Source organism: Lycium barbarum, chromosome 5 (genome assembly GCF_019175385.1).
Source record: "Lycium barbarum isolate Lr01 chromosome 5, ASM1917538v2, whole genome shotgun sequence".
Classification (NCBI taxonomy): domain Eukaryota; kingdom Viridiplantae; phylum Streptophyta; class Magnoliopsida; order Solanales; family Solanaceae; genus Lycium; species Lycium barbarum.
Window position 1 is genome coordinate 11,027,306 of NC_083341.1, and position 72,089 is coordinate 11,099,394.

At 34.9% G+C, this 72,089-nt stretch overlaps 3 protein-coding genes across 3 annotated transcripts in view; 1 reads left to right on the plus strand and 2 right to left on the minus strand.

The window, feature by feature from the left end:
• LOC132639184 (receptor kinase-like protein Xa21) overlaps positions 1-8,105 on the minus strand; it is a 16,649-nt gene extending 8,544 nt beyond the window's left edge. The window contains exons 1-2 of the mRNA XM_060355658.1: positions 7,493-8,105; positions 4,507-4,788 (exon numbers count right to left, since the gene is read on the minus strand). Coding sequence (XP_060211641.1) covers positions 4,507-4,788; positions 7,493-8,105 — 895 coding nt within the window. The remainder of the gene's footprint in view (positions 1-4,506; positions 4,789-7,492) is intronic.
• A 12,326-nt stretch (positions 8,106-20,431) lies between these two features.
• Positions 20,432-22,668, minus strand: LOC132642284 (BTB/POZ domain-containing protein At3g56230-like). Its single transcript, XM_060359529.1, has 2 exons — positions 22,333-22,668; positions 20,432-21,112 (listed from the first exon to the last, which is right to left on the minus strand). Exons 1-2 carry the CDS (start codon positions 22,567-22,569, stop codon positions 20,648-20,650), a joined length of 702 nt encoding a protein of 233 aa, XP_060215512.1. The 5' UTR covers positions 22,570-22,668; the 3' UTR covers positions 20,432-20,647.
• A 13,395-nt stretch (positions 22,669-36,063) lies between these two features.
• On the plus strand, positions 36,064-41,368 carry LOC132639185 (putative wall-associated receptor kinase-like 16). The gene is made up of 3 exons (XM_060355660.1): positions 36,064-36,988; positions 37,387-37,542; positions 40,181-41,368. Exons 1-3 carry the CDS (start codon positions 36,064-36,066, stop codon positions 41,350-41,352), a joined length of 2,253 nt encoding a protein of 750 aa, XP_060211643.1. The 3' UTR covers positions 41,353-41,368.
• Positions 41,369-72,089: the final 30,721 nt, after the last annotated feature.

Consider the following 72,089-nt stretch of genomic DNA (forward strand, 5'->3'; position numbering starts at 1 on the left):
CTAGCTTACGACAGTCAGAGCACGTAAAATTCCGCATTTTTACTCCTCTTGAAGAGTCATTAACCAGCATATTTGCGAGAGTGAAAGCTAAGGGACTCCTGAAGCCAAAGAAATGATGGATCCCTAAAAGCCTACCGCCAGATTTCGATTGGTCCAAGAGTTGTGCTTACCACTCTAATATTCCAGGTCATGACACAGAAAATTGCCCGGCACTTAAGCATAAGATCCAGAACATGATCGAAAAGGATAAGATAAGTATGCAACAAAATAAATTGTGCGACAACGATGGCCCTCCAGTTGCAAATGCAATTATTGTTACCGGTGATCCATCAAAATTAGCACCGAGACATTTGAAAAGGAAGCGTGGAACTAAGTAAGATGATTGAAAGGATCTACTGTCACTAGCATTCTCCACCCACTTGCCTCATGATCAACTTTCCTTCTTGTAATTTTTGCTAAAGCTTTGTATTATGAACTACGTTCGACCTGATTCCTGTTGGTAGCGGGATACGTAGGCGCCTATGGTGGGTTCGATCTTAATATAGTGAAAATTTCACTTTCCTACGAAGCAACACTGGGGCAGCTTTGCAAATGGCCTATCATTATTCGACAAAAGCATGAATCGAAATCTCGAGCAATATATTAGCGTCACCAGATTGTTGCAATGCCATCACCACGAGAAATGCAGATTCAACGCCAAAGCTTTGGTGTTCAATGCAAGGCAACCATGTTATTTTACACTAACGAATTTTCTTTGAGTAACGCAGGGGCATATTTTAGCTATTTCTGAAGGATATCGCACAGTATCAAGACGGCCATTACGAGATTCGGATAAAGCAAAGGGCAAAGCCAACTTAATATTAATTAAATTTGAAACTCACAAATTTCTTCGAGTGCAGGAACTTTTGGCAGGGTAGAAGGTCCCCAAGTCTTCAGCATTGCATCATGAATATTTGTTGCTGTAAATTACGCATTGCGTCAAAACTCGTCTCACCGCATATAAATCAAGCATCGCAAAAGCTCTTCGCTCCGCACTAATTTTTAGTAATCATAAATCAAGCACTGCATTTAGGCTCGTCCGCCTTTAATTGGACATTTTAGGCTTGTTCGCCTTTAATTGCACATTTTAGGCTAGTCCGCCTTTAATAGGACAGTTTAGGCTAGTCCGCCTTTAATAGGACATTTTAGGCTGAGCACCGCCTTTTATATGTTGTGTGGGCTGTGCACCGCCCCTTTGAAATTTTAGCATAAGACCGAGCACCGCCTTCTATCTCAATTTTATTCTGCTTTGTAATTTGAACTACGCTTGACCTGATTCCCTTAGTGGGATCCATAGGCAGCCTATGTCAGGCTCGGTCTCGTCATTCGCAAAAGCAACATCCTCCTATACCAGAAACTGGGACAAATTTTAAGGGCATCACCGCAAAAACTCAATATCCTCCTATACCAGAAACTGGGACAGTTTTAAGGGGCATCATCGCAAAACGACACCCTCTTATGCGAGTAACTGGAATAATTTTTAAGGGCATCATCGCAAGCGACATCGAGAAACATGAAAGAGAATATGGCCAACAGAGTCATCAGGCAAAAAGAAGACTTGGGAGAAAGGACGCTCGCTTTGTTTCACGGTTCCCAAGTTGCAGAAGCCAAAATATATAATGTTCGCAGCCTTGCAAGGATTGCACGTCGAACGGTGTGATATTTCTTATAACAATTATGCCTCTCGAGTATCAATAATTTGCGAGATTCGCAACAAATTAATGCTTGAGTCTTGCAAATGATTTTTCAAACCTGTCGATGCACAAACATTTCCTATTGCTTTCAAATGCCTTCCATAAATGCTTTCAAATACAATGCGCATGCACTATTGCTTTAAATGCCCCGCACTGCACTACTGTTTTCAAAATACCCTGCACTGCAAAAGCAACCGCACCTGCATTACATTATTACTTTCAAATGCCCTGCAAAGGCACATCATCATTGTTCGCAAAAGCACCGCATTTAGGCCCGTCCGCCTTTAATAGGACATTTAGGCTCGTCTGCCTTTAATAGGACTTTAGGCTCGTCCGCCTTTAATAGGACACTTTAGGTTTGTTCGCCTTTAATTGAACATTTTAGGTTAGTCTGCCTTTAATAGGACAGTTTAGGCTAGTCCGCCTTTAATAGGACATTTTGGGCTGTGCACCGCCCTTTTAAATTTCTTCATAAGGCTGTGCACCGCCTTTCATATGATGCATGGGCTGCGCACCGCCCTTCGCATCGCTTTCATATATTGCCTGGGCCATGCACCGCCCTTTTAAATTTCTGCATAAGGCCATGCACCGCCTTTCATATGATGCATGGGTTGCGCACCGCCCTTCGCATCGCTTTCATATATTGCCTGGGCCATGCACCGCCCTTTTAAATTTCTGCATAAGGCCATGCACCGCCTTTCATACGATGCATGGGTTGCGCGCCGCCCTTCGCATCGCTTTCATATATTGCCTGGGCCATGCACCGCCCTTTTAAATTTCTGCATAAGGCTGCGCACCGCCTTTCATATGATGCATGGGCTGCGCACCGCCCTTGCATCGCTTTCATATATTGCCTGGGCCATGCACCGCCCTTTTAAATTTCTGCATAAGGCTGTGCACCGCCTTTCATATGATGCATGGGCTGCGCACCGCCCTTTGCATCGCTCTCATATACTGCCTGGGCCATGCACCGCCCTTTTAAATTTTTGCATAAGGCTGCGCACCACCTTTCATATGATGCATGGGCTGCGCACCGCCCTATGCATCGCTTTCATATATTGCTTGGGCCATGCAACGCCCATTTAAATTTCTGCATAAGGCTGAGCACCGCCTTTCATATGTTACATGGGCCATGCACCGCCTTTTGTAATTCGCACCGCCCTTTTAAATTTCTGCATAAGGCTGCGCACCGCCTTTCATATGATGCATGGGCTGCGCACCGCCCTTGCATCGCTTTCATATATTGCCTGGGCCATGCACCGCCCTTTTAAATTTCTGCATAAGGGCTGTGCACCGCCTTTCATATGATGCATGGGCTGCGCACCGCCCTTTGCATCGCTCTCATATACTGCCTGGGCCATGCACCGCCCTTTTAAATTTTTGCATAAGGCTGCGCACCACCTTTCATATGATGCATGGGCTGCGCACCGCCCTTTGCATCGCTTTCATATATTGCTTGGGCCATGCAACGCCCATTTAAATTTCTGCATAAGGCTGAGCACCGCCTTTCATATGTTACATGGGCCATGCACCGCCTTTTGTAATTCGCACCGCCCTTTGAAAATTTCCGCATAAGGCATCGCACCCCACCTGCCTCGCTTATTTATTTTCAAATGCCTCTGCGTATGCTCGCAGCCGCATTGCACCGCACTTGCATCGCTTTACTTCAATATTTATTTTTACTGACTATTTTTGTCTAGTTTAAAGTTTCGCAGGAGCTTTAGAGCAACATGGAACTTTTTCTTCGGTAGCGAACTGGGGCAATACGTCGGGAAGGATAAGCAAACTTCCGACAAGGGTCAATGATCTACCTCGAACACTCGGCTCCAATTCCAAATATCCCGCTCGCGTTCCAACACACTCCATTTTCAGGGTTCTATCACAATACCCAGTGTCATCATAACTCGACACTGGGACAATATTTTTGCGAAGATTCGCATCAAATCGTGAGTTGCCAGTCATAGGTGTCGTAGTCTCCCCAGAACTACACACGGCCTGATTCTCGTGCAGCCCGAGATATGTAGGCGATTCAGAGACCGGAGTTCGGCCGTAATTTTTTCTTTACCCTTAGCCTCCAAAATCCCTTAGTCGGGACAAAATAGGCTACTCAGTCAACGTCTTTGCCCGAAAATTCTTTTCATCATTACCGGGCAAAGAGGGACAAGTTGTTGACACCCAATTTTGTCCCACCTTTCCTCCAAAATACCTATTTTTCACTTCTAATATTTTGGCAACTTTAAAAAATAATTATTTGCATTTTTACTATAATTAGCTTTTATTAATACCGGCATTTCATTATCCTGTCATTATCTTTTACTACCGTCATTACTACCATTATTATTATTACTATTATTATTATTATTATTATTTTGTTACTATTTTTATTATTACTAGTATTATCAAAATTATTATTTCAGCATTTTTTACCGTCTTACGCACACGCATCGCATTTATCTTCGCATAATTAGATAACAACATTTACTTACTGTTGAATTTCAAATATTATTGCACTGCTATTATGACGACATATAATTTATTATCCGAGTATTAGTAATTTCACATTTTATATTAAGTAATTTAAATTGGTCTTTTATTTTAATGTAGTAGCCCAATCAACTCATAAACATTTTTGACCAGCCCATATTTTGATCCCAATTTTTTAGACCAGTCCATGTTTTAATTCACTAGTCCATCCTTTAATACCCAGTCTAAAAATTGACCCAGTCCACAAATGGACCGGGTCCGATCCATTTTTCCCTTCATTTTCCTTTACCTCTACACGCCGCACACCACCCCCATCCCTGTTCTCTCTCTCTTTCCCTCTTCTCTTCTCTGTCATCGCTCATCTTTCCCACCTTCCCTTGTCTCCCCACGCCACTGCCTTTCCATTCCTCCCTGTCCCCCACGCGTCTGTCACCCCATTCCCTCTTTGTTCCCCGCTCTTCTCTCTCTCCCGCTCCTCCCTCTTTCTTCAACGCCAAAAGATCAAAAACCCTATAAATGGTGGTGGGTTGAATCGGGAAAGGGGGCTTTTTGGAATGGCGAAAAAACCTCCCTGAAAAGAAGTTCCTCAGCTTTGAATACTCCTGAAAATATCAGTCCCTAATCGCACGAATTTCCCTCTTTAAATATTAGTTTTAATTTTCTAAATATCGATTCAAGCACTAAATTCTTTTCTGTTTTGCCCTTGTTATTTGTTTGAATCCGACCGCGCGCAAGTTCGGATTTCGTGGTGTTTCGAGGTAGATTGGAAACCCCGCGCCTCACTTCGCTGCACCCGAAGAAGGTAATTCTCTCATTATCTTAGCATTTCTATTTTGATTCTGCCGATTATGATTTTATATTAGCTTCGAGATTAGTTGATTTATTAGCTTTTATTAGAAGTAGATTAGATTAGTAGTTTCAGTAATTTCCTTCTTTATTTTAGAATTCTTCTACTTTTAACTCTATGTGTCTGTGTCGTATAAGATTAGCTTAAGTTTGTTTTATCTAGCTAAAAAAATTAGTTTTCCTTGCTACTGTATGAAAATATGAAGTTTTTACTATGTTCTCTTTGCGTTTTTCTCCCTTAGTATATGGTGAAGGTCAATGTTAAGAGCAATTAGTTAAAACTCAGCAACTTGTTATCTTTAACGGAGATAGAACTAAGCATAACCAATACGTTACCTTTTCTGGCTCTGGATTTTGATTAAACATTGACCTAATTTTGTTCATGATCCAAGAATAGTCGTACCATGCTAAACGTAACTAAAATGTAAGCTGTTTGCCAACCGGAACAGAGCCATTAGTTATGAATATTTTGTTAATTTCAAGTGTGGTTCCGCCTTAGCTTTCCCTCACTGTGGTGTTTCCAATTAATGAGTTTCCCTTTTCTTTCAGAATCTGTTTAAGTGATTTTCCTTCTTCCTTTCATTTTACAATCCTATTCTTCTATATGGTTTCTTTGAAATTCTCGTTTCTGTTTATTTGCGTTCATGTTATAGGTTTTCTTATCACGGCTGTTTCTTAGTTGTTGGTATTAGTTAGCTTTTGCTCGCTGTTCTTCTATGTGGTTTGCTTTTAAAATAATGTCGCTCATGTTTTTTTTAGCTTCTTTTGTTGTTTTTCTATACTTGGGTTAAAGTAAAGAAGGAACTAATTAATTTGTTACATTTTCTCAGAACAATAATAGCTTTTGTCACGGTTGGGTGCTAATCTTTATCTCTTTTCCCCTTTCTTTTACATGTACACATCGGAACAAACGGAGTCTTAATTCGGGATTTTATCAAAACAAAGTCTCAAGAGGAGACTCAGCACACCCATCCATAGAGTCATCTCACGCCGCAATTCTTAGATCACATCGGGCAGGCGAAACTCGTTAGAGGCCGCCTATAACGTTTTTATTCTTTTTTTTCGTATCATTCATTTCCTTTCATCCATTTTTATGATTGCTGATTTGTCTGCGTTTTGGATTGTGTGTGTTTTAAAATTAGGTGGAGAACCTATGATTCAGGTAGGATTAGAAAGGGGTAGGTTCTGTCATTTAGGATTACCACTCTAAAAACTAAATACTTATTTTTCATCATACAGAGTACATCATTCATATAATAATATTTTAAACTTGTTAGCTATAAGTTATTTTTTTTTCCTTCTTTTCTCAAAAGCTATTTTCTTAAATTTTTTTAAACCTCAATTAATTAACCTAAGATTGGCCGGATAACTGTAGTTAACGGATTCTAAAGGATGCCTAACCCCTTCCCTTTAGGATAATATAGAACCCTTACTTAGAATCACACTGATTAAGCAGGCTATTAACGGAGGTTTAGTTATGTGAGGACCCACAGCTGGGCGCTAACCATACTGTGAACCTCTGGGTATCTGACCCCATAACTGACTGCTGTGGCATCTGCGCCCTGCTGACTAGTCATGACTACTGGAGGTATTGTATGGCAGGAAATCACAGACAATTCGAGATAGCACGCTGCAGCGCCTCGAACCCGTGACCTCAAGCCCTTTACATTCCCCTGAGGGAATCGACTCTTACCAGTTGAGCTGCAGCTCAACTGGTAAGAGGCGCTTCCTTCGGGAGGACAAAGGGCCTGAGGTCACGGGTTCGAAGCTCTGCAGGGCGCAGCGAACTGGTGTGATTTCACTGCCACAATAATGCAGTGTACATGAGCAAGTCATGGAGGGCAACCCGCAGCATGCATGGGTTACACCTGCGGATCCTCAAACACAAGTCGCCTTTTTTTGTGAGGACCCACAGCTGGGCGCTGACCATGCTGTGAACCTCTGGGTATCTGACCCCATAACTGACTGCTGTGGCATCTGCGCCCTGCTGACTAGTCATGACATACTCAGGTATTGTATGAGCAAGAGACACAGACAATTCGATATACGCTGCAGCGGCTAGTATCGAACCCGTGACCTCTCCCCTTTTGTCCTCCCGAAGGAGACGACTCTTACCAATTGAGCTGCAGCTCAACTGGTAAGAGGCGCTCCATCAGGGGGACAAAGAGCCTGAGGTCACGGGTTCGAAGCGCTGCAGCGTGTGCGAACTGTCTGTGATTTCACTGCCACAATTACTCAGTAGTCCATGCACAGTATGGTTAGCGCCCAGCTGTGGGTCCTCACAAGTTAGCTTTACCTTAGTTAATAATTAGGTGTCCTAATTCACTGTAAAATCAATTAGGTGGCGACTCCTTAAAATAAAGCAATTTAGGAATCTCCAATATGTTGTACTCCGATTCAACCCGGTTAAAAAGGGGTATGACAGGTACCTGGTGCAATGTAACCAAGAGTGCCTAATGTCTTGGTATGTGTCATTGAGTTGCTTACAACCAATATCTTAGAGATGCCGAAATCACCAACGTGAGCCACCATAGCGTCATCCAAAAGAACATTGGTTGGCTTTAGGTCGCAATGAACTATCGGAGTGTCATGGCCATGATGTAGATATTCAATTGCTATAGCCACGTCAAGCATTATGGTGACTCTTTTAAGAAGGTTCAAGTGGCATTCTTCTCTGTGCAACAAATTATCAAGACTTTCATTTGGCATATATTCCAGAACAATTGCTCTTAGGTGTTCACTAGAGCAAGAAGTAATCACTGTTACAAGATTTCTATGCCTAATGTTTCTCATCACTCCACATTCAGTATCAAACCTTTTGTATAGTTCCTCATCTTGTAAATTCAGAACCTTTATTGCCACCATAGTTTCACCAAATAACGCACCTTTGTACACATAGCCAGAACTTCCCACACCAATTAAATTTGATCCATTAAATTTGTTTGTGGCTCGTTGAATCTCGGGATAAGAAACTAATTGATAAGTCCTGATCTCTAGTACCTTTTCTACATCTTTGGACCTTCCTTTCTTCCGTCGTCTCATTATCCAGATTGAAGCCAACAAGAATATCAGAAAAGATGAAATAACCACTGGAATAACGACTTTTAGCACAAGCTTCTAAGACTTTGATTGTTTTTCAGGATTAGTGATAGCACAAACTGGAACCCCAAATATGTGCTTTCCACATAGACCTTTGTTCCCTCAAAAATATTGTGGAGTGGAATTTGCAAACACGCCACCTCTAGGTATTCCACCTTCTAAATCATTAAATGAAACATTGATGTCTTTAAGGTACATGAGTGTTTCCAATGACTTAGGGATGATACCTGACAAGCCATTTAAAGACAAATCCAATTGTTCCAAGCTTATCAAGTTGGAAAAGGATAACGGAATTGGGCCTGAAAATGAATTATTCGATGGAGAAAGAAACTTCAAGTTTTGGGAGGTCCCCCAAATTACTAGGTATCATGCCTGAGAAGTGGTTACCAGAAATATCTATTTCTACAATGGCCTTTAATTCTCCAATGTCCGATGGAAGTTCTCCCTCAATAGAATTTCGTTCAATGTAAAGATTGATAAGACGACTCATTTTCCAAAGGCTCAAAGGTAACTTTGACGCTACTTTGTTAGAAACTCAACGAAAGGTATTGTAGCATTGTTACACCCCGCACTTTTAGAGCATGAGCATGCCACATCAATCATCGTAGTAATGGAGTATCGGAGACGTCCCATGATGTTTTGGAAGGTACAAGCCATGGGAAGTACGTAACAATGAAGTAAAGGATGAATTACGATCTCGTAAGTCGTAATCGGGAAAGACTATCTTGAAACACAAGAACATGGGCATTATCAAGTATAATAAATGATAAATATCATGCAGGGGGAGTTGTGGAAGATTCTAGGACCAAGCAAATTAACGAAAATAAGTTTGTCGAAAATTTGGAACAAGTTGGCAAAATTAAGGACAGAATTTTGGGTCAACTTTGGAGGGGTATATCTCTAGGTATATGGGGAGCTTTAAGGTGTTTCAAAAGCGTAAAATGAAGTTCGTCGAGTCTAGTTTTCAACGCAATAAACCGTTCGTCGATACGACATCGGAGTAGAGAATTATGGACGTTACAAATTCAGCTGACAGAGCAGAAACAGCGTTGCTACAGTGTTGCTACAGTACCACCGACTTTACCCACTTATAAAAGGGTTAAAACCCCTTTTTTTGGTCATAAAAATCTCTCAAATATTCCAGAAAAAACAGCAAGCATAAGAGAGCAAATATACATCACAAAAGTGAGGATTTTGAGTAATTTCAAGTGACGGAGTATTAATCGAGGTCCGAGTAACGTGCGGTTGTGATTATAGTATTGTCTTGCAGCGGAATTGGCTTGGATTCAAAGTAATATTAAACATATTGCTGCTCTAGAAAGAATAAGGTATGAATCTCTCCTTATTAATATTAATTTCAGTTTATTTACGGAGATAAAGTTATTACATAGTCGTATAATATGTTGGATAGTTGAGAAACTTGGAAAACATCATGTGAGATGTTTTATGGAGCCTATTGGTGTTGATAATGTTGTTGTGATGTTGGTATTGTTGTTGTTGTTGTTGTTGTTGTTGGTTATTGGATTGTGATTTCGGGCTAGGCATATAAACAGGGGAGATGCTGCCCGAATTTCGGCAGATTCTAAATGGATTTAAATTAAGGGTTTAAGACGAGCATATGACGATGAGCCTAACAATAGTATGAATGATTGTATATGTAGATTACGAGGCTACGAATGATCTTAAGTGAATTGCAAGACAGGAAGTAAGTTGGAAGTCGAGAAGTTATCTTCCAGGTATGTTAAGGCTAGTCCCTTTCTTCTAAAGGCATGATTCCTTTCTTATGAATCCAATAGGTGTTTTTCCAAATGTCCCATGATTCCTTTATGTGAATCCATAAATGTTTTCCAAGAATATTCTTATTCTCAAAAGCTAGAAATTCATGATTCATAGAGTTTATGATTCAAAGGCATGACTTCTTTCTTGATAATCCATAAATATTTTCCAAAATGTCCCTATTTTCCGAGTCAAAGATTTATGATTCTATAAGCTTTTATGACAACAACAACGGACATGTTTTTACAATATGAATGACGATGTTAAAGATGCGAGTGTTTCTATGATGATTATGATGATGATGATTTTAATTCTAGAAATTCCATAGCTTATGATGTTAATACTATTATGAGATTATTGAGATTATTTCATGATTTTCTCGATTTTATTCATTCTTGTTGATCTCACCTTATAATAATTGTTCCTTCAAGGTGAGATATAGCGATGATGATAATTGCATAATGAAAATCGGAAGTTACCGACCTTACGTTACTCCAAAGTAGTTATAGCTTTTATTTGTCTCTCAAGCATGCTTTATATATATGTATGTATGTATTTTACTACACCGAGCCGCGCTATAGTCGGCCGAGTACGACACCTATTGTGCAATCACTGATCAGTTGGTATTACACACCGAGTCCCGAAAGGGCCGGATACGTTACACACCGAGTCCCGAAAGGGCCGGGTACGTTACACATCGAGTCTTGAAAAGGCCGGGTACGTTATGTTGATGATATTATATATATATATGTAAGAAAAAGTTTTTTTAAAAAGCTGAGCATGCATGATATCCGCCTTATGAGGCATCCAGATGTACATGTTATCTCTCTTATTCCATGTTACCTTCCATATCTATATTATGTTGTTATTCATGCCTTACATACTCAGTACATTTTTCATACTGACGTCCCTTCTTGTGGACGCTGCGCTCATGCCCGCAGGTAGGCAGGGAGATGAATCAGACCCATAGGTGTTCCATCAGCGAATTCTCACGAGCACTCCACTTACTTCGGAGCTACATACTATTTGGTATTGTCCTTATGATCATCGTATTCTATGTAGAGGCTCGTAGATGTGTGTGTACAGTTAGATGTTTTATAGCCCCACCGGTTCATATTGTTGTATAATATTTTGGTGGCCTTGTCGGCCTTATTTTGAGCTCTTGATACTTTACTGTTAGCCTTGCCAGCTTTATGATATACGTTATGTTGTGGCGACCTTGTCGGTCCGCATATGAACATATGTGCTGAATGATCGGATATTTCTATGTTGGGTCTTTTCTGCGTGCAGGTGTTCTTTGAGTTATGGTTTATAATGTTCAAAGTAACGGATAAGTCAGGTGGTTCCCGGCCTACAAGTCGGAACCCGTCATACTCCTGATAGGGGTGTGACAAGCATGCTTAGATTTCCTAAGCATTCTGGAACCACCCCAGAGAGCCCATTATCTCGTAGAGATAATTGAACCAAATTAGATAAATTACATACTACCTCTGGAATATGCCTATGCAATTTATTGTTTTCTAGATATAGCCCTTGGAGTTGTTCAAGTTGTCCAATCTCAGTAGGAATATTTCCTATTAAGTTGTTTCCATAAAGACATAGTTTCATTAGACCACTTATGTTGCCTATACTTGCGGGAATGGGGCCTCTGATGTGTGCATCGGTAATATGAAATACTTCGGTAGTAGATGAAAGATTCCCAATAGTACTGGGCAAAACAGCATTCAACGGATTGGAACCAACAACAACAACATACCCAGTTGGATCCCACAATGTGGGGTCTGGGGAGGGTAAAGTGTATGCAGACCTTACCCCCACCTTAGAAGGTAGGGAGGTTGTTTCCGAAAGACCCTCGGCTCAAAAGAAAACAAGGAAAACATCTTACAGTCCACCAAAGAATTTAAGAATCGTAATTCATGTTCTCTTGGTTCATTGGTAAGTTGATTACCAAATAGGAATAATTCTCGCAGCTCACGAAGATTTCCCAAATTAGTCGGTATAGTCCCACTGAAAAAGTTCACTTCTAGACCTAGTATCTCGAGCTTGGAAGCATTTGTGATGTACAGAGGAATTTCCCCTACGAGTTGATTGTGTTCCAAGAGATGTTCTTTAAGATTAGGAAGATCTTCTTGTAGTGGTTGGAATTCTCCCAGAAAGTTTGTTGAAAACTAAAGAAATACCTTCCAAGGAAGATATATTGAAAATAGCCTTTGGAATTTCACCGATTAGATTATAATTCCCCTCAAAATCTAACTCTCTCAAATTTGATAGCTTCCCTAACTCTCGAGGAATTCGCCCCACTAGGTGAATTTCTTCCCCGTGAAGATATTGCAGAGTGAAAATATTTCCCAATGAAGTAGGAATAATCCCACTTATTTCATTAAATCCAATATACAACCTCTCGAGCATGGCTAAACAATCAATAATTCTAGGTATTTCCAGAGGCGAATCCAGGATTTAAATTTTATGGGTTCAATCTTAAGATTTTTAACATTAAAACCATTATATTTTTAAAGTTAGGGGTTCATATACACTAATTATTGCAATTTTAATAATTTTTTACACATAAATTTGAGCTCCGCGTCGAAAGTTTGGGGTTCAGTTGAACCCCTACTTTATAGGCTAGATACGCCTCTGGGTATTTCTCCAGTTATGTTGTTGTAAGATATGGAAAAAAATTTGAGCTCAGTGAGTTGGCAAAGTTTGGAAGGAATGGAACCAAAAATGTTATTGTAAGATAAACTTAAAATCTTTAGTTTTGACAAAATATTTCCTTCACCAAGCAAGAGAGGACCAGAAAGGCTATTGTATTTCAGATGCATTTCAATTAGTGTGCAGAGATTAAAAAGTGTTGCAGGAATGGAACCTGTTAATTGATTATCGACTAAAGACAACACTGCAAGTTGGTTCAGATTACCAATCTCCTTTGGAATATCGCCGTTGATTCTATTCCCAGACAAACTAAAATTCATCAATTTTGTGGCATTTCCAACAGAAGGAGGGATTATACTTGTGAGTTCTAAGTTCTGGTACATACCATGGCCCTTTCCACAGTTCACCACCGAGTTTATTGAAAGCCAGCCGAATGAATCGAACTCTCTAGTGTTGAAATAGACTTGTCGGAATACTTCCTTGGAGCTGATTGTTTTGAATATCAATCACTAGCAAGCGAGGCAAGTGGCCTAGGCCATTAGGGATGTTGCCATGTAATAAGTTGTTTCCAAGATTGAGCTCTCTGAGAAAGGACAAATTGGATAAAGAAGGTGAAATTTCTCCTTGAAGTTGCAAATTAGGAAGAACCAAGGACCCAACCTTTTGACTTTTTGAACTGCAAGTGACACCAAACCAAGAGCAAAAAGAAGTATTCTTGGTCCAATTATTGGCCAAAAAATGACTAGGACTTGTAATAAGATTTTGAAAAGCTAGTAGAGCTTCTTGATCTGTTTCATTTGAGGAAGTAACTGATATAGAGCCCGTTTGGATTGGCTTATAAGTTAGCTTATAAGCTGTTTTCAGCTTTTTTGAGTGTTTGGCTGGCCAGCTTAAAGTCATTTTATGCTTAAAATAAGCTCAAAAAAATAATTGGACCCATTTGACTTAGTTTATCTAAAGCAGCTTATAAGCTGAAAACAGCTTATAAGCCAAAAAAAATAAGTTGGACTACCTCAACTTATTTTTTTCAGCGTATAAGCTGCAAACAGCTTTAAGCTGTAAGCCAATCCAAACGGGCTCATAGAAACTTGAACTAGAATGAGAAGAACCAATAAGAAAATATGCTTCTCCATATGGGCTGGAAACAGAATGTTTCAAAGGTATGGAAAGTGGACTTATGTAGTTGCCAAAATTTGTACTTCCATTATATAGCACCAAGATTCCAAAAGAGAGAGAGAGAGAAGGAAATAGAAAAAGTCCAAAAGGATAGTCGATCATTAACATGAATAAAAAGCTAAGTAGTTGGTAAATAGTCAAAACGTTGTTGGAAAAAAGGTATTGGTCAAAATGGGAAAGGCTTAATACCCATATGGACCCTTAAACTTGGCATGTTTTGTAAGATAGACATATAAACTTATAAGGTGACCAGATAGACACTTAAACTTACTCAAAGTGTATTTTTCAAGTTTTTCAGTTGTTTTGAAAACAAAAACTATATTTTTCAAACACTCACAATTTTCATGGCCAAACAAGCCCTAAATATATCACAAAATATTTTTTTTAAAATGCAAAAATAAGGCAAACGCATATACATGAGACTATAAATGTGCACTTAAACCAAAAAATACTCGCTAATCGCAATTTTGCAACTTTCAAGTAACTCGGTTTTTTTTTTTACACTTGAATAATTAAAAAACAATAACTTTAACCAATAAAAATCCTTAAAAAAAGAAATTTCAAATTAAGAAATTTCTTTTTTTTAAGGATTTTCTTCTCGGCTTTACAGTTTTCTTAATTTGAAATTTCTTTTACACTTGAAATACTGAACTTAGAAATTTCTTAATTTGAAATTTCTTTTTTTAAGGATTTTTATTGGTTAAAGTTATTGTTTTTTAATTATTCAAGTGTAAAAAAAAATCTGAGTTAATTGAAAGCTGCAAAATTGCGATTAGCGAGTATTTATTGGTTTAAGTGCACATTTATAGTCTCATGTATATGCGTTTGCCTTATTTTTGCATTTTAAAAAAAATATTTTGTGATATATTTAGGGCTTGTTTGGCCATGAAAATTGTGAGTGTTTGAAAAATATAGTTTTTGTTTTCAAAACAACTGAAAAACTTGAAAAATACACTTTGAGTAAGTTTAAGTGTCTATCTGGTTACCTTATAAGTTTATATGCCTATCTTACAAAACATGCCAAGTTTAAGGGTCCATCTAGGTATTAAGCCAATGGGAAAACATATACTATATAGAAAAAAAATGAAACAAAATGGAAGAAAAGTCCGTCCAATAATTTTAGAAAGAAAGAGACCTCCATATTTAAGGAGTCAATGTTTTCTAGTCAAGCTCTTATATCTCTAATTATTTTATTTCAAAGGAGTTTGATTTCTATCTGCCGACAATTTAATAAATATTCTAGACAAATATCTTATTTTAAATAGCCAATTATAGGTAATTATCTAGAATGAGCCTGGAATTAAAAACAAGGTAGGTTTGACTTTGTTAGTCTACACTTTTCTCTTTGTCACCTAGTCGGAAGACAATATTTATGCAGTACCTAAAGGGCGGACGCACTTTAGTAGTAGCGGGGTCACGCGACACCACTTCACCGGAAATAATACATGTGTCTACTACAATAATAATGCGTCCGTGCATTTTTTAAGTGCCATGTGTCACATATCGAAAGGGGTTGGAGAGGAGTTGGTTTCGCAAATTTCTTTTGTACCATCCATGCATATAACTTAAAATCCTAATTATAAATGTCATTTATTAATTAGTCAACTTTAGAAAGACTACATCACGAGAAGAACGACACACAAGTCAAAGCACGAGGAGGAAAATACACCTTGATTGTTGGCACGACTTGCATTAATGTTTCCATAAACATACAGGAAAAGTCGTCAACTTTCATTAATTAAGAAAGAAAAACACCTCTATATGTGTATATGATTAAGAACAAAGTCAATAACAAGTTCAGGAAAGCTAGTTTTGGTTTTGACCTTCGCCTGAGAACAAAGTCAATAACACCTGAAATTGCTGGTCTTTAATTTTTACCCTTCGCCTAGAAAATCTTGAGATTTTTTGTTCGAATTCCGGCTCAGGTATAAAAATAAAATAAAAATTCGCAAGGCAAGGCTTTTGAAAAAGTCTGTCATATGCGGCATAGGTTGCGTTAAGGCATGACTAAAGTTCTGCCGAATCCGGCAGGGGTTGCCTTATAAGGTAGACTTTTAGTTATGCCAAGGCAATACGGCATAGGTTGTCTTAAGGCATAACTAAAGTTATGCCGGATCCGTCATAGATTGTCTTATAAGACAGACTTTTAGTTATGCCTTAAGACAATCTATGCCGCATAAGCAAATTTTCCCAAAGCCTTGCATTGCGAAATTATTATTTTTTGATTGAGCGGGAGTTCGAACCCAGAATCTCGAGATATTTTCTGTCACTTTTTTAAGCGAAGGGTAAAAATTAAAGATCACTTCAAAAGAAGGGTAATCCGCGCAAAAGAATGATATATTTTCTACAAAAAGGGCCAATTGTGCCCCTGTACCTGTTTTAAGCCCTCACTGTGACAAAAAAGGCGCAGTAATGCCCTTAATGGACTAACAGCTGGTTGTTGCCAAACAAACCCGGTCCAAGTCTACCAGTTCACAATTCACACCCAATTCAATCCCCAAATTAATTCCCCTTTATTTTTACCAGCCTCATTCCCTTGTTTTACCCGACCCCTTGGTTTTATAGTTAACGTAAACCCCAATTTTGACAGAAACCTTTACCAGACCTAATTTTTTCCTTTCAATTTAAGGTCATGGTCTCAAGAATCTGCCAACAATTGTTCTTTGCATTCAGCTGCCATTAACCCATACTAGTCTTTTGCTTTAAAATAACTGTTTAATGTCGTGGCATAAGTTGGTTTTGAAAAAAATTCCTTCAGTGGCCTGATTTTCCCTGGCTGAGGGGTGGCCCTCCAGACGCTCCGGCTGGGTGCCATCCGATTGCTCCATGAGGAGCAGCGTGCAGAGTACTTGCTTAGTTAGTAGTCGTTCCCAAAGAAAGAAAAAGTTAAAGATGGTGCAATAAACAATTAACTATGGCCTTAAATTAAAATCAATGTAACACATGGTCAACAATAGCAATATCACAATTTTCCACCAATATATACTGAGATCTATGCAGAGCTAATCAAAGTCTACAGGATAAACAACATGACTAAGAGGAACTCAAATATATATATACTAGAAAATGCACGGCCCAACAGTTTCAATCCTCATATATTGCTTGTGTCAAGTGCCACTATTTTAAGTTTTGACTCATATTGTAAAAATAGTTCCGACGTCACAATATCATAGTCAAGCCTGGCCGATCGTTAAGAAGTTCTGATGGATGAACAAATATTTTTCCTGTCACACATTCTAGCGGATTGTCAGGACTTCAGTACTAATTATGTCTTAATTTTGAAACAAATGGCGCATAAGTTTTGGTGGATGCCCAAAGGTTCGAATGGAAAAAGATTTGCCCCGCTTTATGCATGTTTGGGCGGATCATCAAGACTTTCATACAAAATGTGTCATAACTTTATTATCAATTGGTCCACAAGATCTTGATGGATCATCAAAGGTTCTGATGGATTGGTGTTTTGCCACAAGTCTTAATTGTGTCATAACTTATACAAATTGTTTGCAGATCCTTACCGATTGTCGGAACTTATACACAAATTTTAGCAATATATTTTGGCATAAAATATTGTTGAAATTGGTTCATAGCAACTCCTTAATTAAATACTCCCTTCATTCCATTTTACTTGGCCCGTATTAACTTAGCACTACTCTTAAAAAATTATTTATTAGGGTTGCCAACTTCATTTTTATTAGTTTAGATTAGAAGGATGAATCATGTCAGTATTTACCAAAATAGTTTCTTGAAACTCGAAGATGGTAGTGGCACGAAAATATAGAGTTAGAGATATTAATTCATTGTTGGCTATTAGACAATGTAATTCTAAATGAAATAATTTATAATTATAGCAGTATGAATTTTTTTTTTTTTCGTCTCAATTTATGTCACACTTTTCGCTTCCCGTGAGTTTATTTGACTAATTTTTAAAGCTAAACTGAAATAGATCAACTCAATATTTTAAAGTTAAAATTTAGATATTAAAAATTATACGAAAAATACTATAAGTTACAATTTTTTCATGTCAATATGATGAATAATACATTATAAATTGTTGATCAAAATTTATATAATTTGAATTTCGAAAAATGAAAAATGCCTCATAAATTAGCACAAATGAAGTAAGAAAAAGAATGATAACCACAATTTAATTTCAGAACAATTGAATCTAACTAACCTAAGCTGTAAAAAATGAAAATAAAAGCACTATGTTCACATTAGTATATTTGCACACGGAACTAATGATGAAACAGGAAGTTAACTTTGTCGAAAATCAAAATAGTAGTAATTTATAACATATAATTTTATACTCTTTTGAAACAAATCTAACTGAATAGGAGTAATGGGAAAGTAAAATGTTAAAAGTTGTCAGCCACAATCATAATAAGAACATGGACCCACTTAAAACATACCCCGTACGTGTCAAAGGACTAAAAGGTCTGCACACTCAAATCTAATACAAATTGCACAGTGATCAACTTAGTTGGACCAATCAATATTCGGAACTAAACCTAAATGACCATAATGCCACTTACAAATTAATTAATGACACTTAAAAGCAAGCATATTGATGATCCAACACTTAAACTCATGTTTCTATATATAAGTTAGAATATATATATATATATATATTAGTGTTGTCTAGCCCGTGCTAAGCCCGGTTCCAATCCAACGTATATTTGTAGATATTTTTATAATTTTTCTGCTCTTACTTCTTTATTTTTATAATATCAGTTTGACACTTTCTAAATTTTTCTAAAATATTAAAGTACAAAAAGGTATCTGAAAGTTAAAAAGAGAACATTTTCTTATTTTATACATTAGATTTTTAAATAAAAACAAACGTATGCATGCATAAAAGCTCTTCTAATTTCTTTTTTACTGAATTTTTTTGATATTATAGTTTCTGATGATCCAAATCGAGCTTTGTCATATGCAAAACTACTTTCATTTGTTTCTCTGAATTAAACCTATAATGGCTAACTTATTTTTGGCAAGAAGATACTACAATATTGAACTATGTGAAAAATATTTAATGCTACAATATTTATTGTATGATGAAATAAATAAAGTTAACTTATAAATAAATATATAATAATTAAAGCCTTGGTATTGCATACTTTTGTAGATGTTCTTTCAAATTCAATCTCACAAAAAATACTGAAAAGTCAATGAAATTAAAGTTCTTACTTTTTTCTTCCAAAATATGCATATGTTTATAAGTACTCTCATGTTTTTCCTCTTTTTTTTTTTTTCCATTTAATGAACTTTTTATGGAATCTACATTGTAATAGTCTTTTCATGTTGAACTTACCAGTTTTGTTCTAAATTATATAAAATATTGATTATCCCGTATTTAACAAAATATTTTAATATTAAAAAGTAAAAAATAGTATATGTTTTGCAATTGTTAAGTAATATTATTTTTTAGAGATCAAGTTGTATTTTCTTTCACTATAGTTTTTTCCAAACATTTTCATAACATATATAAAAACTAAGTTTTATAGTTCCTCTTTTTATATAGTTATTTATTAGATAAATTTTATGTTAACAGCGTGCACACATAAAATTAGATTAATTAGCTACCGCACCTTGGAATTCATTTTTCTATTGAGACGGAAGGACCATAATTTACGTTATTGATACCTTTTTAAAGTATTTAACAATGATATAAGTTATTTCCGTTTATTCTTTTAATTTAAAACTCAATGCTACCTTAAGTAAAATTTTTGTTAATTACTTATGTTTGCCAGCATATACGACATTAAATTACAGGAGAAAATACTTTAAAAATAAACTTAAGTTTAACCGGTCGAATAAAAATTTAAAATAGCAAATGATAAATAGAAAATAACATCAATAAATAATATATAATAAATAATATTATAAGAATAATGTTTAAATAATAATTACTCTGTTTAAATAATAATTACTCCTGTATTAAAATAGAAATTGAATAAGAGGGTAATTCTTTACGTGTCTATAACAAATTCTTATAGAAAATTATAATTTGAAATAAGTTTAATAACATTACCACATAAAAGAAATCAAATACACATAAAAGAAATCAAATATGTATGAGTGTGCTTTATGGGGTCTATCGTCTTTTCCATGACATTATCATTTAATAGTGACAAGTAAGAAATTCCTAAAGTTCTTAAAAATTATCAAAATGTGAGAAACTTACAAAGTCATAATAATTCTAATTAGGAGTAAAAGAGACCAAAAACCACATGTGAGGATTATAAAAAATGGGATTCTCCCTTATATATATAGTAGTAATATATATATCTAGTTCAAACAATAGAAGAGATGCTTAGAAATATATAATAACATGTTCTGTTTATTAGTTCTCTGCTAACATGACATAGCAGACCTTATTGTACATTGGTTCCTAATCTCATCATGTCAAAAGCAGCAAATAATTATAAGAGGAAGAACAAAAGGAAGGCATTTGCAACACAGAATTAGGAAGAACTGCTGGAGTTAGAGTGTCGGCTACGGATTCAGCCGATCCAGTGGCTTTAGTTCAAACCTTAAATTTGTCTTAAATATCCTTTGAATATGTACAAATTGTAATTTAGAATTCAAAAAACTTGAAAAGATTAGAATTCCAATCCTGGCTCTGCCTCTCATTAAATTAACTAATTCACCCCTCCTCTTTCTTCTTCTTTTAGTATTTTCCCCTTCTGTTTTCAAGCCACAGTAATAAGTCAAATTAATAACAACCAAAACTAGAGAGACAACCTGCAATAACATGTTTAATTACATTAAAAGGAACAAAAAAAAATTAAGTTGTCACTGTATATAACTAATACTAACATAAGTTAACGATGAAAACTTCTGTACTTAGGTGAGTGAAACATACATATCGTGCATAGGTCTCAAACTCTCCGTTTCTTCTGTTTATTAGTGGCGATGACGGAAGCCCTTGTAATCTGTAGAGCTAGATGAGGATTCTTGACTGCAAATGAATCAAATTTAGGTGTGAAAACAATTCCTTCGACGTTATTAACGATGAAGCTCATGGCTGCCACCTTTAAATGCGGGTAAGATTTATGTGTGTCCGAGATCTCCAAATGCTCGAGAGCATTCGACGTGTTTAAAGTTGTCAACATATGGTTCTCACAGCGTATCTGCAATAATTTGATTTCATACTTGTCTGCCGCAACTGATAATGCGTAGATATGTGTTTCCAGTTTCTCTTCAGGCAATCCTGCTCTATAAAGAAACTCCAGCAGAGCACGCAGCTCCAAGTAGCTCAGCTCTTCCAGTGTTATTGTGTGACCTGGTGGAGCTTTGCACCCATCTGAATCCAACATGAACTTGAAGACAACAGAATTTGCTGACTGTTGGATCACAAAATCATATGGTCATTATCATCAAATAGGATTAGCGACGAATTTTTGTTGTTTAGCAACAGAAGTTGCCCGTCACTAACTGCTTGACTTTTCCGTAGTATACATTTTTAAATATAGATATGAAGAACTGAAGATGGAAAGCAATCTTGTTCAACTACAAGATGATTAGAGCCCGTTTGTGTTAACAGGTAAACATCAAATGTAGAAAAGTACTTTTATGTGCTGAAGTTGATTTTATAAATAAGAATCACAAAATCATATGGTCATTATTGGTCAAATAGGATTACCGACGAATTTTGTTGTTTCAACAGCAACTGTCTGTCGCTAATTCCTATTCTTTTTGTGGTATATGTTGATAAATACATATGAAGAACTGAAGATGGAAATCAAGATACAAACTGCGTCTCAATTCATTTCATCAGATCCGAGATTAGATATGGTTCCGAAGGATGAAACAGATATGGACAATTCCAATATGATTTCATTCTTGAACAAAACATCATTTTTTGACTTATTTCATCTATCCTATGGTTAAACAGGGGAGGATACACGTTACACTACGATTTTGAATCAAAAGAGAGATTTCATGAAATGACAAATCTATTCACTCTATCAGAGCTGGTTTTGATGTATCATAAGGGATTTGCCTTTTAATCTTGTTCAACCAGAAGATGAATAAGGCAACTACTACTCGAAGAGGATTCAAAAAGAAGTTTCTCCACTGCTAGTGATACTACATATGAAAATACTCAACAGACTTTGAACAAGAAGAGCAAGTATAAATTGAAACAAAGATAAGCAATGCAAGCAAGCAAATCAAAATCACAAGCTTAGAAGTTTTCTGAAAAACATTGAGCTTAAGAGTTTTCTCTATCCACTGAGAAAGACTACATTGTACCAAAAAGATAACCTAAAATATAAAGGGTCAAACTCATCTGTACGAGAGAAAAAATTCTAACTTTCAAATGTGAAAGTGTAGGCAGCCATTGATTGTGGTGAAGTCAAAAATCAGCGTGATCGAAGAACAAAAAACATTCTCGTATAAAACTACTCGTCAATTGTGCTCAAGACAAATAAGATTGATCAAGTGAAACTCTTTGAACGTAGGTCATACTGACCGATCATTATAACTCTTGATATCTCAAATAGTAAATTCATATTTGAAGTTGTAACGAAATTGAAGATATAGAGAAAAGATGGCTACATACCAGAAGAGATTTATGTGCTGCTATTGAGGGGGCATTGTTTCCAGGCTTAACTAGAATATCCGTAGGAATTTGACCTTTGAAAGCATCAAGACAACAACTGAGATAGTTAAGCCTGTCCTTCATTTCTGTCGTCCGTCGCAAGGCATATGCAAATCCCTGTGGAATAATCAAATTATAAGCAACTTCAAGTTTCTCTACATCTTTGGTATGATGTAAAACGGTTTCTAAATATGGCATTTTTTTTTGTGGATTCGTCCCTCTAGAAATTGCTATCGACTCAAATGAGGTAATCAATTTAACGAAAGAATCACAACTTTGCACATTGTGAATGACATCTAGTATAGTTTCGGGATCAGAACAGAGTGGCGGATTTGTTATCAGAGGAGTTGGGGGAGGGGGGGGGGGGGGGGTATCAAGAAGCATATTTATAATAATCTTGTGTATTTAAAAGTTCCTCCTCCTTCGTTTGCCGTATAGGCTCTTGAGGCAGACTAACTATGAACTATTTTCACTATGCAGACTACAGAGAGTACTTATGTGGAAAGATCAAGTACTCGTAATAGAACTACTTTTTGTAATGACGCATATCAAGTATAGTATAACATTTCTATCTTTTGAACCAAAAGAAAGAAAAGAAATCATTAGGGTAAATAACCGGAGAAAAGTGCTTTGAGAACATATGAGAAATCTTCATATGGTAGCAAGTCAATTAATATTCTCGAACTCTTAATGTCTTTGGGGAAATTAGTACAAGAAGTCATGGATGCACTTGATAATGGAAACGTGGACAACCAATGAGGGACGATCATAAGGTTTTTTCTTATAACTATATTATTGGGGTCAGGTTGCATGCACCTCGACTAATTCTACGAGCCACCAGTAGAGGTGCCGAGGTAAGTCTGTCCACCAAGGCCTTGGACAGATGGAAGAAATCACCTAGTGTTTTCGCTTCCGCTTGAAATTGAACCTAAGACCTCATGATTTTCAACCCCTTCATCGACTAACAGGCCATACACTCAAGTGCTTCTCAAACTAAATTTGTTTGATCACATCTAGAAGTAAAGATCAAATTAGGTAGTCAAGAAGAGATCATGATATACATGCCTTACTAACAGTTACATTGGATAAAGAAGTATTAGCTTCATGACTTGTAGAATTGTTGATTCTGTTATCAGGCATGGTTAATAAGGCATGTAGGGCTTTGGCTCCATTAAGACATCCTTCACACAATTTATTCCTTGCCAAAATACCACATATTTCACAAGGCATCTTCCCCTGCATAAAAGTAAAACCAGATGAATTCAGTAGAAGCTCAAAACAAGAAGCAAAAGGAGGGAAAACAGAGAGCACTTAAGAATTCCTTTTTACAGTAATTTGAGCTACTTGATGTGGATTTTCAATTTAACAAAATCTATAATAAAATATATTATTTTGAGCTTGCTTGTTTGGATGGTTGTTATGGACTAAACACAATGGATTAGACTTTTAGAGTTATCACGGAACTGGAAGAGGTCTATTCGTCTTTGATGTTGTTAAGCCAAGAGAGCAAAGCGCATGCACGAAATGATAACTAGAGGAATGGGAAGACAAGAGACTGCCCCGGTACTCCATCTACCAAATGAAATGATTGAAATAGAGTGAAGAATGGTAAGGCAGGTTGGGAACTCAAAGGCTGATAGAATTGAACTCAAAGAAAAGTTAATTGGCTAAGCAAGAAGATTTACCATTATAGTGAAAGACGAAGTGACTCACTAAGAGCATAAGAGAATTCAACATCTAATATATATACTAAAGAAAATAATATTGACCTTGTATATATAGTTCCGTAGCTGCCCCCCTAAGGTTATTACACACATCGTTTCACAATGTATCGTTTTGCAGTAATAATGTAGTATTTACTAAATTGAAGTTAAAATTACTCATCCAACACTTACTATGAATCATTCAATTTGGACATCAATTAATTTTTACATAGAACATTCAATCAATTCAATCAAACAATTATAATTGCATTACACACGTAAACTAAAAGGAAGAACTGCTTCGATGAAAGATTAAATCAAATTTGAATCAAAATTTAAACTAGAATAATAATAAGAAGAAATTGGATTAATATAACAAATCCGATAACAAAGTTTAATAGCTCATTACACACTCGTCAGATTCAATTCTTGTTGTCTCCTTCTCTCTTCCAGTTTTCTGATCCCCAATGTAATGGAATAATAAAAATTCTAACATAAAATACAAACTTTATAAGAATTTTATAATAATTATCCAAATAAACTAACCAATTTTTTATTTATTTTATCTTCGCAGGTATGGTGTTCGTTCTCCACAATAAGTTCATACACTTAGCATGCCTTTATATGACTTGCATGGCAACAGCCCTAATGGGCTGGGCCCTTTTTTTATTTATGCTGAAACTTTGAATTATGTATTTTTTTAAAACAAAAAAATAAAAGAAATTTTTTTACACCCCGCAAAATTTCTCTCTTTTGCTCGCATGTTAACATAAAAATCGATCTTTTGTAGAAGAAAAAAAGATTCAAAATAGTATATTATATTAATTGTTTTTAGATATAACATAGAAATAGAAATTGTGAAACCTTAAAACTTGTTTGTAGAGATTGACGCTAAAGTTTACCGATAAATACGCATTAACAACTTCAGCTTGATTTTCTTTTTTCTAATTTAAATCCACATTGTGTTATCAATTTTTTTTTTTGAAAAGTAGATTTTTACGGCAATTAGTTTAGGGAAAAATCATATTAAATAAAATTTATTTGGATCTATTATTTTGATGTTTTCATTTAAAGACTCAAGCAAATTACAGATGATAAAGTCGAAGAACTTGTCACATTCATTTCACGTACAAATTTTTAGTTTATATCAACAATCTCAAATAGTAACTGAACAGTTTCCTTAATTAAACACTTTTCAAGTTTCGATCTCTTGGTTCAATTTCTCAAGTATTTCCAAATCAGTCGTCTTGAAATTTTTCGATTGAGAGTGAGATCATATATCTTAAAGTAAAGGAGACACAACTATTAAAAAATCACTGGATTTAGCTACGAATTTTGTCGCTAATCTGTCACTAATATTTGGGTTACCATATAGGAATAATGGTTGACCTTCAACTGGAAAAAGAGAAAAAACTCAAATATGTCATTGAACTATGGAAAATGGCTCATGCTTAGTTGGACGAATTTATGCCATCGTTGCGACCGAAATGGCTCATTCATGCTACTTACCGTTAACAACTCAACTGTCTGGTTTTAAAAAACTAGATTTTACACTTAGCTTCCAATTAGAGGTCCACGTCGCCAACTTAAACCAGCCCAAATTAAATCCCAAATAAAATTAAAACCCGACCCACCCAGGACCCTTTTAACCCAAATCTATATTCTTATTTCCCACATCCAGATTACTATTGTTGGGATTTGTTTAAACATAATTATTATTTTAAATTTAAAAATTAAGTGAAAGTATGTGTCTTTTATTAAAGGGTGTATTAGTTATTAAATATTTATCTATATAAAACAATTTAACGTTACTTTGCAGAACAACTTTTCTTTCTCGCTAAGTAACTTTTTCTTCTTCTCAAACCTTCTGCAAATAGTTCTTCTTTTCCAATTCCAAAAGATCAAGTTCAAGTTTTTGCTTTCCTATAGAATTTCTTCACTATTTGCTTAGTCCAGAAATTCATAGGCTTGTCATATCTACTAAAACTATTTGCATAAATTCCATAGCAATTTCGCAAAGGAGAGGCAGCAAATATCATTTTTATGAAGCGTTTCGTGCGTGTTTCAAGCCTCCAATCCAGTGTTCTTCATTCATATTCTAGTAGTTATACTAGAGAAGCTTGTTATACTAGATCAATTTGGTGATTCTTTGGTCTCTTCTACTAAGTAGGTGTTTGGACATGCGATTTCATCTCGTGAGATGAAATCATGAGATGAAATCCGCATTTGGACATGCGATTTCATCTCTGATTTCATCTCATGAGATGAAATCCCAAATCATCCAAAAAGGCATGATTTGAGATTTGAAATCATGATTTCAAAAAATATAAATGTAAAATTTGATCCGTATGTGTATATTTTGTAAAAAGAAAAGACCCATAAGTTGGTAGATATATTTACCAATCATATTTACCAACCATTTGTATTAAATATTAATCAGCAAGTTGGTAAAATATATTACCAATCATGTTTACCATGTGAGAGGATTATATTAAAGAGTAGTTACGTTACTATTCATGTTATATTTTCCTTTTTATTGAACTAAAGTTTGATCAATTGATATTGTATTTTTTAAAAAGGCCTTCTAGTTGTGTATTAATTTTATTATGAACTATGATTTACTCATTTGGTAAGATTGTATAAGAATTGGAAAAATTTTGATGGTTTTCACAACTTGTGGGATTTTTATGTTTATAAAAAAAAACTGCAACTTAAGAAATCTAAATTGCATATCCAAACATGATTTCATCTCATGATTTCATCGCATGATTTCATCTCATGAGATGAAATCATGTCCAAACGGCTCCTAAGTTGACTGTAGTTAAGCACCGAGTGTTTTGCTACACTTTGCTCCCTTTGGTCCATCTTCATGACGATTTTTCTCATCACAAAAATAGTAGTATGGACTCACTTCCTCACCTGCCTTTCTCATCTGTGAATTGTTCTTCTCAGTATGTGCTCCTCTTCTGCCTAGGTCCTCCATTAATTATAATAAACAACACTCAGTATCTGCTCCTCTTATCCAGTTCAATGGAGCTTGACACACTTCTGTAGGGAAATGAGAATAGGGATTTTGGTTATAAGGGTTTTGGGTGGGTCGGGTTTGAATTTTCTTACCACTCCCTTTTTTGTTGATCGAAATGGTACCTTTACCTTTTGCATCAACTAAGGCTCCATTCCCCATTCTCACTTTAGAAGTGATGCTATGATTAATTGAGAGGAAAGCCTTTTCATCTCCAGTCATATGATTGGTACAACCGCTAATCAATATACCATTCATTGCTTTTTGCTGAAGCATCGGATTGAGAAGCGTAGAAAAGGTTTTCTTCCTTTTCTTCCTCTTTTCCTTCACAAAAATTTACTTGCTCCTATTGCTTGTGCCTGCAGCCCTTCTCATATGGCCAAACTTTTTACAAAAGTTACATTGGGGCTTGCCTTTGTGCCAACATTTTTCTGCATTATGATTAGTCTTTTTGCAAATTTTACAAAAAATACTAGTACTTTTCTCACCTTTTTCTTCAACCTTCTTAGTAGAGCCATCACGATCTTGCTTCTTTTTTGGATTGTACTTCTTTTTTTGTTGATTCTTTGAGAAATTTTGAGAATTCTCATTGGTTTTGGACTGGAAAGCCGTCTCTTTGGGTTGATTCTCACGAAAAAATCTTCGCTTCTCGTGTGCACGAAATGATCCAACTAGCTCTTTGATGGAAAGCTTAGAAAGATCTTTCGTCTCCTCAGTGATAACAACAATATACTCATACTTTTCTGTGACACTAATTAGAATCTTTTCCACAACTTGTTGGTCAGAAATTTCATCACCATCATTTCTCATTTCATTAACAATATTCATGACTCTTGTGCAATATTCATCGATTTTTTCAGATTCTATCATCTTCAAATTTTGAAACTACCTTCTAAGATTTTGAAGATTGATAGTGCGTACCTTTTCGTCACCATACACCTCAGCTTGCTTTGCAGTTTCACAAGTAGAAATTTTTGCAAAAAATGCTCTTGAGACTCCCATTTGAATTTTTCTCAAAGCCTTTGCATCTTGACGACGATTAGCCTCAAGATTTTTCATCTCTACTACTGAAAGTTCACCATCATCTTCTGGCTCTTCATAGCCATTTGCAACAATAGTCCACAAACCTTTAGCTTTTAGATAAGTTCTCATTCTTATCTTCCAGTATTCAAAGTCATTTCCATCAAAAAATGGAGTAAGAACAACTGAAGCATCAGCACCATCATTTGTTTTAGATGCCATAATTTTTGTTTCTTCACCTAACCCCAGATTAAGAACGAAACCTGGCTCTGATACCAATTTGTAAGAAAGAATAGGAAGAGAATATTTTTCTTAGAGAATGCTCAAGTTGTATTAGGCTACTTAAGGCCACTTGATATGATTACAATCATCAATTACATCTCTATTTATACTACTCAAAAAAATAATTCAAAAGTCTTGCACAAATAATTAGATACATGTATCATAATTCACTAGATACATGTATCACACACTTTTAAAAGATTTCTTGAAAAACTAAGAAATCATAGTGAAGACTAAATGATATTCTTGAAACAATAAAGAACTTCTAGAAAACATAAAAGTCAAGGATAGTATCCTTGTGAATGCATTAATTCCAACACCAACTTGAACCCATAAGTTTAAAAGTACAATGAATTAAGTCGTAAGATTTTTATAGGCCGAACTCATCAAATTTAAATTCTGAATTTTGTCTTTGACTATAAGGAGAAAAGGCCTTAACTTTCAAGTGTGAAAGTGTAGACTACTTTTGTTTTTGGTGCAAGTTGAAAATCACAGTTCGTGGTGATTGAAGAGTTAAAGCATACCTAGTGTTGCTCGTGTAGAAGCACTCGTTGCTTGTGTTTGAAGAAAAAAAGATTGATCTAGTGAAACCCTTTTAAAGAAAGGCTAGATAAGTGTCACATTGATCGAACACGGTATAACTATTGGTGTTTCAATCTTTTAGTTCTTGGGCTTACGTTTTCTTGTTCCACTAACTACTTAAGACCAAATTCTCACATGTCTGTTTCATTATTACAATCGTCTTTTTCTGCCAAAGACTAGAAGCTACGGACAAATTCTTTCTTGCTCAAAAGTTAAATTGTGTTTTCTGAAACAACGTCATCAAATACATTCACTTCAAGAGGTTGAGCATTTAGGTAAATCATTTTTCGTTGAAATCTAACTATGAGTCAATACATATAAGCCTAATTAGCCAACTAAAGTTTTGAAAAATAAATAGCACCAATTCACCTCTCCTCTTGTGTGTTTTTGTCAATTGATCTTTTATAAAGGGGGTCGAGGATAGTAAAATGTCTTGTTGTTGGGTTTCGGGTTAGGAGGGGGGTGGGTGGGTGGTGTTATTAAGGCGTAAAGTTCAAGTGTACACTGAATAGAAGTCATCAAGTTCAGAGATGTTCCGATCAATTCTGCCTAATATATATTTAAAATTTTCATAAAATGTATAACCCAGTATATGTTAAATTTTTGAAAAAGTGAAAGTAAAAATGGTATTTCACTCTCCAAATGTAGTTTCATATTTGAAGTTGCACCAAACCTAAAGATAAAAAATGGCTACATACCAGAAGAGCTCTATGTGTTGGTATTGAGGGGCCATTGTTCCGCGGCTTAAGTAGAATATCCGTATGAATCTGATCTCTATAAGCAGAAACAAAACCACTGAGATAGTTAAGCTTCTCCTTATAAGAATCAATTGCCTGTAAATCAATCAATTATAAGCAATATCAACTTTATAACATAAATGCATAGAAGGTGGAACTAACATGCTAAGAAGCATAAAAGCCTAGATTTAAGGTTGTGTTTGGTATGGAGGAAAATGTTTTCCACGAAATATGTTTTTTTGGAAATAAGTGATTTTCTTAAACAAAAGTAGTAATTTTTATGTAATAAAAACAGGACTCAAAGGAAAAGGTATAACTAAGTGATTTCTTATTTATTTTCTAGTGTTGGATAAACAAACAAAAAATATTGTCCCTAACGTATTTATATATAATCTAGGCTATGGATCGGAGGGTAGGGGTGTGTTTCAGGGTGGGGAATCCCAATTATGGAACCTACTCTTATAATTTTCATCGAGGAAGTCATTTTCAAGGGACTAACCAAACATGAGAAAATTAATTACTTTCCTCCATTCCTTCATGCCAATCATACCATTATTGGAAAAGAAAAAGGAACGGAAAACAAAAGAAAATAAGGATATACTACCCCTTTATTGGCCTTCAACACCATTGTAAGTATAATTTTCTGAAACAAGAATAAAGAAAATCAAAATCCCAATAAAATACAATTCCATAACCACAAAAGAAAGACACTATATAGAAGACTGAAAAACACATCCCTATTAACAAAACTAGAAGAAAAGAATAAAGGCACACCGTGAAAAAAAATTGTACTCTTGAGTAAAGACTAAAGCCACAGAAAATCCTCATGATTTTCAAACACAGTATTCAGGAGACTAAGGAGCGTATAGAAAAGCTTAAGCTCTTCGTTTATTCATTTTCCTTTGTATTTGTTACTCACATTTACAGTCTGTTCCATATTATATAACTATAAGATAGATAGGTGGTATTCCGCATGCTACCGACACCTGTGTAGAGTAGCTAAGAATTGCGGTATCAAACGTATTCATCTCTCTAAGAATTTCTACCGACTCAAATGAGGTAATCAGTTTTATTAGAAATAATGACAACTTTACACTAATTGAATTGACATCCAGAACAATTTCGGGGGCAATTGGTTTGTTGTATAAGCTCTTTAGGCACACAGACTAGGAACTATTTTCACTATGCAGACTACAGATAGTACTTATTTGGAAAGATCAAGAAATCGTAATAGCACTTCTTTTTTGTAATGATGGATATTACATGTATATCACATTTCTATCTTTTGAACCAAAAGAAAAAGAAAGAAAAGAAATCATGACCGCAAAATAACTGGACAGAAGTACTTTGACAACATATATGAGAAATCTTCATCTGCTAGCAAGTCGATAGTTCAGTGAAATGGTTAGGTTGTTCTAAAACTCTTTATCGTTTTGTGTTTGAAACGATAATAGGTCACACATATCTAGAAGTAAAGATAAAATTAAGCAATCAAGAAAGAGATCATGCATACCTTTAAACCTTCATTTGTTGTACTGTTGATGTTGAGAGCTCCGCTTGATAAGGCAAGCTTGGCTGCCTTACAGCATTCGTCACATAGAGGATAAATGCCACTAAGTGGATTCAGAAATCCATTTGTTGTGAACTCAGTACTGCATACACTACAAAGCATCTTCCCTGCATAAAACAAAACTACTTGAATTCAGTAATAGCTCAAAAGAATTAGCAGAAGGAGAGAAAGCAGAGAGCATTTAAGATTTCATATTCTGAGGCGGAGCCTGAAATTTTAATTTATGCGCTCTATATCAAAAAAAAATTATTTTTTGCTCACTGGGTTCTGGATAGAATATTTTTACATATTCAATGAATTTTTAACATAAATACAGAGTTTGAGCCAAAAATACTGAATTCTAAAGCAAAGAGATGAAGCAGAACATTCTTATTGAAATAATCAGATGGAGAATGAACTAAACCTTCTTATTGAAAGTTTATACTCTCTCCGTTTCAATTTATGTGAACTTTTTCGTACGAGGTCAAACTTTATAAATTTGACCTTAAATTTTGACATAAATTTTTCAAGTTTATAAAAATAAAATTCATATATTTAGAAGCTACATTAAAAGTACTATAAGTCATGATAATTTATAATGAAAATAGTTTATTTATAAAAAATGTAAGGAAAGCGTGGTCAAAGAATCACCTCGTAGACTCCCCAAATAGTAAAGGGTTCACATAAATTAAAACAGAGGGAGTATGAAAGAATAAAGTAGAAATTTAGTTTATAGACTAAACTCTAAAGTCATAACCGACTCCTAAAAGAAGCATAACTAGACTCCTAAAAAATCCTACTACATCAGCGTATTGATTGACTCCAACCTATCCCAATAATGTAGGAACAAACACCTTGACTTGGTAAAACTAAAAGACTAACGAAGAAAGCAGTAAACAAACACTATTTGTAATAGTTTCTGCCAAACACGTGACTGCCATTGTTCCATTAGTATGATGTTCATAGACTTCATGTTTTATTGGAGAATGTTCTGTGAATCAGGGGCGGATCCACCTTGTTGCAAGAGGGTTCAGCTGAATCCACTTGTCCAGGAAAAAAAAATATTATTTTTCATGTGTTAGTTTGGCTGATAAAACAAAACATTACAAATATCTAAAATAAATGAACCCACCAAAACAAATGAAAATCACAGCGCAGCGGTCGAAGCGGGTTCAAACTCCTTCTGAGGTACTGGTTGCGTGTTCAATTCCTTGTAGAACTTGCTTTTTTACTTTACATAAGTTTTTAGATGGAGTTTTTTTTATTTTTATTAATCGACTCAATCTCTGTTTGCGACATTACTTTTTTGATATACTTGTTTTCCATTACTTTACTTATGGTTTGTTATTATAATAATAAGATTAGTAACTCATATTTTATTTGTGAATCTAATAAGTTGAGAATCTTTCATTTATTTATTGTGTTTCGTTAGCCTCATAGGCTGTTTTTGTTTTAAAAAAAAAAGTTAGGTTACTTCTTGTTTCAAAACTGATTATTCGTTATCATAATTTTAATTTTGTGCTTTAAGTTATTAAATTTTATGACTAATTAAATATAATATTAAATTATAAATCTCATAATTGAATGCTTAAAGTAAAATATAAAATTGAAGATGCACAATGACTGAAACTTAAATGAATTTTTAAACATGTTAGAATTTAATGAGAAGTTTCCTAAAGGGTATTACATACATGGTTTATTAAATTATTATGTATTTAGAGAATATATGCATTGTAAAACTATTTAAACTAATAATTCGGTTTAAAAAGTTTGTAACATGTAACATGCATTTTTTTTTTTTTTTTGAAAAATGGTGTCATATTTTTGTCGCTTTGCTGTCTGTTAATAATATAGGCATAACCTCAAAGCTATATTGGTGTTAGACCACATTGTAAATCGAGTATGATGACTAGAATGGAAATTAGAAGTACAATTAGTGTCTTAATGATGCTTATTTATCGTGTCTAAGATCGCTGTTAGTATTCACTATTGCTACAGTTTTTTCGTTGATTGAACCCCCTTGTTCAAATTTCTAGGTCCGCCACTGCTGTGAATCAAGGAGTTAGTATTACATGTCTATTCATCACAAAACACTACTAAAAATGCGAATTTCCAATGAAGTCCGTCAAAATTTAGCTTGTCAGAAACATTTCCGATGGAAACATGAGTCGAAAATTCACGTTTTTTATACATGACGCCGATACGTCAACCATGAGAAAAGTACATCACCTATAAGATAAGTCTATGTCACATACATGAGAAGGTTTATCATCTACATGAGATAGTTAATATTAAAAAATGAAATAACTACATTTCATTCCTAATACAATTAAAGAAACAAATTGTGGTGCTCTCTATATGCAAGCACAATATTTGAGGACAAATTATCTCTATCTCTGTTTAGGAACCAGCCCTATCTGTATTTCCTTGTCACCCAAATTTCAAGCGTACTTGGGTATTTCCGAGACAGTTGGAGTAATAAAAGTTTAAAATTTCCCCCTATAACTCAAACAAGATAGAGGTATTTGGAATAAAAACTAATTTACTAAGCCAAAGTATTTCTGTTAAAATCACTAAAATTAGCATTCAATAAATTATAGTAGTAAGTAGTTAAAAGGGAAATCGTTAAGTGAATTAAATTTAATTAGCGTGTAATTGATAGAAAAAAATTAGAACGCAACCAACAAAAAAATTTCCAGGAACAATACAGGGTGTCAACTTACTCAATAACTCGATACACTCCACAAGTTTTGGTCCAACAAGAAAAAACAATTTGTTATCGAATAATTAACACTTCGTATGAATTATTCAATTTTGAAATAGTTCATCTAATTTTCGCATAAAATATTCTATCAATTAAATTCATACAATCATTCTCCTTGCATGACCTATTCAGAACTACAAACAACTGGAGAACTCGATTTTTATAATCCTAGTGCCTAGACCAACACGAGGCGGGACCCGAATCTGAAAGCTTATAAATTCAGGATATCAATCTTTTAAGTTATTGGGTTTTATATGAATAATTTGTCACCTTGGTCTCTAGCTTCTCGACTAATTCGACGAGATACGTGCTACTACCCACCACAACAAGTGTCGGGAACTCTATCCACCAATTCTTGGGCGGATGATTCTCAAACTAATGCCACTCCCTTGGGGTGCACACGAGAACTCGAATTCAACCACAGATTAAATTATAGTAGAATTATTAGTAAAAAGAGGTTGGATTACAGCAAACTCCAAAATAACATTTGTTTAATTAGCAAATTAGACACACTTTTGACGATTTTTTATGACAATAATGCAAGTATATACTAACCAATTGTTGTTTTCTTCCAAAGTTGGACGATAGCTTCAAATTGAGTGGCTTTCCTCCAATGATTTTTTTTTTCCAACGAAGTTATTGCACTTTGCATGTCTTTATAACTTGCATGGCAATAGCCAGCCCTAATGGGCTTTTTTTTAATGGGCGGGCTTTTTTATGGGCCGTTTAATTCCTATTTTTTTCTTTTTCTTTCCTTTTCTTTTCTACTGAATTTTTGATAAAAAAATTCCGAAATTCTTTAACAGCCGGCAAATTTCTTTTTCTTTTGCTCGCATAGGTAATATGTTCTAGTTTGGGGAAGACTTTAGGATGTGGCAAATTCCTCTCTACAAGTCGACATTTTGTGTATACTTTGAAATATTTAGAAGAAAAAAATTATGTGCAAGCTAATTAAGTATGAGTCGGATTTGCCTATTAAACCTTGAGAACGATATATTTTTATATTTAGAGATAATTTAACTTTAAATATATCATTTTTATATTTAGACAGAAGTTTCAAGTCTTCTTTTCCTATTGATTTCACTTCCCACAACTGGATACTTCAGCCAAATCGCCAATAACACCTATATTTATAATAGATAGACTTTGAAACAAGGGCAGAGCCAGCCTTAAAGCTATGTATTTGGCAGAATCCAATATCTTTGGCTCAAACCCCGTATTTGTATTAATAAATTTATTTATCTATTATTGTTCAGAATGCAATAAGCAAGGATTGTAGTTCAAAATCCATAAATTAGAAATCGCTCCGCCTGTGCCCGCAAAGCAAGTTGCCCAAGAATTTTTAGTGTCAACTTGTAGAGAGGAGTTTTCCACCTTGAAAGTCTTTTGGAAACTAGAATTTTTAGTGTCAACTTGGCCATGAGCAGTGAGGCATCTATCTGATAAGCAGAGCACGACTTCTCTCAAGGTTGTCTGCATTATTTCAACAAGAGAATTAGTAAAAGAGATCAATATACTATTTAAGTTTAACAGACAATTAGTTGTTGATTCTTTAATTCTCAACAAGGTATTTACAAAAATACTCCTTTGACAAACTGTACTCCTAATCTTATCCTTTTTCAAGAATTAGATTTTAGCACAAGTATCTCTGTAGTTCCCACTTGTATTTGTTTTTATTACATCTTTCTATATTTAGAAATATTCTAACTTCAACCTTCTCATTTTACTCATAATGACATGATCTTGTAGCCGCAAAGAAATGTCTATGAATGGTTTTAGGTTTCAAAAGTCTTTTTTTCTTAGGGGGGGGGGGGGGGGGGGGTTGGTGAATACCTTTAAGTCTTTTATACTAATAAAGCTGAGGAATTCAAAAGAACTGTCTAACATGTCAAGAAATTTGAAACTTGCTATAACAATTTCAAATGGATTTCCATAGCATATATTATTATCCTTCTTCAAGCTAAGTAGGCCTAGTCTATATATATATATACACACACTTCAAAACAAAGCCTAGCTAAACCTAAAGTAGTAAAATGGCTTTTCTTGCCTTTATGCTTCTTATTCTACCTTTATTAGCTATGTCAATAGAGAGCACGAACATGAGCAACATCGCCAAGCCTGGCTGCCAAATGAAATGTGGGAACTTGACTGTTCCTTACCCGTTCGGTATCGGTATAGATGCTGGTTGCTCTATACACTTTATATTCGACATCATTTGTGATACCTCATCCGATCCTCCTATCGCCTATCTTAACACTGGAGCCTCGAATGTGCTCAACATACCAACTAGAGCCGCAGAGGTCATCAACATATCAACTAGCCAAATACGGGTAAGAAACACGTTAGCAAGTCAATGCTATGAACAAAATGGGGAACTAGCCAGCCAAGAAATTATGTTTATCAATACAGGAGTGCCGTTTTTCATGTTATCTGAGAAAGATAACAGGTTGACTCTCATAGGCTGTGATGACTTAGCTATGGGTTTTGTTTTTTCATTAAATGACGGGCGAAATTTTAGCACTGGGTGTATGACTACGTGTTCAAGAGGTAAGGATGTGAGCAATAATGGGACTTGTTCCGGGATTGGTTGCTGTCAAGCAGTCATCCCTAAGGGATTGACTACCTTTTTGGGATTGGTGAGTAGCCCGGAAAATCACACTAATGTCTGGTCCTTTAACCCTTGTGGCTATGCCTTCCTTGGCGATCACGAAAAGTTTACCTTTAGGGGTGTATCAGACTTCACGGACCCGAACTTTGTGAGCAGAGTAGTGAATGATGTTCCTATTGTGATTGACTGGGCAATTGGGAATCAGAGTTGCAGCGAGGTTAGAAACTCCACTGCCTATTCATGCAAGGAACATAGTCTATGCGTTGATTCTGAAAGTGGGCGTGGAGGTTATCGATGCATTTGTGAGGAAGGATATGAGGGAAATCCTTATCTCAGTCCAGGCTGCCAAGGTTTGTATTCTTGCCTAATTTATAGGAGTTTAATTTTTGGGACTCTAGTTCTCTTTGGTAAGGAACACTAAACTCGCTTTCTAAAGTTCAAATTCGGATGCATCAGGCCGGTGAGTTTGACATCGTAGAGTTGAAACCACCAAAAGAAAATCTACTCACTCACAGATTAATCTAATTTAATACGTCGCAAAAGTATCCACAGCCTATATGTAAATTCATGTAGGAAGGGGGATTTTTGAGGCAGCAAAATGCAAAGTAAATAAATAAATAAAGACAACAATGGTGAACTCCCTCAACTCCTCCCAACCCCCCCCCCCCCCCGCCCCCACCCCCTCTTTCCCCGAACAAGGGGTACATATACTATCTGATGAACTAATTTGAGCATTCCCTCAAAACAGATATCGATGAGTGTGCAAAAAATCCTTGTGATGGAATTTGCAAGAACAGTCCAGGAGGGTTTCAGTGTTCCTGTCCGAAGGGATATTTTGGCGATGGCCAGAAGGGACGTGGTTGCCAGAAGGAGCATGATTTCCCCATCTTGAAGTTATCTCTTGGTATGTAAACACAACTACAATGCATGAAGTTTCAATTTGGCAGTTGATTAAATTCTATCAAACCAACAACAACATACCATAGCGCCCAGCAGATCACTATTGGCAGCGCAAAATATGGTGATCAGTGTAAACCTGTCCAAAGCAAAATATTTTTTCAGATTAACTGGACCGTGCAAAGGGCAATGGCCTATGCTTTTCCCAAGATCAATTTTCCTCCTCTATGGACACAACTATGCAGCGCAGTGGAAAGTATGAAACCAAAAATTATTTGCAAGTCCGTTCTATGGAAGAAACCGGAGCCTGGATGGGTCAAGATCAATACCGATGGAAGTTTTTGTGCCCAAAGTGGAAAAGCGGGAATAGGAGGGGTAATCAGGGATTATCATGACTCCTTAATTATCGCCTTCTCCGCCCCATCGAGATGCGAAAGCAATAACTTGGCAGAAGCCAGCGCTGCATTATTTGGTGTACAATGGTGCATGGCAAATGGTTTCAATCAATTTCTCCTTGAACTTGATTCTCTTTTGATTGTTAATATGATCGAACAGAACGACCTCAGAAATTCCAAGCTCAGAGAGACTCTAAGCTCCCTACATACTCTTCTGAATCATGCTAACTTCCAGGTCACACACTGTTATAGAGAGGCCAATCAAGTGGCGGATGTCCTAGCTAAACATGGTGCAAATCTGAACCAACCTATGCTACTGATTGATCATAGATTTTTGCCTAGAATCATTCGTGGTGCTTACCACTTGGATGCTTGTCAGTTGCCTAGTTTAAGAATAAGATATGACAAAGCTAACTTCTTTGTCAGTTGATCATGTATTTTGATTCCAGTTTAAGGGAATATTTCATCCTGATCACTATGTAATTTCCCTTAAATTGATTAGAGGTCAGGCCAAGCCCCCCTCTTCTTTTGTAAGCTCTCTTCAGTGAAATATCAGGCACACGAGCCCTTTGTGATTAAAAAAATAAAAAATAAACAACATACCCAGATATTAAAATATATATTAGATCATAATATGGTTAAAAATAATAGATCCAAGCTCAAAATGATTAGCTAGTAGTGCCAAATTTAGGTAGTTCTAGTCTTATGCCACATTTGTTTGCACTTAATGAAGGTCATAATCTTAATCATTAAAATCTTAGTCACTAAGTCTATTTTTTTTTAAGTTTGAATCTTAATCATTAAGTACGTTGTTTTTTCAATTTTACAACCACTTAATGTGTTTGAACTGCTAGCCACTCACCATTATCAACTACCACCACCAACGCGGCCATTTACCGTAGTCAACTGTCATATCACTAGCCATCATTTACAATCATCACCACAAATCAGAATTACCATAACAACAACCGGCACTACCAACAATCACCATCAACCACCACTATGTATAGCCGACCACCGGCATCATTCACCACTACCATTAACTATTACTATCATCCACCGCAATTATCCGCCGCCACAACTAACTACCACCACCTTTAACCACTATTGTTAGTCACCATCTCCATTAGATACTACCCCCAACCAACATCATCAGTCAACACCATCCCCAGTGGACACCCACAGCCAACACCACCAACCACCACATCATATTTTAAAAATATTTTGTTGATATAGTATTAGATTAACTTAGTATTTTATTTGAACTTTATATTTATTGCTTAAATGAAGACAAGTTTTATATATTCAGATGTTGAGAAAACAAACAGTCTTAATTATTTAGTATTTGGTTCCTAATACAATATCTTAATATTCAGATGAAATAATAAGAAATTTCATTGTTGGCATCAAGAAGATGCAGAATAATACAAAAGTTATGAAGATACAAAACTTTGTTAGCTCAATTACAAAAAAGACTAAACTAGTACCAGAGAGTTGCTATGGGTGTATATTCAATAAACACAAATGAGGTCTTAGTCTGTGTGATTGGAGACGCAGGAAATAATACATAAATTGCCACGGTAAACAAGGGAAATAAATTGACCACCAAGACTTAAGTGGAATCTCAATAAAGAGAAAGAAAACTACATCGATAAGCAAATTATCACCGTAATAGAGAGATTTTAAAATCAGTGAATTTGCAAAATCTCCAAACTTATATATTCAAGTTCAACATAAACTATCTTCACCTAATGTTGTTGAGCATATCATATGATAAGTGAAATATTTTTAAAGCTGTCCAGTCTTAATTTATCTTTCACAGTTTGTGGCTTCTAGTTGTGCCTTACACTGGCTTGTGTAGAACGTTATTGTCGGATAAGCAGATCCACCATCCTTCTAGTGGCTCCAATACCACTTGAAGGGGACGAGAGAATAGCATGGAAATAATCACAATAAAAGAACTATATACATGAAAAAACCTTCTCTAATAAGGGAAAATCACAAGTGCCGCTACTTTACAACCACTACTCAAGCATCACAAAGTCTTGGAGAGTATTACACACCCAAAAGAAATACCCTCTTTTGAAACACAATTCCTCATAGACTATGTTTCTCCCTATGATTTGACTATAAATATGAGAGAATAATCTGTTCTATTTGTAAGAGAAGAAAAATATGTTCTCCCAAGAAACAGTGTCAAAAAACAAATATCCTAATGTTTTTTGATATTCTACTCTATTGATCAAACAGGTTTAGGTCTTGGATTGTTGTCACTACTGGTTAGTGTCACTTGGATATATTTCAGTATAAAAAGGAGAAAAATTCTGAAATTACGGGAGAAGTTCTTCCAGCAAAATGGTGGTATGCTATTAAAACAGCAGATGTCGTCCAATTTAAATAAAGTGTTTACAACTGAAGAGCTTAAAAAAGCCACCAACAACTTTGCAAAAGATCGCATCCTTGGAGCAGGTGCAAATGGTGTAGTTTACAAAGGGGTTCTACCAGATCAGCGCATAGTTGCAATCAAGAAGTCAAAAAAACTCGAGCAAAACCAAGTAGAAGAGTTTATAAATGAGGTTGTAATACTGACTCAAATTAACCACAAGAATGTGGTGAAACTATTGGGATGTTGCTTAGAGGCTGAAGTTCCTTTATTGGTCTACGAATACATATCCCATGGTACACTTCACCGCCATATACACACCAATAATGGAGAAATGCCTTGGCTTTCTTTCCAAAATCGGTTAAGAATTGCTGTTGAATCTGCTGATGCCTTTAGTTATCTCCACAATACAACTACTATACCTATTCTACATAGAGACATCAAATCAGCAAATATACTACTAGATGACTACTACACAGCAAAGATTGCTGATTTTGGGGCTTCGAGGTTAAGACCTTTCGACCAGGCTGATATGAGTTCACTTATACCAGGAACATTGGGTTATCTAGACCCTGAATGCATACAAATGGGACTGTCAGATAAGAGTGACGTCTATAGTTTTGGTGTAGTACTCGCAGAGTTGTTAACTGGAAGAGAAGCTATCGATCTCACTTTGCCCAACAGAGAGAAGAGCTTAGCCGCACATTTCAAAGCTTCCGTGAAGGAGAATCGCTTATTTCAGATTCTCCATCATCGGGTTTTGAAAGAAGGCTCTTTGGATCAGCTTAATGCCATCGGTGAGCTTGTGGTTAGATGCCTTGACACAAAAGGAGAAGAAAGACCTACCATGAGAGAAGTGGCGAATGAATTGGAAGGATTCACTCAATATAATACCCGTTGTTGGGCTCATCATGACCAGGAAAACGATCAACTACAAATGGGAGAAATGATCAGTGAACAGAAGGATCTTTATATTGTGGTAATGCACACTTCCACCAATTGTGATACATCATCAAGTGTTCATCAAGCCCTGGATTAGCGTGAAACGTGAAGAAGACCCCCTCTTTGATGGTTAATTATTGAAATTTCATAAATCAGTGTATTTGCATGATCATTTGATCATTCATTCATTGCTATTAAGAACCCATCAATTTAAAAGAATATTCGTGTTTTTATTTGATCAACTAATGATTTGCTTATTGCTTAATTAATACGATCTAAAAGTGGTCTCTGCGTGAGTATTTATGTATGCATTGGGTCAAGTTTTAATTTTCTTATCATTGGCCCTGATCCCTTTCTAGAAACCCCTCAATGAAAGGAATGTTGCTTGCTTTTTGCTCCTTCCTCTCATTTCGTGTAGTGTCTAAGTAATGTTCCATCATCATAAAAAGATGAAACTTTTCAAAAGGCAGAATACATAAATGGCCCCCTAAACTTGCCAAGTATTTTCAATTTAGACACCTGAAATTGGGGTGCGACCTATTGAATACTTTAAGTTGTCGGAAATTGTTCCTATTAAACGCCTCAAAAAACAGTCAGCCAGAAATACAGAATGCTCGGAGTATACTCATCGATGAGGTGGAAAAAGACCAATTAAAAAAGAAACATCAGCAAAAAAAAAAAAAACATGAAGGAGTTCACTACTACTGATCAAGCATGTTATTCGGTGATGAGTTTTTCCAGACCATACAAAGCAAAACAAGGAGTCGTGGAGTTTCGAGGATTTGGGCCGGGGAAGGGGGGGGGGGGGGGGTGTTGGGTGTGATTTTCATCACTGTCTGCAAGACGATGAACTTCAACCAAGTCAAAGATTCCTTTTGGATTTGCCATGATGTACAGAGTAAAAGAGGTTGAGTTTTAAAATGAAGAAAAAAGAGGAGAGAAGGCAGGCAAAACGAAGATATTTCCCACCAAAATCCGATAGTAGATCTCCGTTTGGTGGTTCTCTCTAGTGAAGGCAAAGGTCACTGTGGTCGGACTCGATTACCAATCTCTGCATTATCCAATTTATTAATCCCGAGCTCTTCTCTTCGAAACTAAGAATAAAGGTGGGATACATGGAGGGGGACTCCAACAGGTTAAGTATCTTTGTGACATATATTGTATATCACCATTTTGGTGATAGATTTTGGAGAAGAAGGAAGTGGTGTGCGAGTGGTGCAAAGGAATAGAGAGAGATAGTGCGGGATATCAGGAATGAAAAATTCGAAGTCTTGTAGTGTAACTAAACTGTTAAGCTCAGAATAGGAATTGAACGAGTCGTATAACTAAACAATATCGGTCAATGGAAATACTGATTCAAAGGAGTTTTCCCTTGTCGGCCAGGATTCGAAGTTAAAATCTTGCACAGAGTCAATAGATTGAGTAAATATCTCAAAAGGTCATTGAACTATGAGGAATTATGTAGCAAAATCATTCAATTTTATTTTGTATCAATAAAATCACTCAACTTATGGGTTTTCTCTTATAAAATCACTCAACCAAATTTATCCCAAAAAAAAAAATATGACATGGCAAATAAATTAATTTTTTATGCCATGTAGACATGAATCCTACAAATAAAACAGAATTAAAGAAGACCCATATCTCATTAATCTTTGTATCTGATTAAAACAAAATTAAAAGCATAAATGTTGTTATATTTTGATATGTGTAATCATCATTAGGTCAAAGAGAATAGTAACGCTTTGCGTTAATAATCATGTAGTGATGATTTAGACGCTGATTTTAATCATATAATAAAATGAATTCAAAAACACTAGCTTCTAAGAAATCAGAGTAAATATAAACGCTGCTATATTGTATGTGTTGAAATACCTCAACGAATAGGAATTGGTTAAATAAGTCGCTTAACCAGTAGCCCAACCTAATTACTCCAGTACTATATAAATTATAACATATCCTTTGTTTTCTTCATCTTTCAATATCTTTTCTTTTAATGTTGAAGAAATTTTGGGAGCTGTTCTAACTTCTTTTTTTTTTTTTTTTGGTTGTAACTTATACAAAAAAAAAAATCAGTTTTACCAAGTAAAAACAAAAAAATAAATTAATCAGCCCTGTCATAATTTTGTTTTAATCAGACAAAAAAATCAATAAGATAAGGGTCTTCTTTAATTTTATTTTATTTGTGGGGTCCGTGTCTACATGACATAAAAGATTAATTTATTTTTTCATGTCATATGTTTTTATGACAAATTTGATATAGTGATTTTATAAGAGAATCCATAAGTTAAGTGATTTTATTGATACAAAATAAAGTTGAATGACTTTGTTAGATAATTTCTTTGAGTGATCTTTTGAGATATTTACTCTCAATAGATTCAATAGCCAGCGATCCTAAAAAATGCTGTTAAATTTCAAGAAGGAACATACAAACCAATTCTCCCTCCCACAAAAATGACCTACAAAAAGAAACGAAGAGAAAAAACTAGGACGAGAGTAAGATATAAAAGGTAAACAAAAGCATACTTCCTAACAGAAATTCAAGTCAACAAAGTTCCAAGTTTCTGATGCTTAATGCTTGTATCTTCTTTTGCAGGGAAACAAGTTTCCATAAATTTCAACATTTCGGCTGATCAACCAATAAAAAAAAAGTAACAATAACATACCCAGTGTAATTCCATAAGTGGGGTGTGGGAAAGGTAGGATGCAATGGCGGAGCCAGGATTTTTACTACGAGAATTCAAAATTTGAAAATAAACACGTGAAGAAGCTAAAGGGTTCGACATATACTATATATATGCAAAAAAATAATTTTAACCTGGGATATATAGTGTAATTTTTCATTGAGGGGTTCGGATGCACCACCTTAGCTTGCTTCCACTTAGCTCCACCCCTGGTAGGATGTACGCAGACCTTACCCTACCTTTGTGAGGTAGAGAGGTGTTTCCGATAGACCATCGGCTCAAAAGAAGTGAACTAATAAAAAAATTACTGTCAAATATGAATGCAATAACTGTGACCTTTTTTTTTTCCAAGCAAATTTATACCATTAGATAGGGTGTCTAGTGTCCTTTTTATTAATAAAAAAAAAACTAATCCTCAAGAAGGAGGAGTACAAGTAAAGGGGGAGGGGGGGGGGGGGGGGGGGCTAAACCTTATTTTATCAATCCTAATGAGATAACGAACCTCTAGCAATTAACAAGCATAAAAAAATAAGAGCTAGATAGTACTAGATATGTTATGATCATCACAAAGTTTATCTACACTACATGATGATATTACAAGGAAGAATGCTTACATAATGAAAAAATATTTAAAATCAAGAAGAAAATTTGAGTTATCAACCTCAAACTTCCTTTTTACAAATGTATGAACCAAATAGGAACACTGGCCCATCCAAAGTAACTTGATATAACTGTAACCATGACTGCATTTTTTTTCGTGTACTATTCCCTGACTACATGTTTATACTGTTTAAGTTTTGAGACCGCAAATAGAAATGAAATGTTGCGTAGAAATTAAGAATTCAAACACTATGATTGCTCAAATTTAACCCAAAAATAACGAAGCAAAGATTCAAATTAAAGTAAAAGAAAGATTTCAGAGGAAACTAGCATGATCGTCGACTGTCACCAGGATATAACGACAACAAATGCAAGTATGCTGGACAGAAATAATAGTTGAGTAACTTTCTAAAACAATTATCATTAGTTGAGTGTCTTTTCTGTTATAAAATAAAACTGAGTGATAGTGGCTCTTTGTTACAAAATAAAACTGCGTAATTTTTTAAGATAACTATCATTAGTTGAGTGACTTTTTTTTTATAAAATAAAGTTTGGTGACTTTCGGAGATAAATACTGTTAGTTGAGTTGAGTGATCGTATGAGAAATTAACTCTCAAAGATCATAAAGCAACTGCTGCAATTTTTGAAATCCCCAATTTCAAAACCTAGTCAGAAAATCTTACTCATCAGAAATTCTACGAATTATCTATAATTAGACCCATAAAATTACCTTGAATGGAAACAGAAGTTGGAGAGCTAATTATTCGAATCCCCCAATTACTAAACTTTGAATTGATGGGAGTTTCGTGTAGCGGATTAATCGAATCCACATATTACAATGGCGGCATTTTGCTTTTTCTTTTCAGCCAGTAAACTAATTTGTTTCCCTCTCTTTTTTTGTTTTCTTGTTAGTGAATTGAATTTCCTTCTTTTTTCACTTTCCCTTTTCTTTTTTGGGAGAAAATAAGACTAATAAGATATAAACTCATCGTTTTTAGAAAAATATCTTGTGAGTACAATTCCGTGTATTTCTTTGATTCTTCATTCTCTTCCAAGTTATCCGTGATTTGAGGGCTGAAGAAATGTCTTCTTGAACTTCGGATGATGCAGACCTCCTTAGGATGTATTTGATCGCCAAAAATATTTGGCATCATTTCGTCATTTTGGGTCGATCTCCGAAAAGAATTATGTTGACCCAAAGAGATTGTAATTCCCTTATCTATAGTTGTAGAAGGGTAGCCGGTCTAAAGGTAAATGAACTTTCTTTGCCAGTTTTTGAACAATTCATGCGATTCATCAAGCCTATCACAAAGGCTATGTGATAAGGTTGCATGTAAGTGGCCAAGACATGCTATTTTGGACATTTTGCGACTTTTGAATGGTCTTTGCTTTAACACATTCTATATGAGTTAAAGAATTAAATAAGTCCTCTCTCTATTTCATTTTACTTGTCCCTTAATTATACTAAAAAGAAATTTTTAATTTTACTTGTTTGTTTTAGGAAATCAAGAAAGATTTATTATTTTTCCAATATTACTCTTATCATTATGTAACTATATAGAGTAATAATAGCCAAACTTATATTTTCAAAGCATAATTAATAAGGATAATTTAGTAAAACAAACTCATAATAAATAACTTCTTAAAGGGAGTGTCAAGTCAACATGGGCCAGGAGAGTGATGCTCAGTTAGTAAGCACATTCACTTTCAACCTGAAGGTTGTGGGTTTGAGTCACCATTGGATCAAAAAATGAAGCTCCTGGGGAAAGGGGTTAAAAAAAAGTCAATACTGGCCAAGTAAATGAAACGGAGGGATAACAAATAATTGAGTTCGAACCCGATAAAATAAATAAAGTGCGGTAGAATTCCGAACTCCAAATATATTATGTTTAAATCCTCAATTCGTCTCTACTTATGTAATAATAATAATAACAATACTCGTATTATCTTTTTAAACAAATAAAGGTTAAGCAACTTTTCCAAAGGCCAAACTTTAACATTAATTAGAAGTAGGTGGCGGGCGGGAAGGTTTCGGGCATATGACTTACTATTACTTTGGCACGGTGGTGACAAAATCTTGGAAGTTTCTTATGGTCCCGTTGCTAGCTGTTTACCATATTAAGTGGTGAAAGTGAAATAATGAAAAGTACAAGAGGGGTCAAAGTATAAGAAATTGAAAAGAAAAAAAAAAGTATTATATAAAATTTCACATTATCAAGACTCAAGACAATTTTATTGGTCATTGCAGGTTAACCCTATCACATTAAATTTGATATAAAAAATTACTTCACTTATTATTGTAACTTAATTTTACCTGATAGTGTAAAAAAAAAAACACATATATTATCAATACACCAAACTTAAACTCAATTTTAAGATAAATTGATCAAACAATGACAAGCTAGAAAGTACTACTACTTATTAATTAACTAGACGGCCTATGCCCGTGTTGCGCACGGGCCCAACACTTTAGATTATAGTGCATCTATGTGTATGTAGTTGCATTTAAATAGTGATTATATATATATATATATATATATATATATATATATATATATATATATATATATATAGAGAGAGAGAGAGAGAGAGAGAGAGAGAGAGAGTATATATTATGTTTAAAACACGATTAATATAACATTGTAGTTTGTGCTCCGTATCTAAAATTTTATTATATTAATGTTTGCTACGAATACAAAATCGACAAATTTATTAATATTTTTTAAAAGAGAAGACTTGTTTAAAAGGAAAGTATTTTCCTCTCTATAGCAATATTTAAGGATCAGTTGATACTTTCAATTTAATTCGATTAATTTAAAGGTGTAAAATACTTATTATTTTTTATCAAATTTTGATTTGGATAATTCTAATTAAAATTATTAAATTAATTTTACATGTTTAAAACGAAACAAAGTAGAAATTTATTTTCTATTTAAACGAAGAAATACTATTTTTTAATTTTTGGTAAATATTCTCGGTTTAGCTCATTTTACTTGTTATGTTGTCTTTTGCATGGTTTTTTAAGAAAATGTCGATTAGAATTATAATTTGACTAATTTACCTTATTCATTATTTGATCTCCATTTGATATATTTTTTTTACGACATTAATCTCTTTTCACATTTATTAGAGTAAGAATAAAAATAAAAAAGTAATTAAATTCTATCTTATTTTAAAATATAAATATTTTAAGTATATTTATTTTAGTGAACATAACAAATAAATGACATGGCGGAATAGCAAATACAACAGTTTAATATCTAGATTAGATCTGAGACTAATATAAAAAAAAAGAAAGAAAACTGTATGGTTTGACTACTTAACTTTTTGAAGAAAAACAATTTCATTTGCTCCCACTAATGGATTGATACGCACGTGGCAATGTGTCACACCCCATTTTAACCGGGGTTAAAGTAGAAGTACAACATATTGGTGATTCCTGTTTTGTTTGTTTTTAAGGAGTCGCCACCTAATTATTTACGGTGAATTAGGACACCTAAAGTTTATTAAAGTGATTTATCTAAAGTTGATTTTTATTTTAAAGTCTACGAAACCAAATGATTCTAAGTAAGGGTTCAATTAGTCTAAAGGGAAGGTATTAGGCACCCTTTAAGACCCATTAACAATGGTTAACCGACCGGACTTATGATTAGTTAGGCTAAGTGTAAATATAGTATTATAGGAAAGGAAATAGCTTTGTAAATATGACTAAAGTTGTAGATAACCATGTGAGAATGCCATTTAAAACAGAACTTGTAGAAAAATAGTAATTTGTATAAAAAAGAGTACTTTTAATGCTATTTTGAAATACGACTTACAAATATTGTTAAAGTTTTTAAATGAAAGTGTAATAGTGTTGTTTAAAATAATACTTGTAGAAAATGTAATAATTTGCGTAAAAGAAGATCCTAAATGTTAAATGAGACTCAAAAATATTGCTAAGGCCTTAAATGAAAAATATAATAATGTTATTCGAAAAATAAGATTTTGTAGAAAATAGGGTAATTTGCCTATGAATAATAGCCTTTTAAAAGATGATTTGTCAAATGTTATCTGTAGATAAAAATGATGTTATATGAATATGGTGGTGTAGAAATGCCTAGACTTATGTTCTTAAATATGATGAAAAGTCCATAATTCTTTCTATTTTTTTATCACTCTTTATTTAACCAATTTCGGCAAAAAATATATATAATTGGATAAATCTTGAAAATGTTTATAAAAATATAATTGGACTCCTATTTAACGATGTTTGAAATTCATGAGATAGTAAGAATGAAAGATGATTCATTTAACTCAAAAAAATATATAGTCATATTATTTGAAAATCAATTACCCGAATAAATGTTATAGACACTATAAATAATTTAGAAAATAGAAGTGAATGTAATTTGTGGATTTAACTACCCGTTACTAAACTAAAACCCTTAACTTCCCTAAGGTTTATCTAAATTAACAAACAAGAAAAAAAATGTTAGTCATACAATACACATCAAATGCACACAAAAAATAAAAATAGAGGAATAGGTATGATGTAAATGGGCTCAGCCCATTAAGGAATACTGTTGTCCGCTACTGTTGGGCTTCGGCCCAGCAAATTTATTCATATATTGCTGCGGGCTGTCTCTGTCTGTTGGGCCTTGGCCCAAATGTTTATTTTTTGTTCAGCCGCGGACGGGGTTTGGACACGAGAGGATTTTGTTGGGCTTTTAGTCCGACACCGAATGCGGAGGAGGACGAGTCCAAAGAACTCGTATGCGAGATAATCATGCAAAAGAAAAATGAGGGAAAAAGATTAGTACACAATCCACGAATAAGGTTAAACATATATAATTAAATTCGAAACAAGTCAATATATTTTGGCTAAAAACCGGGACTGCCATTTGGCTAGAATATTAATGTCTTCTAAACAAAAAAAAAAAAAAATTAGGCAAGTATGGCAGATGTAGTAGCAAGATAACTGCAATATCATAAGAGCATCCGTATCATAAGGGATTTGAAGACTAAACAATTTTCCAAGAGGGGCATCAGTTAAGCAGAGCAGAAGCTTAGCTCAAGAAATATAACAAAGTTCGAGTTAGAATGCAACAGAACTCGCCCTTTAAATGTGGCAAGATAATAGCAAAAAGACTACTCAAAACATGGTAGCAAAACGAAGAAACTGAACCCAGAGACTACCTACGTAAAATAAAAAGAAACAGACAACAACTAAACTAGGCATGAAAATCTTAACTGGATAGGACCAATGCTAACTAGTCATATTTTAAGACAATCAGTTCTTTAACATAAATAGGAATCTACCAAAGAGAAAAGGAGGAATTATTCTAAGGGATCAAACATCACCTCTCAATATCTAATCAGGCAAACAGGTATTGTTAAGATGGACAAACACTTAAATGTATTCGGAGGAATCATCTTTGGCAGTTATTTAGATATGACAACACCAATCCTACAAGAAGACTAATCCCGGATTATCTATATTAGTTGATTATTATTTCAAAGAATACTTGCAAACAAACAACATAAAGAGGAACGAACAGATACTCCAGCACATAACAAAGTAATGAACATTAAAACCTAATGCATCAGCCAATTCCCCAAAGGGAAGTCAAACTAAAATGTTTCAACAACTAATTATACTCAACTTAAATGTAGGGTGCAAATGGAAACCAACAACAATAATGACTACAAGGATCATGTTACAAGGCTACATCCTTAATCAGTTGTCCCAAAAAAAAAAAGTTTCAAATGGAAGAGGATTGTTAAGTTTAAATTATGCTCCACCTTAAATCAACTTACACTAATCATAATAGAAAGAAGCTGAAGCAAACACATCCTAACAATTATACCAAACAGTGTAGAACAGGGGCGATATACCCGGCATAGAATAAAGGAGAAAATGTTATTAAGAAGGTTTTGAAGCAGATTTGAAAATCATATTAGCAGCAACTGTGTTATCGACCATTAAACTGCCATTAGCTGAACATAAAACATATACGAATACTATCAAGATACTAACTAAGACTAGATTGACTAACCACGAAACACACACAATCGAACTGACTGAACTGACAGACATATGTGAACATGTAAGCACTTATAAACTGAAATTAAAGCAAACCAAATTAAGACATAATCATGTAGGACTGTTAACTACTAGACTGGAAAAATTAAACTAAGATGTGAACGTATGGACGTTACTAAAAACCGAAGTTAAACTAATTAAAACATGAATGTGCCTAATCCAAACTAATCAAAATATGCACAATCCTGCTAAGTTACTAAACTACAACCTGACCAACTGAAAATGGAACAAGGTTTAATACATGACTTGTTAATGAAACTCAATACAGAATTCGGATTTGGAACCAAACAGAATTCAACAACCAATATCGACACGTTGTATGATCATTTTATCGTACTTAAATCTAAGCAGATTATATTCATGACAGGGTATATTATTTGAATAAATAGAGTAAAAGAGAGACGGTACTGGCCTGTTCTAATCATATACGTAATATACCTAAGATATACACACCATGGTGTGTATATCAGATGTATATCGAATGTATATCTTCTTATTATCTCGATAACCCACTGTATATACTATGTATATTCGGTTTTAAATATGTCCTAAGTCCTGGGAATTCAGTCTAGGCATCCAAAACTATAGTGTAAATCTTTCAAATTCATCATTTTTTTAGCAATTAGCATCCCATCCTAAACAACATCCAATCATCAAACCAACAAACACGACGACAGAGAAACTACGCAATTAATTATCCAGAGCAAAAACTAAAGACTAAAAATAAGAAGCGTATCGAAATTTACCTTTTTTGTGCGCAATGAACTGGGTGCCGACGTCGTCGAATCTACCCTCGAACTCGAAGAATCCGAATTTGTACCCGATTAAAATAATTAGAGTTTTAAAAACAGAAAAAAGGAAAGGCAAATAGAGTTATTGTTGGCTGTTTTTGTTGATTAAAATTGATGTTTTTGTAGGGGATTTTTGGGTTCCAAAATCTTTTGATTGATGTTTGTTTTCTTGTTGATTTGTCTAAGTTGATTGGATTTTTTTTGTTCCAGAAATCCCCCAAAAATACTGGAAATCCCCCGAAAACGCTCCGTAAAAAAAAAACCTCCCTAAAATGTTTAATGATTCTGTTCTTTATAGGGAAATATGAGGAGAGAGAGGAGCGTATGAGAGAGAGGAGCGGGGGACAGAGGTGAGTGGAGAGAGCGGAAATGGTGGGAGGTGGGAGCGACGGTGAAAGGGAGAGAGGGAGACAGGAGGGAGGCGGAAAAAGAAGAAGAGGAAAAGAAAGAGAAAGATGAGGGAATTAGGTTTTAGGGGGGAATTGGACCGGGTCGGGTAAAATTGTGATGTGGGCTGGTCCGTTTATTTAGGGGTAATGGGCTGGCCAATAATTCGTTTAGGCCGGTCTATTAATTTAAATATGGGCTGATATAAATGTGGGTTGGGTATTAAAATGTGGGTTGTTTGTTTGGGTAGGGGAATAACATTGTATTTGTATTTTGGGCCATTAATTCGGCTGAAAATTGTTGATCCTTCCTCCGCTATTTAATCATTTTTTTGGGCTTTTAATTTAATAACTGGTATAATATATATTATGTAAAGACAATAAATAATTAATATGTAGAAGAATAAATATTTTGCAAAGTGTTGTCTTGTAATTAATTTAACGAGTCCAGACCCGAAAACGAAACGATGATGAACTATTTAAAAGCAAAAATAATAGTAGTGAAAATAAAGTGTTTAGCTCGTCAATAAATTTAGACGCCCGAGTGAATAAAAATGAAATAAAGGAGGGACAAAATTGGGTGTCAACAGATGCCCCTCTTCGACTGGAGATGATGTAAGAGTCTTCGGGCGAAGAAGTTGACGTAGTAGCCAATTTTGTTTGGACTGACGAATATGACTTCATAAGAAAGTACGGTTTAGGAAGATTGACGGAAAATATTGTGAGGACCGAAGGAATTATGGAAAATTATGGCCGAATCTCAGTTTCGAGTTGCCTACATATCTCGGGCTGCACGAGAATCAGGCCATGTGTAGTTCGAAAGTTTTTGGATTCATAATCTAGCGGGGGGTTGTAGACAGGTGACAAGAACGTTTAAGAATGGAACATATGCTTATAGCCTCCTAATTATAAATGTGGCGCGCAACACACCTTTAAGTAGGACTCTACTAGGCATGATGTTAATTCTTCAAAGATGCCCTAGTGTTGAGTTATGGAGACACTGGGGTGTAGAAAGGAATATGGGATTGTGAAAAGAGTAGATTTAGTAGAGTTTTAGCGGAGGATGTGAAAGAGAAATTAACCTATGTATCACGTGTTTGCGGACATAGGCGGAATTGAGTTCGAGAGTAGATCCGTGACCTTTGCTTGTGAGTTTGGTATTCCTCTTCAGCAAATTTACCCCAGTTCACTGCGTAAGATAAAGTTCCACGTTGTGTTGCGTCCCTGCAGGTTGTATTTTCTGCCAAAACTGAAATTCATGTCAAAATTAGTAATAAAGTTGAAAGTGTAAAATTATAAAGAGTGTAAAATGATAGTAAATATGAGTGTGGGAATGAAAATGAAGCCGTACGACTAATGTTGTCTCTGGTTGTCTTCAGGGACTTGAATGAATGCGTGATGCGTATGTTGAGGATGTGATAATATCTCTAGTTGCATTTGAAGATGATAGTGATAAGGTCTCCCCGGTTGTTTTCCGGGACTCGATGATAACTGATATCTGCGAATTTTAAGGTAAATTCATTAAAGTGGTAAAAGTAGATGATGAAATAAAGGAATGAAGTAAGGAGTAAAATAAGTGTATAGCCGTTTGGCTTTATGCAGGTGAGGCCGTGTAGCCATGCGATGTCTCCGGTTGTCTTCGGGGACTTGATGATATGTCTGTAAAGTTCAAGGTAAAATCGTTAGAGTTGGTAAAGTGAATGATGATAAAAATAGAGAGTAGAGTCATAGTGTAGCCGTCTGGCTTATGCATATGAGACTGTATAGCCGAATGATGCCCCCGGTTGTCTTCAAAGACTCGACGCCAATCCTGTAAAATTCAAGATAAAAAATGTGAATTCTTATTTTAGGGTAGAATGACCCAATATGTCCTATTTTAGGGTGGACGAACCCAAGCATCCTATTTTAGGGTGGAAGAACCCAATATATCCTATTTTAGGGTGGACGAACCCAAGCATCCTATTTTAGGGTGGAAGAACCCAATATGTCCTTTTTTAGGGTGGACGAACCCAATGTATCCTATTTTAGGGTGGACGAATCCACATATCCTATTTTAGGGTGGAAGAACCCGATATCCTATTTTAGGGTGGACGAACCCAAGCATGTCTCCGGTTGTTTTCGAGGACATGATGCATATGCCGTGCGAGGCATTTAAAGAAATGATATCCAATTAAAGGCGGACGAGCCTAAAATGACCTATTTTAGGGTGGACGAACCCAAGCATGTCTCCGGTTGTTTTCGAGGACATGATGCATATGCCGTGTGAGGCATTTAAAGAAATGATATCCTATTAAAGGCGGACGAGCCTAAAATGTCCTATTTTAGGGTGGACGAACCCAAGCATGTCTCCGGTTGTTTTCGAGGACATGATGCATATGCCGTGTGAGACATTTAAAGAAATGATATCCTATTAAAGGCGGACGAGCCTAGAGTGTCCTATTAAAGGCGGACAGTCCTAAAGTGTCCTATTAAAGGCGGACGAGCCTAAAGTGTCCTATTAAAGGCGGACGAGCCTAAAGTGTCCTATTAAAGGCGGACAATCCTAGAATGTCCTATTAAAGGCGGACGAGCCTAAAATGTCCTATTTTAGGGTGGAAGAACCCAAGCATGTCTCCGGTTGTTTTCGAGGACATGATGCATATGCCGTGTGAGGCATTTAAAGAAATGATATCCTATTAAAGCCGGACGAGCCTAAAGTGTCCTATTAAAGGCGGACAGTCCTAAAGTGTCCTATTAAAGGCGGACGAGCCTAAAGTGTCCTATTAAAGGCAGACGAGCCTAAAGTGTCCTATTAAAGGCGGACAATCCTAGAGTGTCCTATTAAAGGCGGACGAGCCTAAATGCTGTGCGTTTGCGAACAATGATGTTGTCCCTTTGTCGGGCATTTGAAAGTAATAATGCAATGTGATGCGGTGCCTTTGCAGTGCGGGCATTTGAAAGCAGTAGTGCATATGCAGTGCGATGCTTTTGAAGAAATGATGTCCTATTAAAGGCGGACGAGCCTAAAATGTATAGTTATCCTCGGGGTGTGATATTGATGCCTCCAGTGGTCTTGGGAGATGCCTTCAGCTGTCTTTGGAAACTTAACAATGATTCCTGCAAAGTTCGGAGTAAAATGGTTAAAGCTGGTAAAGTATATGATAAAATAATTGATAAAGTATGGAGTAAAGTGGTGGAATAGCCGTCTGGCTCATGATGTTGATGGTATCGTGACAGGCCAAATTTAGGACACGTAATCCTGATTTAATTCGCCTTCAATCTCGTCAACCTACAAAAACAGGTGTATAAAGTTATAAAATTATTTTGATAAAAATAAATTAAAAGATAAGGTTGGAAGTAAAGCCGTATGGCTTTTGAGGCGAGGCCACAATGGCCCTGATTGATAGACTTGACTGTTGATCTCGCGATTTTAAGTTCCTGCACTCAAAGAAAAATTCTTAGTTTGGGAGGGGGAAGTTGATTCGTGTTGACTCGAAGCTTGACGTTGTTGGCTGCTCCATTCATCTTATTTGTTTGGATCTTGTGACCTCCGTTCAAACCTCGATAGATGACCAGTAGTGAAAATGATCGAAAGAAAGTATTTCATTTGAAAGGTAGGCATGTAAGTATATGTATAAGGAAATGTAACTATATGTATATAAGTTGTGAAATATGTAAATGTAAATGTATGTATGTAAAGAAATAGATATATGTAAATATATGTATGTAAGTTGTAAAATATTCTGTCAACTTCGGATTGTGACACTTCTAAAGTAACTGGCTTATAATACTTCTTGTCTGGTAGCTTTAATCTCATCGATGCGCAACTGTTTTTTTGTCTATATCCTTTCAAAATATGCCCCAGTTTTGATTCTGAAGGGTGTACTAAATTTATGTTGCGGTGTGACCGAACCTTATATAGGTTTCCTACGTATCCGCCGAGGAATCAGGTCAGAACGTAGTTCGTAAGGGTAAATGGTCTGAAGTTTTCTAATAAAGGGACCGAACCCGATGTGGATTGCCTACGTATCCCACCAAGGGAATCAGGTCGGCGTAGTTCTGCTATATAAATGGTAAAAGGTTTGTTGGATTTTATCTAGGTGTGACGGATCTGTATATTAATAGTCTATGAATCCCGCCGAGGGAATCAAGACCTGTGTGGTTTTCTTTGTGTAAGGATTTTTTTGGATTTTCTGTTATAGCGCAACCGAACCCTATGTGGGCTGCCTACGTATCCCACCACAGGAATCAGGTCAGCGTAGTTCGTACGCATAAGATATTTTTTGGATTTTTTTTGTTATAAAGCAACCGAACCCGATGTGGGCTGCCTACGTATCCCCCATGGGAATCAGGTCAGCGTAGTTCGTACCCATATAAAAGGAAAGGTTGCAAACTAAGTTGTCTAACCTAATATTGTCTTTCAATGTCTTCTTGACTGATAACTTTCATGCTTGTTTGTCTATAGGCTATTTCAATTTCTTCTAAGTGGAATTTTGTTTTGTTCTCTAGTTTTCTTTGTTACTCTCTCGAGACGTATGTTGTCTATTCGTTCATCTTATGTCATAATCATAGAGTTGGCAGATTTGATAAGTAAAGTAGAGAATAACGATAATAGATGATTAAGGAAAAACAGAAATGCATTCATAGATTTTGCAATTAAGTTTCAAAAGATGAGGCAAAGCAACAAAAGTCTTGAGCATGATTCAAACCTCAATTTTAAAATTGTGCTATTTCAAAAGTTTTCTATATGTTCAAACTACCAAGACTCCTGGCGTAAGAAACCAATTCTTCAAAGTCTCTCCTGGTTTGGCATCCCGGATGGTCAGTGTCTTGGTGTCGACACGAATCAACTCTTTTTGGGGATATAAGAACATAAAATGCAAAATGATGTCAGTCCCATAACATAGAGTCAAGTAGGTAAAGTCATGATCACATAGAGTCAAGTAAGTCATGTACCAAATAATTCATCAAATAAAGTCAAACAAGTCGTCAAACAAACGTAAACGAGTAAACCATAATAACGCGTCCTAATATGCATGTGACCTCTTTGTGCCAGAGGTAGGCCTATCGTTTGTTTGAAGGGTAAAGTGTGTCATAATACGTCATCCCATTGCTTTTGATTAATTAAACAAATTCTATTTCCCCAAAATAAAGTACAAAAGTAATGTAATATTTATCAAATGAATACAACATGGAGTGTTTCCTAATCTAAGTAAAGTAAATACAATTTCCTATGTGTAACTGCTAGCTCCGTTTGTGATGTCTTTGATCTTCGTCATTAGTTGTACTCCAATGCAAATCCATACCTGTCATAGAAACGTTAGTCATTCCCTCCCTCCTAAAGTTTAATTAATTAGAGCAAATAGTCAATATTTAGGCACAGTTATCCTTCAAACATGCATATAAAGTATGATCAGTGTCACTCGGGGTCGTGAACCCACTTGAACGTTTGGGTAAAGTCGTCTAATGGGTTTAATACACCAAGGGTATTAAGTCTCCTAGGTAATGAAATGTATGCTCCTAATAAAGGGTGCTGGTTTAGCTCTATCTTAGGCTGACTAAGAGTTGGCTTCCTATGACACAAGGTTCCCCCAAGCGGACAACTCGGGAGTGGAAAGTCTGTGGCCGTCGACTGCACCGCCGATCGACTAAATCCACAAGATCGATCCAAACTAAAAGGTAATTTAATAGTGAACGGGCGCGAACCGCGAAACCATTTTAAGTGTGTGAATATGTGTGAGTTTTCCAGAAGTGGAAGAAATATGAACGGAATGACAGTTTTATCAAAGCAGTAACACATAAACAGTTTATATCAAACAAACAGTTTATATCAAGCAAACAATTAATAGCATGTAAAAACAGTTAACAAATGATAAAGTAATTTCAAATAAGCACACAAAGCCTATTTAAACTAAGTCCGTTATGGTTAGAACCTAAGTAATCCCCAGCGGAGTCGCCAAGCTGTCACACCCCATTTTAACCGGGGTTAAAGTAGAAGTACAACATATTGGTGATTCCTGTTTTATTTGTTTTTAAGGAGTCGCCACCTAATTATTTACGGTGAATTAGGACACCTAAAGTTTATTAAAGTGATTTATCTAAAGTTGATTTTTATTTTAAAGTCTACGAAACCAAATGATTCTAGGTAAGGGTTCAATTAGTCTAAAGGGAAGGTATTAGGCACCCTTTAAGACCCATTAACAATGGTTAACCGACCGGACTTATGATTAGTTAGGCTAAGTGTAAATATAGTATTATAGGAAAGGAAATAGCTTTGTAAATATGACTAAAGTTGTAGATAACCATGTGAGAATGCCATTTAAAACAGAACTTGTAGAAAAATAGTAATTTGTATAAAAAAGAGTACTTTTAATGCTATTTTGAAATACGACTTACAAATATTGTTAAAGTTTTTAAATGAAAGTGTAATAGTGTTGTTTAAAATAATACTTGTAGAAAATGTAATAATTTGCGTAAAAGAAGATCCTAAATGTTAAATGAGACTCAAAAATATTGCTAAGGCCTTAAATGAAAAATATAATAATGTTATTCGAAAAATAAGATTTTGTAGAAAATAGGGTAATTTGCCTATGAATAATAGCCTTTTAAAAGATGATTTGTCAAATGTTATCTTTAGATAAAAATGATGTTATATGAATATGGTGGTGTAGAAATGCCTAGACTTTTGTTCTTAAATATGATGAAAAGTCCATAATTCTTTCTATTTTTTTATCACTCTTTATTTAACCAATTTCGGTAAAAAATATATATAATTGGATAAATCTTGAAAATGTTTATAAAAATATAATTGGACTCCTATTTAACGATGTTTGAAATTCATGAGATAGTAAGAATGAAAGATGATTCATTTAACTCAAAAAAAAATATAGTCATATTATTTGAAAATCAATTACCCGAATAAATGTTATAGACACTATAAATAATTTAGAAAATAGAAGTGAATGTAATTTGTGGATTTAATTACCCGTTACTAAACTAAAACCCTTAACTTCCCTAAGGTTTATCTAAATTAACAAACAAGAAAACAAATGTTAGTCATACAATACACATCAAATGCACACAAAAAATAAAAATAGAGGAATAGGTATGATGTAAATGGGCTCAGCCCATTAAGGAATACTGTTGTCCGCTACTGTTGGGCTTCGGCCCAGCAAATTTATTCATATATTGCTGCGGGCTGTCTCTGTCTGTTGGGCCTTGGCCCAAATGTTTATTTTTTGTTCAGCCGCGGACGGGGTTTGGACACGAGAGGATTTTGTTGGGCTTTTAGTCCGACACCGAATGCGGAGGAGGACGAGTCCAAAGAACTCGTATGCGAGATAATCATGCAAAAGAAAAATGAGGGAAAAAGATTAGTACACAATCCACGACTAAGGTTAAACATATATAATTAAATTCGAAACAAGTCAATATATTTTGGCTAAAAACCGGGACTGCCATATGGCTAGAATATTAATGTCTTCTAAACAAAAAAATAAATAAAAAAATAGGCAAGTATGGCAGATGTAGTAGCAAGATAACTGCAATATCATAAGAGCATCCGTATCATAAGGGATTTGAAGACTAAACAATTTTCCAAGAGGGGCATCAGTTAAGCAGAGCAGAAGCTTAGCTCAAGAAATATAACAAAGTTCGAGTTAGAATGCAACAGAACTCGCCCTTTAAATGTGGCAAGATAATAGCAAAAAGACTACTCAAAACATGGTAGCAAAACGAAGAAACTGAACCCAGAGACTACCTACGTAAAATAAAAAGAAACAGACAACAACTAAACTAGGCATGAAAATCTTAACTGGATAGGACCAATGCTAACTAGTCATATTTTAAGACAATCAGTTCTTTAACATAAATAGGAATCTACCAAAGAGAAAAGGAGGAATTATTCTAAGGGATCAAACATCAGCTCTCAATATCTAATCAGGCAAACAGGTATTGTTAAGATGGACAAACACTTAAATGTATTCGGAGGAATCATCTTTGGCAGTTATTTAGATATGACAACACCAATCCTACAAGAAGACTAATCCCGGATTATCTATATTAGTTGATTATTATTTCAAAGAATACTTGCAAACAAACAACATAAAGAGGAACGAACAGATACTCCAGCACATAACAAAGTAATGAACATTAAAACCTAATGCATCAGCCAATTCCCTAAAGGGAAGTCAAACTAAAATGTTTCAACAACTAATTATACTCAACTTAAATGTAGGGTGCAAATGGAAACCAACAACAATAATGACTACAAGGATCATGTTACAAGGCTACATCCTTAATTAGTTGTCCCAAAAAAAAAAAGTTTCAAATGGAAGAGGATTGTTAAGTTTAAATTATGCTCCACCTTAAATCAACTTACACTAATCATAATAGAAAGAAGCTGAAGCAAACACATCCTAACAATTATACCAAACAGTGTAGAACAGGGGCGATATACCCGACATAGAATAAAGGAGAAAATGTTATTAAGAAGGTTTTGAAGCAGATTTGAAAATCATATTAGCAGCAACTGTGTTATCGATCATTAAACTGCCATTAGCTGAACATAAAACATATACGAATACTATCAAGATACTAACTAAGACTAGATTGACTAACCACGAAACACACACAATCGAACTGACTGAACTGACAGACATATGTGAACATGTAAGCACTTATAAACTGAAATTAAAGCAAACCAAATTAAGACATAAGCATGTAGGACTGTTAACTACTAGACTGGAAAAACTAAACTAAGATGTGAACGTATGGACGTTACTAAAAACCGAAGTTAAACTAATTAAAACATGAATGTGCCTAATCCAAACTAATCAAAATATGCACAATCCTGCTAAGTTACTAAACTACAACCTGACCAACTGAAAATGGAACAAGGTTTAATACATGACTTGTTAATGAAACTCAATACAGAATTCGGATTTGGAACCAAACAGAATTCAACAACCAATATCGACACGTTGTATGATCATTTTATCGTACTTAAATCTAAGCAGATTATATTCATGACAGGGTATATTATTTGAATAAATAGAGTAAAAGAGAGACGGTACTGGCCTGTTCTAATCATATACGTAATATACCTAAGATATACACACCATGGTGTGTATATCAGATGTATATCGAATGTATATCTTCTTATTATCTCGATAACCCACTGTATATACTATGTATATTCGGTTTTAAATATGTCCTAAGTCCTGGGAATTCAGTCTAGCAATCCAAAACTATAGTGTACATCTTTCAAATTCATCATTTTTTTAGCAATTAGCATCCCATCCTAAACAACATCCAATCATCAAACCAACAAACACGACGACAGAGAAACTACGCAATTAATTATCCAGAGCAAAAACTAAAGACTAAAAATAAGAAGCGTATCGAAATTTACCTTTTTTGTGCGCAATGAACTGGGTGCCGACGTCGTCGAATCTACCCTCGAACTCGAAGAATCCGAATTTGTACCCGGTTAAAATAATTAGAGTTTTAAAAACAGAAAAAAGGAAACGCAAATAGAGTTATTGTTGGCTGTTTTTGTTGATTAAAATTGATGTTTTTGTAGGGGATTTTTGGGTTCCAAAATCTTTTGATTGATGTCTGTTTTCTTGTTGATTTGTCTAAGTTGATTGGATTTTTTTTGTTCCGGAAATCCCCCAAAAATACTTGAAATCCCCCGAAAACGCTCCGTAAAAAAAAAAACCTCCCTAAATGTTTAATGATTCTGTTCTTTATAGGGAAATATGAGGAGAGAGAGGAGCGTATGAGAGAGAGGAGTGGGGGACAGAGGTGAGTGGAGAGAGCGGAAATGGTGGGAGGTGGGAGCGGCGGTGAAAGGGAGAGAAGGAGAGAGGAGGGAGGCGGAAAAAGAAGAAGAGGAAAAGAAAGAGAAAGATGAGGGAATTAGGTTTTAGGGGGGAATTGGACCGGGTCGGGTAAAATTGTGATGTGGGCTGGTCCGTTTATTTAGGGGTAATGGGCTGGCCAATAATTCGTTTGGGCCGGTCTATTAATTTAAATATGGGCTGATATAAATGTGGGTTGGGTATTAAAATGTGGGTTGTTTGTTTGGGTAGGGGAATAATATTGTATTTGTATTTTGGGCCATTAATTCGGCTGAAAATTGTTGATCCTTCCTCCGCTATTTAATCATTTTTTTGGGCTTCCAATTTAATAACTGGTATAATATATATTATGTAAAGACAATAAATAATTAATATGTAGAAGAATAAATATTTTGCAAAGTGTTGTCTTGTAATTAATTTAACGAGTCCAGACCCGAAAACGAAACGATGATGAACTGTTTAAAAGCAAAAATAATAGTAGTGAAAATAAAGTGTTTAGCTCGTCAATAAATTTAGACGCCCGAGTGAATAAAAATGAAATAAAGGAGGGACAAAATTGGGTGTCAACACAATGAATCCATCATTATTGACTTAATGAGATACTTTGGAAATTACATGAATATTGTTTGATTTTTTAATATGGAGTGCAAACCCATGCTTTATATAGTTTCTTCTTTTTTTTGTTTTTATTTTTTATATTGCTTGGTGTTGTTTAGTATGAGGCCCACCCTTTTGGACATTATTAGTTTGCACTATTTTTATGCATATAATATATATATATATATATATATATATATATATATATATATATATATATATATATATATACATTATGTTCAAAACACGATTGATATAACATTATAATTTGTGCTCCATATCTAAAACTTTATTATATTAGTGTTTGCTACGAATACAAAGTCTGCACTTTTTTTTTTACATTGTTTATTTTTTTAATATGGGATTCACTTTTTTTTTTATATATATATATTGCTTGATTTTGTCAATATGGGATACTATGTTCAAAACACGATTAATATAATATTGTAGTTTGTGCTTCGTATTTAAAACTTTATTATATTAGTGTTTGCTACGAATACGCACGTGGCAATGAATCCATCATTATTGACTTAATGAGATACTTTGGAAATTACATGAATATTGTTTGATTTTTTAATACGGGGTGCACTTTTTTTTTGACATTATTAATTTGCACTATTTTTATGCACATATATATATATATATATATATATATATATATATATATATATATATATATATATATAATTAACTTTATTATATTAGTGTTTGCTACAAATACAAAGTCTGCACTTTTTTTTTGACATTGTTTATTTTTTTAATATGGGATTCACTCTTTTTTTTTTTTTTTTTTTTTTTTTTTTTTTTATATTGCTTGATTTTGTCAATATGGGATACTATGTTCAAAACACGATTAATATAATATTGTAGTTTGTGCTCCGTATTTAAAACTTTATTATATTAGTGTTTGCTACGAATACGCACGTGGCAATGAATCCATCATTATTGACTTAATGAGATACTTTAGAAATTACATGAATATTGTTTGATTTTTTAATACGGGGTGCACTTTTTAATATGGGGTGCACTTTTTTTTTTTGACATTATTAATTTGCACTATTTTTATGCATATATATATATATATTACTACTATTAGTAAAATAAAAGCTAGTTAAAAAGTAGAAATTGAAAAGAAATATACGGTAAAGAAAGAGGGAATGAAAGAGGCCCTGATGGGTACATAAATTTACTACTATTATTATTTGTACTCTTTAGAAGAGTCAGTTTATGGCACTTTCGTCGTCCGTTTTTTTATATTAAATTATAAGCCCCACTCATATTTAATTCCCCACTCATATATATTAAACAAAACAACTATTATTAAACAAAACAATTAATATAAAAAAAAATGTGGGCCACATAATTTTAAGGTGTATATATATCCGTTCCAATTTTTTTTTCAAAAATAGTTATGAGCCCCACATGTATTAAACAATAATTAATATTAAAAAAATAGTACAAATTAATAATGTCCAAAAAAAATTGCCCCCAAATTAAAAAATCAAACAATATTTATGTAATTTTCAAAGTATCTCATTAAGTCAATAATGATAGATTCATTGCCACGTGCGTTTTCGTAGCAAACATTAATATAATAAAATTTTAAATACGGAGCACAAACTACAATGTTATATTAATCGTGTTTTGAACATAGTATCCCATGTGTGTATATATATATATTATATGCATAAAAATAATGCAAACTAATAATGTTCAAAAGGGTGGGCTCCATACTAAACAACACCAAGCAATATAAAAAAGGGAAAACTACGTATATATACATGTTAAGGACAAATATTTACGAAACGTAACGATAGTTTTCCTTATTTACAAAACATAACGATATATTACGCAACATGACGGATTTTCATATATTTTTTGTTTTTTATTTTTTTTCCAGAAAATATATATATTTTTATAAAAAAAATATTTTTTTTTAAAAAAATATATTTTTTTTAAAATAATTTTATATATATTTTTTTAATTTTTTTTTTCTCAAAGGCTTACAAAATTACCTCAAATTTCTGTGTATGAAAGTTGTATGAAAAATGTATGAAATATGTATGTGTGGGCGAAATTTTTAATATAATTTTCATATACAAAATTTTGAGCGAAAACTTTAAGCCTTGAATATTGTATGAAAATTGTTACAATGTTATTGTAGTTATATTAATTTTCCAGAAACCTAATATGAATTTTATATACAAAAAATGTGAATGAAATTCTAAGTCTTGAGGGAGATATACACATTTCATACTATTCTCATGCATAAAATTTTGAGCGTAATGTTTAAGCCTTGATCAAGATATACACATTTCATACGATCTTAATACATAAAATTTGAGCGAACTTTTTAAGCCTTGAGCAAGATATACACATTTCATACATAAAAATTTGAGCGATTATTTTAAGTCTTGAATATTGTATCAAAGTTGTATACAATGTTATTGTAGTTGTTTTATCTCAAAGAGAGGAAAATAGTTTCCTTTTAAACAAGCCTTCTCTTTTAAAAAATATTAATAAATTTGCCGATTTTGTATTCGTAACAAACATTAATATAATAAAATTTTAGATACGGAGCACAAACTACAATTATATATATATCTATTCAAAAACAATTACATACATATAAATGCATTATAATGTAAAGTGTTGCGCACGGGCATAGACCGTCTAGTTATTTTAAGAAGAGTGAGTTGGGACGGACGACGAGAAAGTGACCCCAACTCACTCTTCTTAATAATAGTGGTAATGCCGCGAAAAAAGACCATGCAGCCAGAATTTTCTAAGTTGTTTACCGACCAGTAGAAAGTTTTGTCCCATTTGAACCAGTCCTCAAACCTGGTTATTCCTATTTAATTAGCTAAAGACCTGGTCAAATTACTTGGACGATAATCACCAAATTTTATCTAAGCATTATTGCTTCCATCAAACAGGAGCACCTAACTAAGTACTCCCTCCGTTCAAATTTAAGTGTCTTACTTTTCTCCGTCCCAATTAAGTGTCTTACTTTCCTATTTTTTCTATTTCAAAAAGAGTGTCTCTATTTATATTTAGTAAGTTGACTATTCAAACATCCTACATGGCAAGTTTATAACTATAAGATTCAAGGACATTTTAGTACATTATACACGTTTTTAATTTAGTTCTCCCTCCGATTTAGAAAGAGTATCCACTTAGCCTTTATTGTTTGGTTCAAAAAGAGTGTCCACTTATCAAATCAAATAAAGAATTAACTTTATTTTTTCAAATTTGCCCTTATTAAATGTTAAGTGATCAAATCTCAATACCTATTTAATTAGGGGTTGTTTAGTCAAATTATCTATTTTTTTCTAGGAGTTAGTATTTTTTTTAAGGGTTGTGCAAATGGCTAAGTTAACACTCTTTTTGAATTAGAGGAAGTACAAAATTAAAAAAATTGTCTTTATTTATTAAATTACGTGCTTAGTCGAAATAAGATACTTAATTAAATTGGGACGGAGAGAGTAATAAAATAGAGCCAACACAAATTTTCTGCTATTCATTAAGTAGGATCAAGTTATATGAACCGGTCGTATAAATGATTTCTTACACTATTGTAGTTTGACCTTTCATAAAGGATTACATCTCTCTTTCTAAGATTACCAATTAATATATGTTTAAAGAATTACCTGCGATTGCCGTTTAAACATACTTCACAAAACAAGTTTCTCTTTTCAGATTTTGCAAACATAAATTGGAAAATAAAATCAAGGCAAAAGCTCTACGTCAAAATTGAATTGATCAGTGTATGGGGAGTCCAGAACTTTTCTAACCCAAAAAAAAAAAAAAAATTGGAACCAAACTAACCCATTAAAAAAAAACAACAACAAAGTAGTCTTCATGCACAGAATCTGTGCGTGAAAGAGCCAAAGTGTACATTTACAGTTTGGTCCTTTCTTTTTTGATATTTTTTATTGTTTTCAATTAAAATTTCTTTTGCTTTTTTTTTCTTTTCAATATTTATATTGACAACACATCTAAATTATGTATTAGATATACTAATACCCTACCTCATTCATCTGGAAATCTTGGTTCAAACACTTCGCTATTGGGCAAAAGATGCCTCTTCTTTACATTTATTACGATTGATTCTGTGCGTGAACACCCCACACCCCCCCGCCCCCAGCCTTTATTCTTTGGAAATCAAACTCAAAATTAAGCTTTTTTCCGTACTTTGACCGAAGATTAGTCACGTTTCAAAACACCGGAATATAAATATTTTATATAGAACTTAATATTTTTTTTAGTGTACAATAATAGCTACTCATTACATCAAATATACATATACATTTAGATCGTCGTTTTAGGGGTTGTAAAGTGCTTCGAAGTAAGTTTGAAAACTTGTTATACATATACATTTAGATCGTCGTTATAGGATTCTAATTAATATAGGACGTCGCACGAGTTATTATTAATCGACAATAAATACTAAAATAACTAATTATCATTAAAAAATAATACCCAAAAATATATATAATATTAACATAAAATGTACATTTTATTTACAAATATACAATCTCCTAAGGCCTAAGGCCAACCCCATCACCCTCACTGTCATCAGGATCCTCTCTCCTCCTCTTAATAACAGGATGATTTATGCCATGATCATCTTTCTTCCCTTCTTCAGGCCATGGGTGAAAATATGCTTCCTGTGGGAGACGGCGGCGGTCGAAACCTGAGTAGCCTCATTAGATGCCTCAGGAGATGACTCAATCGAAGGAGACTGAACCACAGGAACAGAAGAATGAACCTGAAATAATATATAAATAATTTAATTTAGATTTATCATAAAATAAACATGAAATAACATATAAACAATTATTTAATAAATTATTTCATTGTAAAAAAACAAACCTGTGTGTCGACGGCCTCCTGAGATGGTTGGTCAGAGGGCTCCTTAGCTAGCTCCTCAACAGTCTCCTGAGCGCTACCTGGAGCTGTAGCTGGAGGTAGAGATTGTTACAAGTGAAAACATCGAAGATATACAACAAATATACCGAGAAACCATAAGGTTTCATATGAGAGAGAAGAGAGAAGTTTTATTCATCTGTGTAGAGAGAGAAATCAGAAAATGAATATGTTTTCATAGTGTTCTCTAGAATATTCCATCACCTTATATATCTATTACAAAATCAGAAATTACAAGGACTTAGTAGCAAATATAAAATGTTCATTAACCACCAACTGGGCCATGGGTCTGGGTTGGAGCAATGGGCTCGGACAATTTTGGGCTAATGTCAACACCCCCACCCCCCACCCCACCCCTCCCTCAAGCTGGAAGGGGTACACACGGCCAGCTTGCCCAACATAGTGTGATGAAGAGGACCTGACAGACTCTTTGTCATAATATCTGCAAGTTGATGAGCACTGGGAACATAATGAAGGGAAATGAGTGAAGAATTCAAACACTCACGAACATAGTGACAATAAATCTCGATATGCTTAGTGCGTTCATGAAAAAAATGGATTTTTAGCAATCTGAAGGGCAGCCTGGCTGTCACAAAACACCTAGACAGGATCAGTAATGCGTAAACCAAGATCTCCAAGGAGTCGAACTAGCCAAGCAACCTCAGCAACCACTTTGCGCAGAGCCCGGTATTCGACTTCCACAGATAATAAGGCAATAGTCGGTTGTTTCTTACACGTCCATGAGATAGGACAGCCACCTAAAGTAACATAAAACCCAGTAACAGAGCTCCTTAAGGAGGGGCAAGCAGCCTAGTCAGAATCAGTGAATGCAACAAGTGAAAAATCAGGAGAAGAACTCAAAAGTATCCCTAAATTAGTAGCAGCCATGAGATACCGAAGAACATGTAGTGCAGCCAGCATATGAGGTACCCTAGGGCAGTTGAGGAACTGACTAAGATGGTGAATAGAGAAGGATATATCAGGTCGAGTGTGTTGTAAGAAATTAAGTTTGGCAATGAGTCTTCTGTAAGTGCTGGGGTCAGGAATGGGAGCACCAACATCAAAAGCCAGTTTACAGAAGAGTCCAATGGGCAGTGACAGGGGTGAAATGAGAACAATGAAATTCAGCCAGTAGGTCAGATGTAAATTTATGTTGATTCATTAGATAACCACCAGGGTAGGGAACAATTTCCAGACCCAGAAAATGGTAAACCATGCCCAAATCTTTAATCTTAAATTGAGAATCTAGAAAAGACTTGATATTAGACATTTCAGCCAAATCAGAACCAGCCAACAATATGTCATCAACATAGACCACAAGAACAACCAATGAATCTCCAGAAGACTTTGTGAAAAGGGAATAGTTATTCTTGCTTGGAATGTAGCCTTTAGATAACAAAGCCTCAGACAGTTTAGAAAACCACTGCCTGGAAGCTTGTTTAAGGCCATATAAAGATTTCTTGAGTTTTCAAACCAGAGGAGAAGGAGAAGAAAGTGAGGAAACCTGGAGGCCATGAGGAATCTTCATATACACATCTTCAGACAAGTCACCATGCAAAAAAGCATTGTTCACATCAAGTTGAAATACTGTCCAAATGCCTCTTAACAACCAAGGAGAGAAGGCATTTGATAGTAGTGAGTTTAACCACTGGGGAGAAGGTCTCAGTATAGTCTATTCCTTCTTTTTGAGTGTCACCCCTAATAACAAGGCTAGCCTTATACCTTTCAATTGAACCATCTGACCTTTGTTTGATCTTATAAACCCATTTACAAGGAATGACTTTCTTATGAGAAGGAAGTGGGACAATGTCCCAAGTATGGTTCACCTCAAGAGATTGAAATTCCTTTTGCATTGCCTCTTTCCAAGCAGGATTAGAAACTGCCTGTTGGTAATACTGAGGCTCATGCATATGCAGTGCAGAGACTGGGACTTTAGAGTTAACAGGAAGAGAGGAAGGATAGTATTGCAAATAAAATCAGATAGGTGTTGAGGGAAATGGGATGACTTGGAACTTCTTCTAGGAGGAAGAGGAGAGTTAGGAATAGGGGAAAGTGCAGGGGCAGGATCAGGAATAACAAGAACAGGTGTTGCCTGGTCAACCACTGGAGAATGTATAGGTAGAGAAGAATAGGAGGAAACAGGAACATCAACAAAAGGTTGAATGGAAGAAGGGAAAAAGGAGGTTGAGGATTGATGGTAAGGGAAAATGTGCTCATAGAACACCACATCCTTTGAGACAAACACAGAATGAGTATTGAGATTGAGCAACTTGAACCCCTTTTTACCACATGGATAACCTATAAAGACACAAGGAAGGGATCTAGGTTGAAATTTATCTTTAGTAGAAGTAGGAATAATAGCATAACAAAAACAGCCAAAGGAATTTAGGTGAGTATAAACAGGAGAATAACCATGAAGGGCTTCAAAATGTGTAGCATTTTGGAGAACAACTGAAGGCATTCTATTTATGAGGTAGGTAGCTGTGAGGACACACTCGCCCCAATATTTCAATGAGAGCTTGGACTGGAAAAGAAGGGCTCTAGACACTTCTAATAAATGCTTATGCTTTATTTCTACTATCCCATTTTGTTGTGGGGTATGAGGAATTGTGGTTTGATGAAGAATACCATTGTCAGAGAAATATTGTTGAATTTCAGAACTGCTACCTAACTCATAAGCATTGTCAGATCAGAAAGATTGAACATTTGTGTTAAAATGAACTTTGACCATAGCAACAAAAGCCTTAAGAACTGAAAAAAAGTTACTCTTGGAGGAAAGAAGGTGTGTCCATGTTACTCTAGAGAAATCATCCACTAATGTCAAGAAATATCTGAAACCATTATAAGTCTGAGTGTTATAGGGACCCCATATATCAATGTGAACAAGCTGAAAGGGAACAGACGTGTGAGTGGTACTAGTTTGAAAAGGTAACCTCTTAGATAAGCAAGGGATGGATTTCATTCTATTAAAAGGCATGTGACCTAATCTTTGATGCCAAACTAAATTACTCTTATTGATGTCAAGTGTTGAATTACATTGAGGACAATGGTAAACAGAACTAAGAGGTAAAGAAGTATTGCAAGTCACAGAATTAGAAACAGAAAAGGGGCTGGAGGACATAGATGAAACAGCAACAGATAGTAAACCATCACAGTTGAGAAAATACAATCCATTTGCAGCTTTACCAATTTCCAATTGCTTCTTCAGAGAAGGGCCCTGTAGAATGCAATTAGATATTGAGAAAAGTGCCTTGCAATTAAATTGTACAAGTAACTTGTGAACAGAAATGAGATTAAAGTGGAAAGAGGGAACCAGTAAACCATTATGTAGAGTCATGTCTGATCTAAGGTGCAGGGAACCAGTTGAAATGACTTCAACCTTATAACCATTAGGTAGAGTAATTAAGAAAGGTGTAATAAGAGGTTTAATGTTATGAAGAAATTTTTGGTGAGGTGTCATGTGATTTGTTGTACCAGAATCAATTATCCAAGGATTGGAAACTAAAGTGGAAACTGCACATGCATAGAAGGCTACAGAATTAACCTCAGGGTGACTACACACACCTGCAAAATTAGCAAAGCCCAAATTCTCAGTGTCAGCACCTTGATGTGCACTTAGGTGAGTTTGCTTGAACATTTGTTGGAGGTGCTGATAGTGTTGATATTGGTCTTTGGTGAAACCCTGTTCACCATTATCATACTGAGAAGTAGAAGACATATGCTCTGGGTTGAAAGTGGCATTAGTTTGGACACATGAGGCAGATTTCTTGTTCTTTGTGAACTTGAAATCTGTTGGGAAGCCATGAAGCCTGTGGCATTTTTCCATGAGGTGTTCAGACCTCTTGCAGTATTTGAAAAACAAGGTAAAGTTGTAAGTGGAGGAAGGACCCCTCTTAAGATCAAATGGAACCCTATTATTGTTGTTTGTATAAGTAGGAGGATCAAATTGAACTCTCTGAGAAAAGTTTCTATTGGAACTGGAAGTAGAAGGTATGGTCCTGTTTGGCCCACTATTGTAGTTGCAAGAACCAGTGGCATTGAAGGAGGCTGAATCAATTGAGAAGCTAAATATAGGAGAAGAGTTCTCTTTTTGCTTCTCATTATGTTGTATCATTGAATAAGACTTGCTTAAACTAGGAAGAGTAGTCATCATAAGAATATTGCTCTTGCATGTAGAGTATGAATCATTCAGACCACTGAGGAACTGAAATAGCTTTTGTTCCTCAATGAACTTAGGCAAAGCTCCACATGTACATACAGGTCCTACATAGGCTGTGTTGAGCTCATCCCAAAGACTACGAAGTTTGGTGAAGTAAGAGGCAACACTAGAAGATCCTTGGGAGGTAGCACTAATCTCCCTCTGAATATACTTTGACCCATTAGAAGAGCCAAATCTCTCATTTATGTCAGCCCAAATATCTTTGGCAGTATCAAAACATATTACACTAGTAGCAATTTCTGAGGAGAGTGAATTTGTTATCCAGGAAATTATCATGTCATTACACCTTTCCCAGAAATGATAGAGAAGAGAATTAGGTGATGGAGTAGCAACTTTACCACTTAATCCCTAGTTTGTTCTTAGCAGATAGGGCAGTTAACATATTTTTTCGCCAAACTACAAAGCCAATACCATCAAATTTGGGAGAAACTAAATGATGTCCAGGGCTATCTGAGGGATGCACATAAAAAGGATGGTTTGTCGAAATTGTAAATTCCTCAAAACCCTCAGAACCTCTAGTAACACCAGCAGTAGTACCAGTGTTTGTAACATTTGAACCCATTATTTCACTAATAGCAGATACTGATAACAGGTATCGTGGTATACAAGATCAGAGGTCAACAATTTCAACAGAGATCAACTAAGGTCAATCCTAAATCGAAACAAACCCTAAACAGATCCTAACAACAGAAATTGAAATT

What these genes read in the sequence shown, in the direction of transcription:
- LOC132642284 (XM_060359529.1), bottom strand. Translation starts at nt 22,569, where the DNA reads ATGCCATATTTAGAAACCGTTTTACATCATACCAAAGATGTAGAGAAA. An exon ending in CAGCACATAAATCTCTTCTG is followed by an intron (nt 21,113 to 22,332) that starts GTATGTAGCCAT and finishes GTGATCCAACAG; the next exon opens with TCAGCAAATTCTGTTGTCTT.
- LOC132639185 (XM_060355660.1), top strand. Translation starts at nt 36,064, where the DNA reads ATGGCTTTTCTTGCCTTTATGCTTCTTATTCTACCTTTATTAGCTATG. An exon ending in TCTCAGTCCAGGCTGCCAAG is followed by an intron (nt 36,989 to 37,386) that starts GTTTGTATTCTT and finishes CCCTCAAAACAG; the next exon opens with ATATCGATGAGTGTGCAAAA. An exon ending in CATCTTGAAGTTATCTCTTG is followed by an intron (nt 37,543 to 40,180) that starts GTATGTAAACAC and finishes TTGATCAAACAG; the next exon opens with GTTTAGGTCTTGGATTGTTG.